The 63349-nt window shown below is 44.2% G+C and overlaps 6 protein-coding genes across 6 annotated transcripts; 2 read left to right on the top strand and 4 right to left on the bottom strand.

Annotated features, from left to right (window-relative positions):
- Nucleotides 1-596: 596 nt before the first annotated feature.
- Nucleotides 597-1481, bottom strand: LOC139301960 (gap junction Cx32.2 protein-like). Its single transcript, XM_070925489.1, has one exon. It carries the CDS (start codon nt 1479-1481, stop codon nt 597-599), a length of 885 nt encoding a protein of 294 aa, XP_070781590.1.
- A 4929-nt stretch (nt 1482-6410) lies between these two features.
- LOC139301955 (gap junction Cx32.2 protein-like) lies at nt 6411-7115 on the top strand. Its single transcript, XM_070925482.1, has one exon. It carries the CDS (start codon nt 6411-6413, stop codon nt 7113-7115), a length of 705 nt encoding a protein of 234 aa, XP_070781583.1.
- Nucleotides 7116-10500: 3385 nt separating this feature from the next.
- mcm9 (minichromosome maintenance 9 homologous recombination repair factor) lies at nt 10501-24395 on the bottom strand. Its single transcript, XM_070926339.1, has 14 exons — nt 24234-24395; nt 22304-22469; nt 21369-21475; nt 20492-20695; nt 20284-20365; nt 19906-20106; nt 19689-19814; nt 18779-18898; nt 18448-18622; nt 17133-17335; nt 15977-16180; nt 14254-14336; nt 12796-12941; nt 10501-12577 (listed from the first exon to the last, which is right to left on the bottom strand). The coding sequence occupies exons 1-14, from the start codon at nt 24393-24395 to the stop codon at nt 10645-10647; spliced, it is 3912 nt and encodes a 1303-aa protein (XP_070782440.1). The 3' UTR covers nt 10501-10644.
- A 2486-nt stretch (nt 24396-26881) lies between these two features.
- Nucleotides 26882-35729, top strand: cep85l (centrosomal protein 85, like). Its single transcript, XM_070926184.1, has 12 exons — nt 26882-26930; nt 28489-28653; nt 29193-30040; nt 30656-30741; nt 31832-31949; nt 32052-32219; nt 32326-32478; nt 33722-33876; nt 33989-34106; nt 34195-34245; nt 35127-35313; nt 35563-35729. The coding sequence occupies exons 1-12, from the start codon at nt 26882-26884 to the stop codon at nt 35727-35729; spliced, it is 2265 nt and encodes a 754-aa protein (XP_070782285.1).
- A 2406-nt stretch (nt 35730-38135) lies between these two features.
- On the bottom strand, nt 38136-45692 carry cfap206 (cilia and flagella associated protein 206). The gene is made up of 12 exons (XM_070926217.1): nt 45582-45692; nt 45125-45208; nt 44716-44806; nt 43610-43798; nt 42147-42305; nt 41017-41231; nt 40762-40881; nt 39532-39730; nt 39280-39420; nt 38879-39072; nt 38553-38696; nt 38136-38357 (listed from the first exon to the last, which is right to left on the bottom strand). The coding sequence occupies exons 1-12, from the start codon at nt 45690-45692 to the stop codon at nt 38136-38138; spliced, it is 1869 nt and encodes a 622-aa protein (XP_070782318.1).
- A 2736-nt stretch (nt 45693-48428) lies between these two features.
- Nucleotides 48429-52512, bottom strand: LOC139301971 (actin-1). The gene is made up of 8 exons (XM_070925507.1): nt 52436-52512; nt 51457-51579; nt 51209-51337; nt 50131-50323; nt 49745-49869; nt 49068-49258; nt 48847-48980; nt 48429-48661 (listed from the first exon to the last, which is right to left on the bottom strand). The coding sequence occupies exons 1-8, from the start codon at nt 52496-52498 to the stop codon at nt 48429-48431; spliced, it is 1191 nt and encodes a 396-aa protein (XP_070781608.1). The 5' UTR covers nt 52499-52512.
- Nucleotides 52513-63349: the final 10837 nt, after the last annotated feature.

The following is a 63349-nucleotide window of genomic DNA, read 5'->3' as shown; positions in this document are numbered from 1 at the left end:
ATATGAATAAGACAAGTTAAAAAATATGTACACAAAGAAAAAGAAAGAAAAAGAAAAAAGAGGGAGAAAAAACAGGCACAACACTAACAATAACAGTTACTAAAATAATCCCATTCACTGCCAGTGGCCCTACCACACCAAAAGACTTGAATACGTGAATAGTGTAAGCTGCAGATAAGCTGTACTTTATGACAGTAAATCATTTTACAGAGTCTGGAATGTATTTAAGAAAGGTCCCCAGGCTTCATGAAATTTCCTGCTTGAGTATTTAAGTGAATATCTGATTTTCTCAAGTTTTAAGCAGGACATTATATCTGTTAACCGCTGCATGTGAGTGGACGGGGCAGCGTCCCTCCACCTAAGCAAAATTGCTCGACGAGCCAGAAGGAAAGCAAAGGATAAGGATCGCTGCTTTTCCCGCTGTAAGATAGACTCTCTCGACTTTTACGCATATAAAAGTACGCATTGTAATGTATATACCTTTTTGAACGTCTTCATTTCGTTTTATAGCACAGACTGCCTCAATTACTCCAGTCCATCATTGGAACTGTACAGCCTCCACTTTTATTATCTTAAATTTATGTATACTTCGTGTATCAGGTGTCCTTTTCTTTACTGATGGAGTCGACGGCGTCATTGCAGAGGCCTGTCGGACCCTGAGCAGGCAGAGGCGACAGCGGGAAGCCTCCATACTGGCTGCTCACGGCCCCCCAAGCCGGATTGGAGGGGTGCCGCTGTGAACTGAGCACGTGCTGCTCTGTGAGCACGTGCTGCTCTGTGAGCAGCCGTTTCCTGGTGTCTCTGCTCTTGTTACAGAGCAGGTAGATCATCTCCGTGATGTTGAGGAGCACCGAAATGCCTGAAACTACGAGCATGAAGATGATGAAGATCGTCTTCTCGGTGGGACGAGAAATGTAACACTGGGCGCCGGTGAAACGGGCACAAGGCGGAGACATAGTACAGTGGAAGTAGAGGTCTATGAACACGGGGCCAAAGATGTAGAACTGGCCCACACTGAATCCCACCTCCAGGAGGATCTTGAAGACCAGCTGGGTCATGTAAGTGCCAAAGAGGACGCCTTTTATCTTCACCTTCCCTCTGTCATCTGTATACTTGGGCTTCTTCAGGGCAGTTCCATTTGTGCTGTTCCGCAGCTGCTCCATCATCCTCTTCTCTTTGTGGATGGTGTGGACAGCGTGGCCAAGGTACACCAGGGTGGGCGTTGACACAAAGGTGATCTGCAGGACCCAGTAATGAATGTAGGATATTGGGAACATCCAGTTGTAGCAGGCGTGTTCGCATCCTGGTTCCAGGGTGTCACAGTAGAACTCCGACACTTCGTCTCCCCAGACCTTGTCCGCGGCTGCGCCCAGGACAAAGATCCTGAACAGGAAGAGGACACTCATCCAGATCTTCCCCACTACGGTGGAGTGAGACTGGACCTTGTCTAGTAGAGTGGACAGGTAAGACCAGTCACCCATGGCTGGAAACTAAGGTCTAAGGTAGAGGAGAAACAAACGTAAGACTAGTACAAAGACAAAGCATCATTCTACCTTTATCAAAGTGGTCGCTATTCCTACAAAGACCTTATTAAAGCCAGAGAGAGCCACACAACTACCTAACTCTCTAAAGAGACGACTTCTCAATGAATAAAGTTCTGAGCTGAAAATGGAAGAACACATTTAGAGGATGGTGTCACCTGTCAGGGCTCAGTAGAGTTATGACACCCACTGCAGGATGGATCCATGAATTGCACATGTCACTGTGTGTAGGAAATACAGGAGTAAGCGGACAGACGAGCACATACACGTCTGCCATACTGTTCCATTCGAAAAGCCTTGCATCCTCTCAGTGAGATGCTAAAAAGGCAAGACAGTGGGGTTCCAACATCTTTAGAAAACAGCTGCATCTGTTCTAAATTACACATACTGTTTCAGAAAACATGCTGTTCATCATAACCAATGATACAGCCCCCCTGAGCTCTCTTAAACACAATAGCAAAGTCACATTTCAAGTACAAAATTGAGATGTTCTGTTTTCAAGATTGAGAGCAGGAGAGATAGTGGCGCATCATTGCAAGATTTCACTTTTAGACAGTTTGATAAATGCCGGGGCCCGGATGTCTCAAAAGCTGTGGCTCTATAAATACGTTATAATTCACAGACATGCCGCACGCTTTCCATAGAAGCGAGCTACTCATAGTTTGCAGCAACTAAAACACAGGGTGGCAAACACATGGAAACCTGCACGATAAGAACTTAACGAACAAGTGGTTCAAGGATGGCGAAACATAAAATGTACTTGCCTGTCAGGCGTCAGATATCAGATGCTCTTCGCCGCGAGGCCGCCATGGCAGAAGAGACCCGAGTGTGGGCAGTGGCCGGCGTGAGACTTAAATACGGTTGAGGCCTGTGGGCTTGGTCTGACTGCACACTCCAGCCCGCCCGCTCACAGCTTCTCCTTTCACTCGTTCGAACTCGTGATGATTTTGATGAGTCTGGTGAAATTGTTCCGTCACACTCGGTTCCTGTAAAGGAAGCCTCAGTGACCCCTTAACCCTGTAACGCCTAGTGTATCATATCATATGTGATACATGAGTTTTTGACCTCTACATCATCAGTGTGATATTTTTTTTTCCCTGAAAAACCTGATGTACACAATCAGACACATAAAGTGCACCAGAAGAAATTGAATCCCAGGCAGAAACCCATGCCCCCTGCGAAGGTTTCAAGCTGCTGTTGGCACAAGTGCAGGAAAGGGCAAAATCAAGTGTGGCAGACCACTATCCTCTCCAGAAGCAGGAGGAACACCCCCCCCCCTCCCGCAAAAGGCCAACCTGTGTGCCCCCTGATGTGAGAATGATGGCATTGAAACTCAAAAGTTTAATGGGTTAAAAATGTTGTGTTTTATATGTTTTTGTACCAAAATGATACAAATTAAAACTCATATATGCAAATTGATATTTAATTTTTTTTTTCTTTTTTGTCAGAAGGTTCAATAAACACTCCACTTTCAAAACATTTGAATTTTCTGGCAATTATTTCATGGTTCAGGGTTAACACGACCCTTTTCGGACAGGGAGCCTCGCTGCAAATCGTATTTCGTCTTGCCTCCCACTTTGACAAGACAGATATGTCGCACGCCTTACGCCCAGGCCGTGTTGTGTGTGTGCTCACTTCATACACACGCCCTGTTTACGTGAAATATTCATACATAGAAATGTGTATTAGTCTAAAAGGGAAGATATGAAATTGCAAAAAGACGTTCAAACACAGCTGCTGCATACACTCGCCTCAATTGCCAATAAGATGAACCAGATAAATGATAAATATAATGTAGGTAATTATTCACAACTGTGTCGTTATGAAAATGAATAGTGAAAAAAACAAACAAACAAAAAAAAAGCAGACGCTATTAATCCAACAAGTCACTGGTCAAAGCGGTGCCGTCTGCCTGAATGATGAAGTGTTTGGCCAGGGCAAAACAAACATTTAAATCCCATATATTATAATTAATATTATTATTATATTATCACTAGAATTACACTCCACAGACTTAACATAACTGGAACTTTTAAGAGGCTTTGGTTTCGATGTTGAAAGTGCCTGGACGTGGTTCCTAGAGTCTCCAAAAACAGAACAGGAGCCAGAGCCTTCAGCTGTCAAGCTCCTCTCCTGTGGAATCGGCTCCCAGTTTGGGTCCGGGAGGCAGACACACTCTCTACTTTTAAGAGTAGGCTTAAAACTTTGCTTTTTGATAACGCTTATAGTTAGGGGCTGGCTCAGGCCTGCCTGGACCAGCCCCCTAGTTATGCTGCTAAAGGCCTACACTGCTGAGGAGACTTCCCATGATGCACTGAGCTTTCCTCCTCTCCCTCTTCATCTTTGCACATTCATCACAGTCCAATCCATGTTACTAACTTTATTTCTTCCCCGGAGTTTCTTTGTGCTTTGTCGTCTCGCAGGTTGCTGTGGATCGTGGCCCTGGTACGCCTGGGTGCTGCTGCCATGGGCCTGCTTGACTCTCATCACTACAGTTATTATGTTTAGTCGTAGTTCTGTTACTATTAAAGCTGCTATTATTAATCTCAGCTAGTATTACAGCTGTAACTACTATTATCAGTCATATTTCCAGTATTATTATAACTATAGCTGCTATTTTTACTGCTAGTGCTGCCATACATCTCTGCCTGTCTGTCTGTCTATCTGTGTCTCTACGTCTATCTCTCTCTCTCTCTGTCTCTTTCTGTCTGTCTGTCTCTCCCCCCCCCCCCCCCCCTCTCTCTCTCTCACTCTCTCTCTCTCTCTCTCTCTCTCTCTCAAACCCAACCGGTCAAAGCAGATGACCGCCCACCTAGAGTCTGGTTCTGCTCGAGGTTTCTGCCTCTTAAAAGGAAGTTTTTCCTTGCCACTGTCGCCAAAGTGCTTGCTCATGGTGGGAACTGTTGGGTCTCTGTAATAACATCATAAAGAGTCGGTCTAGACCTGCTCTATTTTAGTAAGTGTCATGAGATGACTTTGTTGTGATTTGGCGCTAAATAAAGCTAAATAAAATTGAATTGAATTGAACTGAATTGAATTGGACCTTACGTTAGCATCGCCTCAAATGTTGTTGACTTGGAAGTCGTCCCCAGAGCGCGCGCGGGGGGGGGGGGGGGGGGGGGGGGGGGGGGGGCTTTAGTTGAGCATTAGTTTTAACTGTGTTCACCTCAAATAGAGGAAGCTTTCCCTTTGTGCTATTAATATTTAGCAGAGCAAGTGCAAACGCAAATAATCTAACACAATTCAGTAAACCGGGCCCCGACTTTCTTTGTGGTCATTTGATGAAATGATTAATTTAGTCTTGGACTAGCGCCTCAAGGCCAGGTAACAAAGCAGGACCCCCTTTAAGGCCCCTATAATGTCAGCTGGCATTGTGTTTTGACGGTACAATACATATGCCCAAACAAAACTTTCAATGAAATCAGCCCAGACCAAAAGTCTGGAGCTCTCAGGGCCCCTGGGTTTCGTTGCCCTTTTGCCCGACTGATGAATCCAGTCTTAAACTTCCCGGATACCTGAGCAGACATTTCTTTTTTTTTACAGGGGTGTGAGGGTTATTCATCCATATTGGAACAGCTGATCTGGTGTCAGCACCGGCCAACTAAGCTGTCCTTTCTCAACATCAGCCCATTTCAACACCGCCTAGTGACAGACAGTGGTGGTAAGACACGGGAGGATGATGATGATTCCGTAGCGTCAGCCCGAATTATAAGAGGGAAGTGAGAGAGCCCCAGCCACAGCGCAGAGACTGGCTGAGCGAGGCAGTGGTCGTTACTGAGGTAGGAACAGCTGTTACTGTGTGAAGAGTTCATGTCGTGCAAATGTAATATCTATTGTTAATCTACAGTCAAAATGTGAAAATTATGACGGAGAATTTAACTCAGATACTATCTGCAATCTGTCTAATTTATCTGGAGCAAAAATCTGGCAGCTACTATCCAGTAATATTGGCCTCGGTGTCAGCCAATCATTCAGAATTCTAAGTCCTTGTAGAATAAAAAAAAAAAGTATACAGCCTTATGCATTGTGGGAAAATACATTTGCACAAATGCACTTGATGAATCACATCCAAAGCAACACTTTTGTGTCTTTTGTAATTTGCTGTAACCTAATCTGACACGTTTCTATCGACCTAGGGTTCGGGAATAGGACTTTTGTTTGGGTTTTCTTTTGTCTCTCTTGAAGAGAACTGAGACGGAAGTCCTGCTGCTTTGATTCATAAGACAAAAAAAAAAGAGATGAATTAAGATTATATCGCTTCAATCTCAGCACTGGCTTCTAGTGTCCAGCATCACATCATGTTTCATAGTGGTTTCAATATGAACCGTTCGGACCCCTCAAGTCTGCAACTGTTCCGCAAATTCAAAACTGCAGCAATCTGTCGGTGATCAATCCTGTGAATTACAAATGTGTTTTGGTAAAAAAAAATGCACCACTAAACTACAGTGCATTTGTTTTTTTTTCATCTCGAATGCCAAAATGCACATTCCAAAAGCCTTACTTTAAAACTTCCCCTCAGCATGCATGGATTTCATGCCAATACATACCATATGAGCCTTGGTAAGCATTTGTCATAGCATTTTTTTTTATAGATATATTTTTTCTTCTTCAGTTTCTTCTCGTTATTGTTCGTGTATTTTGCATCCTCTTTAATGAGAAGGGACCCTTTTCTTTCCCGATCAAATAGCAACGTAATGCTGTAGCAATTAGGTTACACAAACCTACCTGTTCATAGGGGAGTCGGTAGATGTGGACTGGTCAATGTGTTGCTGGCGTATATCATTTTCTTGTAATTCTGCCATGTTTCATCTCAATCTGCGTATTCATTCGTCATTGCTTTCTTCGCCTCGTCTCTCGTAGGCTGTCGTCATGGGGGACTGGTCCTTTCTGTCGGACTTGTTGGACAAGGTGCAGTTGCACTCCACTGTGGTGGGGAAGGTCTGGATGAGTGTTCTTTTCCTCTTCAGGATCTTCATCCTGGCTGCCGGCGTGGATACAATATGGGGAGACGAACAACAAAACATGAACTGTAACACCAGAAGCCCTGGCTGCAGGAATGCCTGCTACGACCGATCCTTCCCCATTTCTCACTCGCGATTCTGGGTCCTCCAGATCCTCATCGTCTCCACGCCAACACTCCTCTACCTGGGCCACGTCCTGCTGGTGATTCGCAGAGAAAACAAGCTGAGGAGACGCCTCGAGCAGAAACTTGGTAAGAATGGGATGGTTAAAGCTCCAAAGTATTCAGATGAACGAGGCAAAGTGCAGCTCAAGGGCATCTTGCTGGTCAGCTACATGATGCAGCTGCTGCTCAAGATCCTGCTTGAAGTGGCATTCATCGTAGGCCAGTACTACCTCTATGGCTTCATACTAATGCCTAGTAAGATTTCCTTTCCCGACTACCCCTGTCCAGCACCAGTAGACTGCTTCATAAGTCGTCCCACAGAGAAAACCATCTTTATTGTCTTCATGCTGGCGATGGCCGCCCTCTCTGTGATCCTCAACATCGTGGAGATGTTCCACCTGATGATCTCAAAGATCAAGGAGAAGAAAAGGAGGAACAATTCCCCCTGAGTACTGTCACAACAAAGCAAGCCACAATTCAACTGAGAGAGTCACACTTTGTTGAAAGGCTGATCCTGTGTCTGTGGGGGCACCTTGCTTCTCACTATGCTCAAGGTTGTTGGACATAAATGTAAAATTGTCAAAGGACTACATGCATCTTGTGCACCAAACTGCGCGCAAGTGGTCGATGTAAACGGGACATTATCTGATCCAAGAACTCCTGAATGTGAAACTTAAAAAGACTTCTGAGTTCACAGTTTAAGAAAAATTGAATTACCAGTAAATAAAAATAATTGTGTTACGTATTTTGAATGTGAATTGGATCAATATCCATCTGGTGAGTCAAAGGCTCTCAACATCTCTACATATGTTTGGCTGAAGCTCTGGTTCAGGGTCACTCTGTCTTGGGTAATTTTAAAATTTTAAAAAGAAGAGGCTCGGCCTTATTAGGATGTTGCCGCTTTCTTATAAACTGGGTCAGTTTAATTTTGGGAGATCAAGGTGGCTCAGTTCAACGTGGCTGTGACCTTTTTCTTTAAAAGCAGTCAATTTCAGGTCTCAGAGAATAGAACCGGTTCCAGAACTGTCCGGCGACTAAGCCAGCGCACATCTGAGTGGGAGATTACCTGCCTGAATCCGAAAGGAAAGTACGAAAGTGATGGGATTGATAGTTTACACCACGGTACTCACCACGTCACCCAGCAGGCCGGCTCTGGCGCAGAGTACTTCCTGTGCCGGATATAGAATGAATGAGTCTTAAAACCTGGAAATGAGTTAGCATTTCTACACTTTCAGTTCCCTCGTCTCAAAGTCAATGTTTTTGTTAATGGGTTTTTGGTTAGATGCCTGAAATGAGGTGTGTGATTAACACAAGCTTAAGAATTTTGCACGTTTTGTTCTACAACATAAAATACGTCAGTAGATACCCCACTCGTGAATTTTGAAGCAGTCGCTAACGAGTGGCTAAATGAGACTACAGAGGTTGTCGGGGACATTAACGTCTTCACGCCAAACACGGAAAGTCATCTACTCACTAGTCCACCCTTTAAAGCCTTGTTGTGTTTATAGATATATCTATCCGTCTCAAAACGTGTAAGGCATCATAAAGTTTTGTTTGCGGTAGAACTCACTGGCTTTTTGTCGAGGGACCCCGGGGCGATGCTAACTTCAGGGTTTGCCTCCAAAAATACGTCACCCCTGCAACTCTATTCCCATATGATGACACTGATCCTAGTAGTAGACACCGTAGTTTGGACACCCCTATATACTAACCAATTATTAACATGTTTTCAGCAGTATGTTGTCAGTTAATTTCATTTGAAATCACCTAAATTAATAATGCTGTTGTTAGTCTTGGGCCAGTCAGAAGTGTTTATTCAACAGAAGTGTAATGCTGGATTTTATTTTCCTTTGTCAAATGACTTCGTTTTCATCACTCTGCTTTGTCATTTCATCGAGATGTTTTAGGTGCACAGACACAAATTTGTGACTAATGTGGTGTTGTGAAACGTAGTGAAATCATTAGGGCAAGTATCGTATCAGAGGAATGATATATTCCTTGCACGCAATGGCATGTCAGTATTCCCATGACACTGTGGGAACACTTGTCCAGGCAACCCATCCTGTTAGTGTGGGTTGCTCAAGAAAACATGCTGAACAGCATCTGCCTCAGACTTCCTGGCGCGCACACACCCATCATGTGAGCTTTAGTGCCTTTGTTAGTATGTACAGATAAACACTTTTATATACACAGTTATGCAGTAAAACACTTTTATATACAGTTTTAAAGATATCGATTACATTACTTGATCATGGAAGATCATTCTTGATCTTCGGGATCAAGATGTGTGACAATGTTATTGTTATCTCGACTCAAAGGTCCACTTACTAGCATTCGGAGCTTTTTTTTTTTTTTTCTTTTTCTCTCTGACCCCATCTCATGGTTTCCATCAGCAGAATGGAGCTGGCCATCATGTGACTTCAGTATACAACTTCAGTCATATTATCACAGGCAGTTGCACATAAGGGGAGATGGTCTCTGGCTATGGATATGAAGGTTTCTCCGGTCACCCACCGGACTCCTGGTTGATGACCCCCCCCCCCCCCCCCCCCAGTGGGATGCGAACATTCATTTAAAAAAAGAATGCAAAAATCCTGAAAATCCAATGTCGCAGAAGAGCGACATTGCTCATTGTGGACTAATACACCCAGCGATACAGTATTAAAAGATAAAGAGAGAAATTAATGCCACCTTTATCATGACGTATTTCCCATAAGAGACTAAAAACCAACAATAAATTGACCCTACGATTGTCTGTGTAGCCAAAGTAAAATTGATATCACTTATACCTTACGCCACAGAACATGGGCCTGCTTGAATCCCACCACTTTTTATCAGTCATATTTCTGTTATTATTAAAGTTGTTATTGTTATTACTGTTGTTGCTGTGCATATCTCTCTCTCTCTCTCTCTCTCATCAAGACAGATGGCCGCCCACCTAAACTCCATCTCTGTTCAAGGTTTCTGCCTCTTAAAAGGAAGTTTTTCCTCGCCGCTGTCGCCATAGTGCTTGCTCATGGTGGGAACTGTTGGGTCTCTGTAAATAATATTATAAAGAGTACGGTCTAGACCTGTAAAGTGTCATGACATGACTTTTGTTGTGATTTGGCGCCATATAAATAAAATTGAATTGAATTGAATTCTCTGAGTCGGTTTACTCGTTGTCAGTTTTCAAGATTCCATTTTACCCCAATATAATTCCCTTTCATTACGACTGTTTTGAGGCAGCGGCAGAATTTATCAAGAGAGGTTCTAAAGCCTCGGAAAATGACTACTGTTTTGAAGCCTCGGGTTTGGCATTTTGGCCATCACCGTCTGGACGAGAGGGTGGATACACATTGCTACGCCGTGGTAGCGAGTTGTCAATCACAAGGCAGCCACGCCCTAAAGAAGAAGACTTGAAACTAGCGATTGAGACCATAACCTCATTAGGAAAATGTTTGCTGAGGCAATAAATCAAGTGAAAAGTAGGGTAATTTTCTCATAAGACTTCTATACAATCTGCCTTCTTTTTGCCCCCTGCTGGCCATTAGAAAGAATGCAGGTTTAAGGCAGTTCGGTATTGGCTTCAATGGGTACTGACAAAATAAGAACAAATTGTGGATACGAACAAAAATAAGAGAAAATGTATTTGTATATTGCTTCCTGCACGAGGCCCAATGTGTAGTTAATAAGCTAAAGAATGTATGGACCCAGGAATTTTCTCTTTATGACAAAACATTGATACGTTTTTTTGGCCGAAATATAAAGTTGCTTGTCATGTTGCCACCGTTTCCCTAAGCTCCGGCTGCCTGTAGCTGAGGTCCACAGAAAAAAAAAAGCAATTCCAAGATGAACACTTGAACCTAACATTTATTTTAAAATCGCTATAGGTAACTAAATCATACATCAGGCCCCACAGAAACTTGTTAATGTGAAGTACCATTATTGTGCTACTCTTCTTTATCCACATACACATTGTGACAGTACCCTATGATTTCAGTTCTTGGCTTTCTTTGAAAACTCTTGGTCCCAGTCAGTGTCAAAAACATCATTACTTGAGTCAACCGAGCCAAACAGAGACAGTCCTGAGAACAGACCCTTGGAACCTCCAGCAATACTTGGTGGAGGGCCCAGCTCAAAACACTTTCTCTTCTTCAGATTGACAGCGCTTTGAAAGTCAACAGGACCTTCGCTCAACAGTTCTACACTGTTACTATGGTTCGCAGCATGAGCAGGCTCAGTCTGCTTTGCCTTGCACTTGGTCATCGTTTTAGTTGGTGACTCCGTCCCTTGTTCATGTTCCTGTCCTGGTGTGAGCTCTGAGGCTGGGGGGTGTAATATGTCCTTTACTTTGACCGTGGTGAATACAGTTTTGATCTTCTTTCCGGGGGCACTGTGTTCGGGGGAAATTATTGTGTCCTTGTCTTTAGAAATCGCTCTCGAGCTTTCAGCGCCGTCTCTTTTAGGTGGTCTTTTTTCCACTCCAGTAGGAGCATTTGTTTCCACTTTCGTTTGAGCTGCGGTCGACGGCTCCGTTGTGCGGGTGAATGAGAATCTTGTAAGTTTAGCTAGGGTTGAGGAGGCCACAGTGGACTTGTGTGTGGTGTGGTCCGATTTGGATAGCGCTGGATCATCGATGCAAGGGCTTGGTTTTAAAGATGGGGTACATGTAAAGCTATCTGTTTTAGTCTCTGTATCACCACTTCCCTTTATTCTATCTATGGTTTTTCCTTGTGCCAATTCGTCAAAGGAAAAAACATCCTTATCCAGTTCTTTAGATGTAAAACCGGCTTCAGACCTACTCTCAGTGACGCAGCTCACCCGATTTCTCCTGCCTCCACCTTCGGAAAGATGTTGGTACTGGTTCAGTCTTTTCTTTCCATTTTTCTTCTCTGTGTCTGTAAGTGGGTCTCCACTTGAGCCGTCATGACTAACTGGCTTCTGTTTGCTTATTCTGTTTTCTTTGTAGGGGTGGAGATCTCCACTGCCTGGGTTACGTTCCGCTTGGAATCCTGCGATGACATCTGAGCTGGCAGCGAGGACGGAAGGTCTCATCTTCCTTGGTTTGTGTATAAAGGCTGACAACCTTGCATGGATTTCTTTTTCTTTACTCATTTCGGTGTCAGCTGTCATCTTTTCCCTTAGCACAGCACTGATGCTCTTAGTCCCAGTCTGGTCCCTCTTGTCATCCTTCTCAAATCTACTTTCTGTACCAGAGGACAGGTTCTCCGGAACTAGGCGATTCGAGGGGCAATTCTTCCCTGATGACAGTGTACTGCTAGTGTGGCGTTCTGCAGTCCTATCTAAAACGTCAGACACATTCTTACTTGCGCCATCTCCAGACACCACCCTCTCTCCATGTCCTCCTCCTCCCTCTTTGTCACACTGCTGAGGATTCAGCTCCAACTCCCAGAGTCTTCTGTCTCTCAGATTCTTAGAGACTTTCTGAAACACATACCCTGGAGACTCTGGATGTTTCTTATCTTCCTGTCTCTCCTCTTGGGTTATAGAGCCATTTTCTGTCATGTTTACATTCGTCTTACTTTTTCTGTTTTCTTCTTCTGAAGCAGAGGTCAGTGTTCCATGGGGATTTGAAACCACATCATGGTTTACTGTTGAGCCACCGTTAGTAGGGATGTCCTTCTCGGTTTGACAGTTTGGCTGTTTGGTTCCTGTGGACATTTCTGAGCAGCTGGGTTTTCGATTTGGGTTTTGAGTTGATGCAAGTATGGGCGAGGTCATACTATCTACCAGTGATGGAGTGATGGAGTGGAACCAGTCCAAGCCACTCTCCGCCGTGACATCACCCTTGCAGTTACCGGTGATGTCATGGTGGTGTGTTTTGTTGGAGTTTGTGTCTCTGAGTTGATGCTGGTGATTATAAGTTGGTGGGTCAAATTGAGAGGCATCTGAGGCGTTGCTCTTTAGCCTAGTGAACAAAGAAAATGCAGATGAACCCGTTGGCGTGATGTTAAAAACTACAGCAACCCTGATCTACATACAATTCTGTGCCAAAGAACTCTGTGCTCACCCAAAAACAACTTAAAAACACATTTAACATTACAAAGCCCCTGTGCACGTACGGAAATGGTTTTCTCAGTTTGCTGTGGAAGTATTAAGTATAGAAAATACAGACTACACACTCACCTGTCCAGTCTGTCCACCTCCTTCTGAAGGAGCAGCGGCAGGTTCAGTCCTTCCAGCAGTATCCGACACTGAGTTCGATATTGCTGAGCAGGGTCAGCAGGGAATGAGGTAAGCAATGCATTCACATTTCCCAGCAGAGCACCACCCTAAAAGGAGGAGTGCACCGTATAGTTACAGACTGCCGCAGGACCACAGGCTACAGTGATATGGAGGAAAAACAGGGACATGGGCCAAGAGCAAGATGTATGAATATAAAGGGTCACTAGTGTGTAGATGTCAAAATGTATCACGATAATCAGCCGAACATAAATCAATTCAATACTTCTTGTTGTTGTCGCCAGTCGTTGGCAAGGCGAGCCAGATTATTAGACTGGGTAAAGGTTTTTGGTTTGGTTGCAGCTCCCCAGCAGGGTCGCCACAGCAAGCACGCAGTATCCTCCAACCATGCTCCAATCTCCAAATCCATGATGCACTGAACTTTCCTCCTCTCCCTCTCCATCTTTACACATTCATGTCGCTCCAATGCATGTTACTAACTTTATATCTTCCCCGGAGCTTCTTTGTGCTTTCTCGTCTCGCAGGTTCCTCTGGATTGTGGTCCTGGTACGCCTGGCTGCTGCTGCTGCCATGGGCCCGCTTGACTCTCATTGCTACACTTATTATTATTAGTCATAGTTCTGTTACTATTAAAAGTTGTTATTGCTGTTATTAATCATATCTCAGTTGTTATTACAGCTGTAACTACTATTATCAGTCATATTTCCATTATTATTATATGCTATATATCTCTGCCTGTCTGTGTCTCTACGTCTCTCTCTCTCTGTTCGTCTGTCCTCTCTCTCTTTCTCTCTTAAATAAATGTGAATATATTTTAAAAAGAACAGATGAAAATGATGAACAATAAGTCCTGCAATGTAAAACGTTCACAGCCATGAAAGCTAATATTGCATCTGCTATAATAAGATGTGGTGTTTCCCATATTTGTTTAAGTAGCCATTGCCATCTTGTTAACCTGTTCATGAACAACTGCTGCTGAAGGTTGTTGTGGATGTTGAGCTGTCACTTTCTGTGCCGACACACGGAAGGAAACCTCCTGGTCCCGTCTCAACCGATTTTTGACACCAAAACAATAGCACGTGGTGTGTTTCGCTATCTCAATCCACCCTTGCTGTGCGATTTTTTAGGAAAGTGGTCGTGTGACCGATTAGTTCCTATGATGCGACTGATACCAGTATATCAACGTTTATTTATTATACAGCATATATTGTTTCTATTGTCCAGCTACTTGTCATTGTCTAACAAAAACTGAAAATTGTTCCATAATGGACAAAATACATCACTGACATAGCAAAAGTCCAACAGTTCCAAATATTAAGAGACAAACAGTAAGGCAAGGGTGAACTCACATTAGTGATCATTATTCTTGAAGCAAAGTATGTAATCTTGCTTTCATCCTACCTGCATGGAGCACTCCATGACAGAGACAGCCATGACAGCATCCTCTATGGTCGCCATCTCTCTGTACATGAGCCTGGCATGGCCTGTAAGGTTAAAATAATTCAGTGAACGCTAAGAGGTCTGCTGTGGTTTCAGCTATTTATGCACATTCAAATGGATTTGCATTTTGTTTGCCATTACATTTAAAGTTCATCTGACAAGAAAACTGCCACTTGGGAGAAGATTATTTTTTCCAGTAAGACAATGAGCCTGAGCATAAAGTCAGCTACACAGGAAATGGCTTCAAAACCACAATGTTAAAGAGGACCTATTGTGCTTTTCCTTATTTTCTGTCATATATAATGTTACAATGTTGGATATTCATACTAGGCGTTGCCAAATAATGAGGTAAACGTATGTAAAAGTAATCCCTGTGAGCCAACAGCTCAGGCTTCAGACTGCTCTGAACGCTCCGTTTCAGTTTTTTCAACCGCCGTGTCTATCTGATGTCAGACAGGCACGGATGTCCTTATATGGTATCTCTGCTCCAGGCACAGACCAGATGTTTATGTTTATGTCAACGTTGCTCAGTAATGTTAGGTTTACAGTTTGCCTTTGGAAATTCTTCCAAAGACTTCTGGAACTTGGCCAGCCAATCACAAGAAAGTGGGCTTTTAGGGAGGGGGGGGGGCCTTAAAGAGACAGGAGCTCAAACGAATTGTTTCAGAGGATGAACTTATGAAGGGCCAGTAGAAGATAAATCAGGACTTTTTTTTTGAACTGTGAATCATGCAAAGCTACTCTAGTGGAATCACAAAATGAAAATATAGAAGTATGAGTAGTACTATTATGAGTATAATAGGTCCTGGAGTGGTCCAGATCTCAATCCAACTCACAAATATGTGGTTGGACTTGGAAAAAAAAAGGCTGTTCACTCACCACCCAGTGCAGCCTGACAGAGCTTGAGTAGCTCTGTGAAGTATTTAGTGTTTTATGTGTGTAATTCATTTAGTCACTTGCAGAGATGAATATTAAATAATATTAAGCATAACAGAGAGAAATGTTGCGGATCACAAGTTTCTTTCAAAGAAAAAAAAAGCATTGTGTGTGTGTGTGTGTGTGAGGAAGATAAATGATGAAGTTATAGGAAATAGCTATTTACAAGAGTTTCAGTGCAATTTCTTGTTTTGTCTGGTGGTTTTTTAATTGTAACTCTTAGGAGCTACACATGCCACATATCTGGTATCAAATTAAAGAGGAAGTTGTGGTTTTTTCTTTTGATAAATGAAAACAACTTGTGATTGTCAATTTCTTAATGTTTTTGAGATAAAGCTAGTTTGTTAAGTTGGATTAAGTAGGAAAATGCCCATTTAAGTGAGGGTTCTCAGCGAACTGCAGCAGCATTTTAGAATTCTACTGGGGTCTAGAGGGACTCATTTCCTTCCCCTTTTCCTCTCCACTGTGGTTTGGCAACAGAAACATATATCTGGACTGCTGAGTGAAAACCCAAAGAGAGCCAGAATAAGTTGAACTTTGCTTTGACATACAGGGTCCAGGTCAGGGACTTGACACCAGATGTCAACATGCATGAACAGATGCTTGGGTCGAGGCCAAAACTGTTAGTGGTGTAAGTCTTCTTATAAACTTTAGACAAAAAAAAACGTCAAATCATTTCCAACCATTTTAGTTTGAGGAAGATTTTGTAGTTAAATTAAGTGTCAAAGAGTCAAAATTCCTCCCTCACCTTCAGCCAGCCTGCTCAGACTCTCCAGCATGCGAATGGTGGTGCGGGCGGCGTTGCGGCCGCCGCTCTGCCTCTGCAGCTGGTAGTAACGTGTCAAGATGCTGTCGGCCTCTGCGGACACCTGCGGCTGCAGGCGCCTAATCGCGCTGAAGTAAGCCTTCATTTTCTCCATGGACCACAGGCTGGAAGACTCAGCGGGCAGTCCTGAGAGCAGAGCAAGAGGAGTGATGGGACAAAATGGAGACTGCCATGATTATCACAGCGGTAGCATCATTACTGGTGCTACCATATTAAGTATTTACCTTCACCAAAACAATATTGATCATGAGTCCTTATTGGTGGTGTAGTGGTGCCTGGAGAGGTGGGTATAGGTCTAGCAAATGATAAGCGGCCCATGTGTACATGCATGTAAAACTGCTCCTGCATATCTAGTTTACCCAAGAAGGGGCCAGCAAATCTCTCCTTGCAAGTAGTCTACGGGGCAGTGGTTTCTTTTGTAAACGGCCTCTTGGAACAGCTGCTTTGCAACAGATAGTGTAGGCCACCATTATAAAATGAACATTTTTGCCAAGGGGCAGTTATGCAAATATTACTGGTCCTATACAGGCCGAATGCATGAATTTAAGCAATGTCAAAGCAGGAAATAACACATTGGACGATGGCACTGTGCATCTACAGGTCTAATATTTAGCTTGTTAACATCTACCATTTGAATCACAGATATCAAATACATCACGTATCTTATGAGCACCATTTGCAAGGTCCTGTTATTAAACAGTGCTCGCCGTCTTCATTCCGAAAGAGAGCTTTATTTTATTGCATTATTGAGGTAAACCAACAGGGCAGGTAGGCTGCAGGTGATATTTTTTTTTTCCCCCGGGTATACGCAATGCTGACTGAAAAAAAAGGTAGGTATACGCCGAATACATGCAATACACCCTGCACTAAACTGATCCTTATCCTTCAGTTTCTTGCAATTTTCAACACATCCATGTTCATAGGTATGTAGAAATATTATTTATTCACTGATATACTAATAGTTACAAATATTCTGATTTCTACCCGGAATGAAGTTGTATAAAATCTTCACTATGCAACTGACATACATCATTCATTTTAGCTTTTCATTTTCCAAATTCAAACGCACATCCTGTACCTCTGTCCTCCAGAATAAAAGAGGAGATGACGCGGTCCCACTCTGCGTTTCTGGTGTCCAGCAGAACCAGAACCAGGTCGAAACGGCTCAGCAGAGGGCTGGCCAGGGCCACGTTCACGGACAGCGGCTCGCTGGGATCGTACTGGCCTTTGGGGTTGGTGGCTGCCAAGATGGTGGTTCGAGTGTTCAGCTTACACACCATACTGCAGGGAGGAGAGAGAGAGAGAGAGAGAGAGAGAACGTAGGGGAGTGTCCATTTGAACCTCACTAGCACCCTGGAGTTAGCATTTAGCTCAAAAGCGATGCCGTGGCTCACAGAGATGCTAGCTTGGCTGTAGACTCTCCACTACAAGTGTGCCACAAACAGAGGACGACAATCCGCTCAAAGACGTGCACCCAAATGGCAAAAGGCACTCTTGCACAGTTGCATGTCACCAGTGAGGGAAACATCTTTACTGTTCCTTTGCTCACAAAGCAGCATATACATTGCTATTCACTAATCAAAGAAAGGTCCACCAGGCACGACACATACGATTAGTTATCAAGGAATACATTATTCATCCCTCCCATTAAGTAATTCACGTAAGAAGATACTCGCAAGGGACTCCAGGCCTCAGCGACCTATGGCGTTTTTTTGGCAACCCATCAACCTCCTTGTTGCGTACAATTTTTCATGCAAAATGCACAGCGACCTGAAGTCCAAGAAGCAACCTCCACCAGCATAGCGAATGTTCCACATGCAGTGGAGCTGGTTATCTGCATGAGTACGGGTTTTTGCATTTAAGATAGACTTTATTAATCCCACAGCGGGGAAATTTACAAGTCACAGCAGCAAAGACAGAAAGGTGCAGAAACACACAGCAGACAAGCACTGTGTCAATAATAATTAGAAGTATTTTTAAAAAAAGAAAAAACAATAAAAAACACACTTAAGAGACTAAAAACAGATCGAAACTTACGGAGCTGCTGTAACAGGCTGCCACCAGCGCGGCTGCTTCTCTCTGACATTCTTCACTGCAAATCTTACACAGGCCTTCCACGAATTTAGCTAATTCTCCCTTGGCCCGTCGGTACAAACGCAAAATGCAGCAGTTGCATTCCTTTTGGGTGACCACCCTGTTAGCGCTCACCATGTGATGCCATATTTTTGCCCTCTCTAATCTGGTGAGGGGCAGTAAGCACCACTACTATTTTCAAAGACCTTTGTATGCCTTATTACGGCCAAACCCCATTAAAAACTAGACGCGTAGCGGCGTTCTTTGGCCTAGACCAGATTCCTTTGAGCGCGTGGACGTGCGTGCGTGGCATGCCCTACCCAGCTTTGGCCACACTAATGGACTGTTGCTCCATCGCTTCATGGATGCTGATGCGGTCGTGTTCCTTGATGCTGTTGAATTCGTCGATGCAGCACAAACCGCCATCTGACAGGACCAGGGCTCCGGCCTCCAGATGCCAGTCGCCTCCATCTTTCACCGCCGCGACTGTCAGCCCTTCAACAAATGACGTCACGTGTCGATGAATTCAGTTACTTTCCAGTAATACACAAAACTGATTGGATGTGTTTATATGTGACATGTATAATAGCTCTTAAAAGACATATAAATGGCTGATGTGAGGCACTGAAAACACACTCCTTTGGGCTCTACCTGCACTTGTCGATCCAATTCCAGCCGTAAGTACGGAGCGAGGCATGATCTTAGCGGCATACTTCAGGAACTGGGACTTTCCCGTGCCAGGGTCACCGACCAGCAACATATGACACTCACCTAGAGAGGACAACATTAGCTCCACAGTGAGAAGACCAGTTGGTTAAGTGACAATTTGCCGATTTACAACGAGACCAACGTGAAAACTGCCGATACTCCCACATTCCAGGACGTGGGCAGATGCAGACTCAGTTCATCAAGAACTCATACACCAAAGAAACTAACTTTGTAATGCAAAAATCTAATTGATATGTGATGCTTAATTTCTCCTTCATGAAGAATGTTAATTTGTCTTTCGTGGTATTCATGATTTTAATTATTAATTGTTCATCACCGTACTCTTGGTATTGATTCATGGTTGCATTTATTCATTTATTTGTATGTATAAGTAGTTGCAGTTGTGTATTTATAAAAGAACCTGATCGTGCGGTTTGTGTGTATGAGGTATTACGGCCACTGTACACGAGTCAAGAACTCCGTAGCAACCTTTTAGACTGAGACTGAATTAATACATTTGCTATCATTTTCCCTTTTTAGGGTGGCGCCACGTATTCAAATATAAATATTGATTATTATTACAAAGTTGAGGGTCATCCCTCCACTTCATATTGGACTAATTTGTGTTTAGGCCATGACTTTTAGTGTTGCCTTAAATATGAAACCTAATATTCCTCCATCCTCCAGGACTGCCGGTACTGGGACAATATATTGCATAATAAAGTTGTAAACCCTAAGAAGTGTGCTGAGATGTATTTAAAAAAAAGTAAAAGTTCTTTTTAATTATTACAAAGTGGCAAAAAAAAAAAAATACACTGAGATTGAAACACATAAAAAAAACCAAAAGAGATACCCCTGATCTTGGTCCCAGAAGAGTCTATTCTCTGCACTCCGCCAGCCAATACCATGGCCACCGCCAGTTTAATCACATACATGCCAAATACCTGTGGGCACAGGCTCAACAAGATCTGGTTCCTACCTACAGAGAGAGAGAGGGGGGGGGGGGATAACATTAAAAAAAAAAAAAAACAACAACAACAAACATAATTATGAGACTAATTCTTTTATACCAGCTATGGGATCATGTTTGTAGCTGTTCCAGAAGTCTTCGAACTCCCTCTGAACATCCTTCATGAGCAGAGCGGCGGCAGCCTGCTGGTTGTTCACTTCTATGTTGTTGGCTTTGAGGACCAGCTCCACATCACAGCGAGTGCCGTCATAAAAGGGCCTCCAGCGTTGGCGCATCACCCCATAGACGGTCACGTCATCTCCTAGGAGCCCCCCCAACCGCCCACACACACACAGTCCAACATTACTGAGAGCTACAGCAAGTACACATTGTATACCGCCACCGTCAGGGGAAAATGAATGCTGTGGTTTCTCATTTCAGCTGGCAGCATGCGTTGACAAGCAAGTGTTGTCTTGTCAAATCTATTTACGGTTCTTACCAGATTTACAACTGTCAACCAGGTCATCCTCCAGAACCACCACCATAGAACGAGGAATACTGCCCACTGACAGTCTCTGCACCTGTGGTTGGGGGTGGGGGGGCAAAAGTACAGTCTATATTTTAGACACTCTGCAAATCAACTTTTTTTTTTTTTTATCTGAAGAAAGCATGGCACAGTTTATCACGCGCCATAACAATTGCCCTACTTGTTCCTGTATCTTGAGCTCCTGGTAGTCCCTGCAGGCAGCCAGCTCAGATCCAGACAGGCAGCTGAATTTGTATGAGTTACATCCGTCGGGGTTAGGACAGGCCTCCGGTTGGGCAAAGGCATAGAACTGGTCAAAATCAGCCCGCACCGTGAAGACGTGCCGACACTTTGCGCACATATAATCCCGCTCGTATTCCAGAACCTGCCACGGGAGGCGGGGAAGGCGCCGGTTGTGATTACAACTCAAAACAAAAAAAAATGAAGACATGGTAACACTAACATGTAACCACACATTTGGAGTTGAGGGTACAGCCCTCCTCCGAAGCCCAAAAAGTTGAGCTTGAGCTGTTCATTCTTTTCCTTAGCACCCTGTTAACTACTAGTGCTTTATTGAGGATGAGCTCTTAACAAGAAATTGATAGCGATTCTCCAGTGAAAAAGCTCAAAAAGTACAGTACAGACAGTATTGTATACCTTTTACCTTTTCATCATTTCTAATTCCCCCATGGGTGTAACTGCAAATTAACTGCGTCAATTCCAGTCATCACAACCTAACTAACCCCACTGAATGTACCTTACTCCCTTCACATTCACTGTCTTTCTATCCAAGCGTTGATCAGGTTGCTGCTGCCAGTCCTGTCTTTCTACATAGAGTTTGCCCTAACAGAATAGTTTCATTTCATTATAATTATAATTATAATTCCTATTTAGTTTAGACAAAAAAAGGTTAAGAGGTGTGTGCTCAATTGTAAGCGTGTTAAAAAAATGTTTTATGTCTGTGACATATTCTAAAGATACGGACATTGAAACTGTAAAAGGTGTACATGTTTGTGTGTTACATGTTACTGAAAACTGAACATTTGCCACGCCGCTACCTTGGTAACACTGGTGCGTATGACAGTACCGGTGACAGACAAAAAGTGCCCTACATCTCTGGACCTGGGAATGGTGTCTCTGGTCAGCTCTGGACACACTGGCAGACCTAGGCACACATATGAGAGTCAATACACAACAAAAGAATGAAGGACTGATCCATTCAACAGGCAAATCAGCAGTAAAAACATTAACGTGCATCCAAACGGGGGCAATATTTACAATGTCACTCAAAACAAGACGACCAGCTATGTGCTGGAAGCCCGCCAGGGTGCGTAGCCTAGTGGTTAAGATGCCTAAGCCCATAAACGCTGCTTCAGTGTGACAAAGACAATAGCCATGGTTTAAAACACTGCTGCCAAATAGCAATTTAGCCCTTTTGTGTTGTGCTCTGGCCTGCAAACGCAAGACTTTTCCGGTCCACTTCCTGCCCTTCAGACCCAGAAAAAAAGGTCCCTTCACAGCAAACATCTGCAGCAGATGCAGCCCACCCTGCGTAGACATCTACATCATTCCCAGGGTTTGATTTCTTAACAATATCCACGTTCTCATTTAAAAATTAGCATTTTTTTTTCCAATGCAGGGATGAGTTTATGTTTAGTGAACCTTGGAATGTCTTGATCCAACTTGTTGCGAATAACCTGTACCTTTTCAGGCTTAAAAGGGCATTTCTTTCTGGGATACTGTCACAACTTGCCTTACACAATCCTGCACAGATTTAATAAAAAATAAAAAAAACACTCCCTGTTTTAATAGACCCTAACCCTAAATCCAGTAAAACCAACAGCTAAACCAGCACATCATTTCGTTTAGCAGGCAAACAAAATATACTACTGATATTTAAGGGCAGAAGAGAGGAAGAAAGTTCATGTGAGTGAGTAGTACCAAATCCTCCCAATGCAAGCTCTAAGCAAACATTCCCAGTTGGAGGTCTAACCAGTAATGCGGGCATGAAGAATGTGTCTCATTCTCTGCTCTTTTGTTCTTTGCCCCCCAAAGTGCTTGGGAGACGGATCCTCGGACAACTCCATGGCTGTTCGGCGCAACACTTCGTCAAAGATAGCGAGGACTTCATTGGGATAGGCGTTGAAATAGTCCCCAACCTGTGGACACAGATAGCAGCGATGCCATGTAATCACTAAAAAAAATGACATTATCGGTAAAGGAAAAATATTCTTACTTCTGTTTATTCTGAATACAGTGCATCCGGAAAGTATTCACGGCGCTTCACTTTTTCCACATTTTGTTATGTTACACCCTTATTCCAAAATGGATTAAATTAATTTTTTTCCTCAAAATTCTACACACAACACCCCATAATGACAATGTGAAAAAAGTTTTTTTGAAATTTTTGCAAATTTATTAAAAATAAAAAACTAAGAAATCACATGTACACAAGTATTCACAGCCTTTGCCATGAAGCTCAAAATTGAGCTCAGGTGCATCCTGTTTCCACTGATCATCCTTGAGATGTTTCTGCAGCTTAATTGGAGTCCACCTGTGGTAAATTCAGTTGATTGGACATGATTTGGAAAGGCACACACCTGTCTATATAAGGTCCCACAGTTGACAGTGCATGTCAGAGCACAAACCAAGCATGAAGTCAAAGGAATTGTCTGTAGACCTCCGAGACAGGATTGTCTCGAGGCACAAATCTGGGGAAGGTTACAGAAAAATTTCTGCTGCTTTGAAGGTTCCAATGAGCACAGTGGCCTCCATCATCCGTAAGTGGAAGAAGTTCGGAACCACCAGGACTCTTCCTAGAGCTGGCCGGCCATCTAAACTGAGTAATCGGGTGAGAAGGGCCTTAGTCAGGCAGGTGACCAAGAACCCGATGGTCACTCTGTCAGAGCTCCAGAGTTCCTCTGTGGAGAGAGGAGAACCTTCCAGAAGGACAACCATCTCTGCAGCAATCCACCAATCAGGCCTGTATGGTAGAGTGGCCAGACGGAAGCCACTCCTTAGTAAAAGGCACATAGCAGCCCGCCTGGAGTTTGCCAAAAGGCACCTGAAGGACTCTCAGACCATGAGAAACAAAATTCTCTGGTCTGATGAGACAAAGATTGAACTCTTTGGTGTGAATGCCAGGCGTCACGTTTGGAGGAAACCAGGCACCGCTCATCACCAGGCCAATACCATCCCTACAGTGAAGCATGGTGGTGGCAGCATCATGCTGTGGGGATGTTTTTCAGCGGCAGGAACTGGGAGACTAGTCAGGATAGAGGGAAAGATGAATGCAGCAAAGTACAGAGACATCCTGGATGAAAACCTGCTCCAGAGCGCTCTTGACCTCAGACTGGGGCGACGGTTTATCTTTCAGCAGGACAACGACCCTAAGCACACAGCCAAGATATCAAAGGAGTGGCTTCAGGACAACTCTGTGAATGTCCTTGAGTGGCCCAGCCAGAGCCCAGACTTGAATCCGATTGAACATCTCTGGAGAGATCTGAAAATGGCTGTGCACCGACGCTTCCCATCCAACCTGATGGAGCTTGAGAGGTGCTGCAAAGAGGAATGGGTGAAACTGCCCAAAGATAGGTGTGCCAAGCTTGTGGCATCATATTCAAAAAGACTTGAGGCTGTAATTGCTGCCAAAGGTGCATCAACAAAGTATTGAGCAAAGGCTGTGAATACTTATGTACATGTGATTTCTCAGGTTTTTTATTTTTAATAAATTTGCAAAAATCTCAAACTTTTTTCACGTTGTCATTATGGGGTGTTGTGTGTAGAATTCTGAGGAAAAAAATTAATTTAATCCATTTTGGTATAAGGCTGCAACATAACAAAATGTGGAAAAAGTGAAGCGCTGTCAATACTTTCCGGATGCAATGTACAGTAGATTGTGTTTTGTATTGTGTTGACTTTACCTCCATATTGGCCTCAAACAATGTCATGGCATTGACAACAACGGGGTGATGGGTCTCTTCATTGGTATCCGAGATAAGCTGGAGAATGTCCCCATGATGTTCTGTCAGGTAAACTTCAAACACCCGGCCAATCAGGGCCTCCTGTTCTGGGCTTATCAACATAGTGAGGTGAGGTGATGGGATCTGAACCCCTAGAAGACATCAAATCAAATTTGAGGTGATAAGAAATAATAAATAATAAAAAGGCAAGTGATGTAGCCATGTTAATCTGTACTATAAATTACTGTAGTTGTTGCCTCATTATCTGGTAATGGTATGATATCTGTGTTTCAATAGAGCCGCTGTTACGGTTTAACTGGCGACTCTCAGCCGAACGCGTCTGTTGTTGTCGCAGTTACGACAGCTGCTGAAAGCAACTTGCGTAAATTCCGTAACAACAAGCAACGTTCAAAATGCAACCGAGTGACACGTTTCCTCAAACAAGTCTAGGTGTGTTTTGATGGAAAAACTAAACAAAAGGGGCATTTACGAGGACAGCGAACGTTACGTTGCTCTCTTGCTGTTTTCAACAGCCGTCATAAGTACGACAACGACTGACGCGTTCGGCTGAAAGTCGCCACTTAACATGGTCACTCGTTAAACCGTAACACCCGCCTCTGTTTCTCTGACTTGCGCACGTTCACTTTGAGCCGCACTGCATACTGTTAACTCTCAGCTACTTTCAGCAGCATTGTAAGTATCACCGCCATTGCATATAACTGCAACCATTGTTGTAATGCACACAGAAGGGTTGACATACCGTGTAGCAGCGGCTGTTACATACAGACAGAAACCTGCTTCTCCGATGTAAACAAGCGACTTGTGTTGCGCGGGCTTCGTTTGTGGGTGGGGCTTCCCCCAAACACTTCCTCCTAAACTGTGCAGTTTTTTCTTTCCCAAAAACTTTATTGAAAGATTATACATCAAGTTTAAACATGTTGAATAAACGTCCTGTAAAGCTTTTTTTTTGTTTGTACATTCAGATATAGAAGAAATGTACTGTTTGAGATGGGCAGTCAGTTCTGAAAAGTTTAGCCTTTCGCTTAAAAAATTGGATTTGTGAATATACAATTTGGTCGAAATGATGAGCAAATCTGTGCACTAGAGTATCTTTGGTAGTAACATCGATTTTTTTTCATATGGAAGGTCTGGTTCTTTATTTATCATAGAACCAGAAGTGGGCGGAACCATTTTGTTGACGTCAAAATGACTTGTTTTGGCCGTCGTCGTCTTATTTTTTTTATCTTTTATTTTATTTTTTTGGAACCAGAATTGACCATATTTGGACGAAGGGGTGGAGCCCGGAGCGCCACGTGATAACAAGATCTCTCACGCTAAAACAGCCGAGATACAACATGTTAGTTGGTGATGGAAGCTCAGAGAGCAGTGATGGAAGCGTGGCCTTACTTTTGCCATCTGACTCTTCAGCAGCAGAATCTGAATTTGCCCGCGTGGAAAAGTTACAACCTTCAATTTCTTTTTGGGGGTAAAGTTTACATACCTCTAACCCCGAATGGTGACACCTCTCTGGCTGCTTGAGAGACTCACGAGTTTACTAATCAGCTGAACAAAACCGCGGCTGACAGGCGCACTGATGGAGTCAAAACATGCAGGAGTTGTCTTTGTCATTAATTATTTCCATGCCATCTGTGAACTATTAAAGAAGACTCGTCCTCTTCACCACCGCCATCCCTGTCGCCGTCGTCGTCGTCATCATTATCTTCTTCCTCAGATGACACTGTGCCATACCCAGAATGAGGTCGCAGTTAGTGGCTGTGGTGTATGTTGGAATGTATTGAGAAACCCCTCCTAATATAATGAAGTCCAGTTCAACACACCACTGCAAACTACAGCCTCAGTAATAATCAGAATCAGAAATACTTTATTGATCCCCCGGGAGGGAGGTTACACAAGTTACAGGTGCTCCCATTCAAGAGCTTCAAGAGCAGAAAAGCAGCATACATTTAGAAATGAGAAGTATGCGTTAAGATAAAGGAATAAAGGAGAAAAGTAAGAAAAGAATAAGAAAACAAACAGGAGCGACTGGAACGGGCTGCATGCACGGTCGGCGCATGCGCACACATTTGTGTAATAAATTTATAGTTGAACTAATAAGTCTGATAGTGTCAATCAAAACTTTGTCTTTGTAAAGGTAGAATTTGTGGCAGAGCTGAGTGTATGACGGTGTGTTTCGTGCAGTTGGCCGCGTGGGGGCGTCCTCCTGCAGATACTTCCTTCGCAGGAGCCCGTACCGTAATTGCGCGAATAGACTCCTCCTGCTCCAACGAGACCCCCGATCCGCCTGCCAGGCTCTCATGCGTTGTGCGCGTGTGCGTGCGTGCTGCCGTGTCGTGCTGGCAGTCCTGCTGCGGGCGGATATCGCCTCCACTCGCGGGAGGACGTCCGGCTCGGCACGGAGGCTACGGGCTTAACTTTAAAAAAAAAAAAAAAAAAGGGAAGGAGTTTGGACCACAACGCCATGCGTGATACAGCCCCCGTGTTTTTCAGACTCTGGCCTTGTTCTTTTTCTTTCGTCCTCTGATCGCCCCCCCCCCCCCCCCCCCTCTCTCTTTCTCTGCTGCTGCTACATAAAGCCACGATCACACAGAATGTGGTACAGAAGTGATTTGGAAGATGGCTACGAATCCACTAAAACAGGTGAGACGCCCTTAAGATAACGGTCTGGGGTGGTGATGATGGTGGCGATGATGATGATGATGATGGTGGTGAGCTGGCTCGCACAAGCCCTTGTGTTTTCGGAGGCCCAAGAGCAGCTGTGGCACAGACAGACAGACAGACAGACAGGAGAGGAGAGCCTCCGACACTGTGGCTAAAACGCCACTGTCAAACAAATGCAGCTCGCGACGGGGAAGAAGTGGGTCCTTTGGGTTATTACGGCGCTGCCTTCCGTGTCGCGAGCAGAGTGGACGGGAAAGCCACCAGCGACTGAGATTACCGAAGGTTGGGCGCCAGGCTGAAGTCAATACAAATCTCTGTATGACACAATCATTGTTATATCACTACATAGTGTTCGTAGTTATTTGAACGAGCGAGCTTGACACACGGGCCCCCCACGGTGCATCAACATCTGATTGATGCATAATGTAAATAGCTGCAGTACACTGGTAGTCACTGCTTGCTTCGGAGCATTCAGGTGGAGAACGGGATTCTGCTGCGATGGCATGGATCACATTAATCAGTAATGCAGTCCATGATCAGCCCAGGGATGTGGCTGAAACCAATGTGAAAGGAGAAAATCCAATTGCTATACAATGCAAATGGCTGTGTTACACTGTCACACTGTTTTGGTTTTGAAGTTACTACTTCCTTGAATCATTCGTTTGTAGAAATGATCAGCGGTGGCAATGTAATGGATTACAGTAATCACATTACTTTCCCTAGTGACCAGAAGTGTAACGCGTCACCGTTTGATTTTCCAGGTGTACGCCAGCTGTAACTGTCCTGCTGAAATACTACAGTCACTGCATCATCCCAAAGAGCAACGCAGTTCGTGCTGGGATGCACTGAAGGAGTCGTTCAGAAGGACACCCATAGTCCATTTCTTGTTATAGGTTATTGCGGGATGGCCACGTGTGGTGATCAAAGTGCACAGAAAATAACTTTTTCTCGGTCAGGTCAGCTTGCGTTTCGACTTCGAGACTGGTCACGCTTAGTTTGTGCCTTGGTCACAAATCTTCAACAAAAAAAGAAGTGTTTTAAGTATTAAAAATCCAGTGCCATGCTGTCAAGGATCAAATCAGGCTCTCGTAGGGGGTTTTAATGTGAGAAAATGAATTATTAAAGGTCTAAAGGTCAAAACCAGAGATAGGCAAATGAAAAAATTCGACAAGGAGCAGGCAAGAATCAAAGTCCAATAACCAGGCAAAATCCAAACGCAGGCAGGGAACAGGTCTCGGGAAAAGAGATGGCTTTCCTAGACATGGGGACTCGATCATGGGTGACATTTGCGGTGTCAACACCTCGTTACCAGTCGGCCGACCGATGACTGTTGACACATCCAGATCAGACCCATCAGCACAGGTTTGACCCTTCACTGGGTCAGCCTAAATGTGGTATTAGTGATAATTCGATTTATGCCATCGAACTTGTCTTTGTCCTTCCACATGCATGAGTCTGGTAAGATCTCAAACACTGGTGAGCGGCCCACTTTTTGCGACTGAATAACTTGTGTGACCTTCTAAAATTGTTGTTTCAGGCTCCAGTGGCGGTGGCTCTCCAGGATGGGTCCCTGGCCATGAATCCGCCTGGCACAGCAACCCCCCTGGCCCCGGGAGCAGTTTCTGCGGCGGGCGCCGACACAGCGCAGTGTCGGACAGTGGTGACACCGGAATCGGCACTTACTGCTCTGACAGCGTGGAAGGTAGGACGTCCTGCTCTAACCGCCTAAATCATAGGTGAGAGTGTGGCGGCGGAATCGGGCGGTCAATCGGTGGCACAGTGGAAGATGTTTTATGTGGACAGACAAGACTACAGCACGGCTTGATAGAAAGAGGGATGTGTTCAAGTTAAAGGACCCATGTCATACTCATTTCCAGCTCTATATTTTTATTCTGGGGCTCTACTACAGTAGCTTTGCACGATTCACAGTTCAAAAAAAGTCCTTATTTATCTTCTCCTGGCCCTTTATGCAGCCCCCCAGTCGGAAACAAGCCGTTTTAAACAAACTGAACAACCTCCAAACATTTGGGGGTAATTAAACTGATGACTGTTAATCACATATAAAGGTAGTTTTAGGTTAGGTAGGTAGTTTTAACCCTAACCCACTAATTAAAGCATTCAATATGATGTTGCTAAACACAGTAATGATTACTACTATGCTTATGTCGATGACGTCTGACACGATTCTTGAGAAGTCACATTCTTCTAATGGTCTCTTTGGCCTGTCTGTCTTCCCTGCAGACGACTCCAGTTCCAGTACCACGCCCCTGTCTTTCCAGCCGCTGCCCCAGCAGCACTCGGGCCAGGATTACGATGGCATCCCCGTCGTCCACGTCATGCCGTCCCCGTCCTCCTCGCTCTACGCCGGCTTTAGAATGCCGGCCTCACCCGGCAGCACGGGTCGCTGGAGCCGGTCCTGCCAGCTGCTGGCGCCAGCCGCATCTCCCCAGGGCGCATCAAGCTGCCTGGACATGAAGGACCATCAGCCCATCCGGAGGTGGTCCTCCCTCACCAAGTTGTCATCTGGGGCTGAGAAGAGCTCCATTAGGACATCAGATTCACAGGGCTCCCTGGACAGAGGTCTGCTGTATGGTTACAGAAAGGAACCCCTTGTTTCAAACGTGGACCTTTACCTTCCTTTATCTTCCTCCTTGCTCTGCCATAGCTTGCTGCAGCGCTCACCAGGTGCTGGCCCCTGCTACCGGTACAACCACAGCAGTAGATCCACTGGCTTGGAAACGGGCCTGTCCCTCTCCTCGGCTCTGTCCTCACCGGTAAAACACAACAGTTTGGACATGAACTATAGCGCCTTACCAGAAGCTAAGCTGTCTCGGGGGGGTGGACAGGTTTATGGCCTCAGCTTACCTAAACAAGCGGACTCGCCAGTGGCTCACCAGACTGACAGGGGGTCCCCGATTCAGCCGGCGGTCCGCACCCAGATGTGGCTGACTGAGCAGATGGAATACAAGCCCAAAGTAGAGCGCGGGGGCAAACTCGGTCAAATTGGCGGCGCTGGAACAGAGGGCTGTGGTGGAGATGGGCCGTCGCCGTGGCAACAGGGGCATCAGCAGGAACCGGGGCTTAACCAGGTGAGAAATGTATGATAATGACGAGGAAAGAAAAGAAACAAGTATGAAGTAAGGACGGTCGGACAGGAAGAAGGAGGTAGAGGACCAGTTTTTGGATTTCATAACGTTATAATTCGCTTTGAGATGAAGATGAGGTATTTATGTGAATACTCCTGTGAACTCCACTAGCTGGACCGGCGGACCAACTCGCACTACAAAACTTCAACCAGCTCAGGCTGGTTTTCAAGCAGTTGTGGGCGACAATGGCGCGCAGTGAACCGGAATAAGAGCCTGAAAACTAGCACCCCCTTTTCTGTTTGTTGGATCAGGAATGGGTTATGAATCGGTTATGAATTGAATCGTGACATTCCCAAAGACTCTCACCCCTTGTTTTTGTTTTTTTTATGTATTTGGGTTGTGATATGAAAATAATAATAATGTAATGTTTAATTGAGCAAAAACAAAAAAAAAGATTGCATTTCATACTAATAATAATGATTAAGCAGTCCAGATGTCGACAGGATTTAAGATTGCTGATGTCATTACATTATGTCATTATGTGCTTGTGTATGTGTTTAATTGCTGTGTGTGTGTGTGTGTGTGTGTGTGTGTGTGTGTGCGCGTGTGTGTTTCCAGATGCTGATGGGGACCTCCCTGCCTGTCAATACTCTGGTGAAGGTTGAAGAGGGGCTACTGAGACAGAGAGAACTGGAGATAGATAGGTACTAATGTCCTGTCCTCATTTTAAATGTGCCCCCCCTCCATGCAATGACAAATTAGGTATGTAAAAACAGGCCGAAATGGAGTATTTTCTGGGGTAATATTTGGTATTAGAAACAGCAATAGGCCTAATAAAAAATCTTTCTGCCTGTCTCCCTCCCTCCCCCTGAAGCTGTCCATGGTTCTGACAGGTTCTTACGAAGAATGTATTGCCTACAGAGTGTTGCGGGGGGGGGGGGGGGGGGGGGGGGCAAAACCCAGGTAGGCAAACCCAGGTAGTTAGCATCGCCGTGGTTCCCTCGACAAAAAGCCAATGGGGTTTTTCCACAGGATTTTGGATAATCTTCACAAATGAACACCACTTTTGTTTTCTTCTGTAGCCTCATTTAGCCGCTTGTTAGACGAGGGAACCGGAAGTCTAAAAAGGTTAAACTTATATCCTACCTACCTTCTTTTATATGTACTCTAGGCTATGCTTTCATACCTCAAGGTTCAATCCTGGGCACGATTTTACTTACTTCCTACGCTTGCTTCCCTCCTGGTGATTTTATTTGCTGCCGTGGCATTTCTTTTCATTTAAAATGCTGACATACCGCTTTGTAGTCTTGAGTTCAGCTAAAGCCCTTCTGACCGTAGTATGCTGCAGTCATTACAGGAATATCTAGTTGACATCAAAAAGTGAATGGCAACCAAATTACGTTCAGATAAGACAGACATTTTTATCATGCAACATTGAACCCACAGCTTAAAATCTTGCTTTAACGTTTGATCCCAGTTTTAAGCTTGCCCCCTCAGTGGAGGACAGTGGCTGTAGTCAGCTTCATTTCACAGCAGTTGCTCTGGATTGCAACAGTGACCCAGATTCACAGAGAATGTCCCTAGAAACTCTCCTCCCCTTTACCTCACCTGTTTGGTATCTTTGGCAGGCCCTCATGTTTGTCCTGCCTGCTCTGGCTCACTCATCCCGTCTCCATGTAGAGCTGTATTATAATGCTCTCAAAAGGCCCCGGGGGAGGGGGAGCATTTTGCATTTGGACTGTATTTACAGATGACAATGTTTTGTAAGCAGGAAGGGATCCTCCTGTGTTTCAGACAAAAGCAGCAGATCTTGCAGCTGCACGCCAGGATCAGAGAGAACGAGCTCAGAGCACAGCAGGTCCTGCAGAACCAGAGAGGGTGGTTTGACGACGCCCACATTCTAAATGCCAAGGTAGCGCTTGAACGAATGAGCACCTAAAATTCACAATGTGATGACCGCGTCAAATATTTTCACCGTTAAAAGTCACAAGCTCACGCTCTGGCTGCCCGGTAGGAATCAGCGACGCGAGCGCCGTGCAAGCAGCCATCTGAACAGCTGTGCTGTGATGAAGACCTCGGTGGGAAGCTAGCAGTGGCTGAGCTGGAAGTGCTCCACTTGAACGAGTTCTTCAAGCAAGTCACGCAAAAATACGCGGAGGACGTCCGGAAACTGGAGGACAAGGTAGAGCAGATGGCCGAGACAGAAGTACATGAGCGTGGACACAAAGACCTCCAAATGACACAAATAACGTTATAATACAAAGAATTCTGTTGCCTCTTGTCCACAGATAAAGACGAGGGACCGCTACATCAGCAGTCTGAAAAAGAAGTGTCAGAGAGAGAGCGAGCAGAACCGTGAAAAGCAGCAGCGCATAGAGACGCTGGAGAAATACCTGTCCGACCTGCCAACGCTGGACGAGGTGCAGGCACAGGCCCAGCAGGTACACACACACACACACACAGGTTGTGGCTACTACGTGTCGGCCAATGGAGCCCGAGGGGGGTGGAGGGACAAGATCAAAGCTATAAGCTACAAAAGTACTGAGAGGTGAACACAAAGAGACTTTTCAACATTTCGTCATTAGTTCGGAGCAATTTGCGGAAGCTTCGCAAAGGTATATTCAGTTTCCTGGTTTTCATATTGGCAGTTCCTGACACCTGAATTCTCCCTGTTCCTTGTCAGCCCTGTCACTCTTTGTCGCACTTAGGAAGGACTCAACACAGCAGGCTTTCAAATGTTAAAGTGAAGTCGCGAGGCCTCCGCACCGAGTCTCAGCTCAGCTTTCGGTCCGCCGACCCGGTTCTAGTTTTTGTTTAAGTTTCACCGGCAAAGGCCGCGCCAACACAGATGTGGATTTGGGGTAGGGCGCACGTTATGGATGGAGGAGAGCCGAGACGGCGTGGGAGAAAGGGATTAAAGGGTCCGGAGGGAGGGATAAAGGGACGGAGGGATGAGGGGATGAAGGGTGAGGGATGAGGGGAGAAATCACGGGGGTGTGAAAGTCAAGAAGAAGGGAACGGGTGAGGTGTGCTTCAATACTTACTGTGCGGAAATGGGATGCGCTCGAGGCGTGGCCTTTGCTCCCGAACCTAGTTATGAATACTTAACTAGTAACAGTGAGTATTATAAGCAGGATGTACTTCAAAGCATCAAGAGTGAAAGTACTCAATGCAGAAAAAAACGTCTCCTGTGAGTGTCATACCATATGTTATTATAATAAATGACAATAAATTTGATTATTGTGTGTGCTGCTGGGGTTATTTGATTTATGACCATGCGTCATATTTGTTGAATGTGTAAGATCACGTATGTGATGTAAATATTTCATTTGTAAAGCGAGTGAAGCCGTCTAATAAATGTAGTGGGGTAAAAAAAAAAAAAAAAGTACCATATTTTCCAGTGAAAATATAAGTTTGGCACTGGAAAACAAAGCAGGGGCATTAAAACAAAGTCCAGCTTACACTGTGACACACTTATTATCTTATTTTATTTTGGTGTATTTTGCATTCCGATGTGTTTTTCAATGACAACCTTCTGACTTTTTCTTCGTGACAGTTTTCTGTTGGTTCACGAATATAGACATCAATGACGTCCGTCACACATTGTCGGTCGATAACTTGAATTCAACTCACATTGTGTTCGACTGTGTGTGTGTGTGTGTGTGTGTGTGTGTGTGTGCTCAGCAGGAGGAGGTCCGGCAGAAAGCCAAGGATCTGGAGAAGACAATGTCCCGGTTGCAGAGGAGCCTCGAGGAAGGGTGCGCTCTGATGAAGGAGAAGAACGTCAAGATTGCGATGCAGGCCAAGAGAGAGAAGGAGTTGATTGCGTCTGTGCACAGGTAGAGAATCAGCTGATACAAGTTCCTTTGCATGCAGTCCCTCTTGCTCTGTGTAAGCACATGTCTGTCTGCCTGTCTGTCTCTCTCCACGTGTCTTACTTTTTGGCAAAAGCCTGCAGAAGAAGGTGCAGCAGTGTTTGGACGACGGGGTGAGGTTACCAATGCAGGACCTGAAGCGGCTCGAGGTGGAAAACACTCAACTTTTGGAGCAGCAGGACCACAGCAGCAGGGTAGCATCCTCAACACGCACACGGCGCATGCATACATCCACAGACAAAGTGTTAACTAACCAATGTCATCCCTCTGCTCCCCCACCAGCTGATCGAGCGTCAGAAAGAGCAGATCGAGAGGCTGACCTCGCGACTGACGGTATGAGAATAAACAAATCCGCACACTCAAAAGTGCATTCCCAACCTTTACCGTCGCGTTCTTGAAAACAGAATTGAATTTTTTTTTTTTTAAAAAGGTGCCTCATTCAAATTTACCTATCCTGACCACATGTGATTCAACAGCACCACGGTCAACCGGTGCATAGTGCCACCAGACGTGGGCATAGTAGCCAAAAACTGCACTGCAAGTAAAAGGACTTCTACTTCGTAATGACAAGTACTCAAGTAAAGCAACTGCCGCGGGTGATTAAAACTGAGCATCAGTGATATTGGTGAGGTGTCTGCCCCCCAATCCGGCGAGCCATACAGAAGTACCTGGTGTCTTACCACCAGACGGCAGAGCTGCTTCTTTCCTCAGGCAATTTTGTATATTTGTATATATGTTCTCTTTGTGTAGAGAGTCTACTTAAAAAAAAACCCAACTACAATTGCAATGGGATTCAGTGGGAAGTTTGACCATTGACAAAAGAGGCCTCTGGTCTGGATTTAAGATGCATTTCCCTTTACAACAATCAGCATTTGGGGAGGACCCATCATGCTCTTCAGTTTATATTGCACTGGAAAAGTAGAAGCTAGTTAGCCTAGCTTACTAGCATTAGCAGTGATTCCCACTAGACTTTTTTTTTTTTTTTTACGACTTCAACCAATTTCAATGACATTTTGACCATGGACAAAAGAGGAGCTGGTCAGTGTTTTTTTTTTTTTGTTTGTTTGCATGGCACCACCATAGGACCATTTATAAAGCATGTTCACATTGTACTTTTTAAAGCTGGACTGGTTGTGTCCCTGAGGTTCTGTGTCGAGAGCAAAGTTACCGGAAACTAAACTAACGTGTGCCCTTTGTTTCCCCCGGCCGAGAAGCAGCGGCAGGCGGACGACGGGCCGGGCGGGCTGGCGCGTCCCCTGTCCCGCGCGGAGATGCCAGAAGTGGGCCGGCTGCTGAAAGAAATGTCCCTGTGTCTGCTGGACCTCCAGGCCCTCTGCAGCATCCTGGCTCAGAGGGCGCAGGGGAAAGAGCCCAACCTGTCTCTGCTTCTGGGCATGAAATGTATGCGGACAAAACACACGCACACACACACACACACACACACACACACACGCATACAGTCTTTATGGAAGGCCTTGAACATAGGTATAGGTATTGTTTTAGTTACATCTTAACAGCACAAACAGTGAGGTATTTATCTATGGTTGGTCAAATGACTAGTGCCGGTACAAAGATACAGTATTTTGAGTGTTGTTACTTTACCTTCTTCACGGAAGGGGCTTGATTCATTTGCTGAATTTCCCCACGCAGCGCTGAGTGTCTCGGCGGAGGAGAGCGACTGCAGGGTGGCGGCGGAGGAGGAACTGAGGTTCAAGCTGCTGGAGGTTGGCCAGCTGAGGAGGGACATCGACGAGCTGAGGAGAAGCATCTCAGACCGCTATGCGCAGTACATGGGTGACAGCTGCGTCTCCCAGTGACGCCCCCAGCACCCGCTTCCTGCTCGGATGGCACTGCTCTGACCCAGCGGTGTGTGTTCCAACAGTTTTTTTTTAACTTCTCAATACTTAGACAAACCACATAAAAGAATCATACCATAACAAGAATTGTTAGCATTCATAACAATGCGAGGCTTTCCCCAGTGTGTAAAGAAGCAACAGCTAACACGTCGCCATAACAACTTCATAAGGTGATATCAATATTTATATATTTAAATCGATATTTTATTTACAGCCTGCTGCGCTGCCCCCCCCACGTGGACCAGACTATCTGCTCATTGAATAGTTTAAATAAGCACTACAGACTTGCACCCTTTGGAAAAGAGCACATTCAGGCATGTTCAGCAAGAGAGAGAGAGAGTGACTAATACAACAAATATGAAGAAGTATAATGCAAACTACTATATGGGCACATTTCAGATTGGGATATTCCACATTCACCTTCAAAAGATCCAACCTCAGCTCTGCGGATCTCATATGCACTTCCTTCCTCACGTAATTCCAGGCTGAACACTGCAGTGCAGATCAGACTTGACGTTAGATAAGCGAAACTCTTATCTCTGATAAGCAATATCAACTGTGCAGTTGTGGTGTTAAAGGGGACCTATTATGCTCATTCCAGCTCTATGTTTTTATTCTGGGATTCCACTAGAGTAGCTTTGCATGATTCACAGTTCAAAAAACTGTGATTCACCCCCCCCAAAGCCCACTTTCTTCTGATTGGCCGGCCAAGTTCCGGAAGTCTTTGGAAGATTTCCCAAAAGGCAAACTGTAAACCTAACGTTACCCAGCAACATTGACATCAACGTCTGGTCTGTGCCTGGAGCAGAGATACCATATAAGGGCATCCGTGCCTGTCTGACATCAGATAGACATGGCGGTTGAAAAAACTGAAACGGAGCGTTCAGAGCAGTCTTGAAGCCTGAGCTTTTGGCTCACAGGGATCACATTTACATACGTTTACCTCAGTATTTGGCAACTTTGGCAGCGTTTACTATGAATATCCGACATTGTAACATTATATATATGACTGAAAATAAGGAAAAGCACAATAGGTCCTCTTTAACCACCTGTTTAAATTCAACCATAGGACTCTAGTAATTAAAGGGCAGATTTATCCAATAACGACTCATCAGGTGATAGTCAGCCGTTTGTCACTGCAAAAGAAGAAAAAAAAAGGGACAATTCAGTCCACAGCCAGCACATCTATTTGGCATCGTGTTATGTGTTGTTTGTCATTTGTCACTTTTTAAATGACCTTTTGGGTACAGTGAATATCGCAGCCAAAGAAGCTGAAGGAGCAAACTGAAACAGCATACGCACTTTTCTGGTAGACTTCTGTGCAAGCAGGCAGGTCAGAGAATAAAAGGAATTCCACTGCCATGCTTGATCTATCAAACAAACTATCAAACCGTTTCGGGTTTTTATGTTGTTGTTTTTCTGCATGATTTAACAGGTTTGTAACATTCAAGTGTTCTAACCAACCATGACGACCAGTCTGTTTTGGTGTGTGGATGATCTTATAAGCCACTGGATGGCTTGTTCCTGTATAAGAAATGAATTCTTAGTTTGATATTCTTTTAATTTTACTGTCAGAATCTGTGAATGCCAAAGGTATGTTTGTGTACAATGTGTTTTGCAATATGGAGGTTTGATCTTATTTGTTCAGATGGCAAATAAAATTATTTTTCCAAAGAGTGTGTATGGTTTCTTACAAACTGGTGTCAGAACACTTGCAGCATTTTGTGGCACGATAAGAAGGCATGTCAGTCAACAACAAAGAGGTGGCTCCAGTTAACTACAGTGGCATTGCATGCAGTGTACCAGCACACAACAGGCAACGCTTGACACTGAGGACAATGAAAACATAGTGAGAAGTTATTCAAATGAATTGGACAAACAGAGCCACCAACACCAGTGAATCGAAACCGCTTTCAGACACCGAAAAGAAAAAAATGGGGGTTTTTTTACCCGGAAACAAGGAAACGACAGCAGCCTGCATGGTAGAAAAGAAAAAAAAAAGGTGAGGAAGATTCAAAGCAAAGGAGGGGAGATGGAAGTTGAACCAGGTGACGGTGTACCCCAGCTGGATTAAAACATGCAGCAAAACTAAGTGAATTGGAAGAAATTGCTTATTGATATTAACATCATAGTAGATTTTTGTGCTCAACTCCCCACTCTGCTGTTGTAGGTGCACTTTGTTAGCAGTGCTACAGTTCAATAAAGCTTCAAGATACACAACAAGATATGGACATATTCAGCACCCACACTGTCTGTCCTACAGAAAACCATCAAGTAATACAAGAGCAAAATGAATGAAAACAATAACTTTTATTTTACTCAACAACAAATGATTTTTTTTTTTTTTTTTTTGTCTGGACACCGTGATTATTCATCCACAGATCTAGTCAGGTTTATTTTGACCACGCATCCATCCCTCCGCCCTCTCAGACCTGCCAGGTAAATCTGAGGTTTGGGCACGTTGCTCTCACCGTCCCTCTTGCTTTGGCAGGCAGCGTTCTTCGGCGGCCAGGTCTGAGTGACGTTTTCCCGCCTCATGTGGCTCAGATCGGTCTGCGCCGAGTGCGTCACTTTGGTCCGGAGATCAGCCTAGAATTACGAAACACAAAAGAAATGTGTGTCGGTATTAAATAAGCATGCCAATTCGCATCGTTGCGTTGCTTTTACACTTAATATAGTGTCAATAAATGCAATTCCTGGTATGTTGTTTTGCTAGATAAGTTGAAAATGGATTTTTCTTCTCAAAACTACACAGTGAAATCCAGCTAGCAAATTCTGGCTCACCAGTTTGACAGCTCTTCTTCGCAGCTCCCACTCATTCCACTCATATGACTTGACGATGTTTGATTCCACTGGGTGGATGTCAGTCTGTGTGCCGCTCTCATGCTTAGTGATGGGCTTCACCAGTAAACCCTCTCCTGGCTGCATCTGCAGTGTGGAAAAAGTGGAGTTTCAAGTATATTGTGTGTGTGTGTGTGTGTGTGCGTGTGTGTGTGCGTGTGTGTGTGTGTGTGTGTGTGTATAGCATATGGAACTTGTGTGGCAAGGCTGTGGCTCTACAACTGAGGCACGTGCTTTTGACAATGCTCGACGTGGAAGAGGCTGCTGACCTCAGAGTAAGGACTGACGAAGGAAAACTGTTGGTGGAGGTTGAGGAGCTGGAGGAGTTCCGGGGAGTGCTTGGCTTTCTCCGCCACCTCCGCAATGACGTCCTCTGGACTGGTGGCAAATTTCAAGGCAGCTTCTTTGGAGCTAAAGACATAGAGCTTCTCCTTGTGTTTAAGGACTCCGATGTGTGAATTGCCTGCAAATGAAGTGTCAAATATTGACTTGAATTGACTTGGATGGACTTCAGGTACAACAGGCTAGATCAAGGTTGCTCATCAAATGTGTCCCATACACAATTGTCAATACTTAAGGCCTCAGTGTGCTTCACATGAAGCCACGTTTGAAAGACGGAACGTCCAAATACCTTGCCTGATATCACATTGGTGCATCATGAGGAAAGTACCTGGAAGAAGAAGCCCATCTCTGTTCACAAGCGTGTAGCCACAGACTCCATTATACTGTAGTGGCAGCTCATTAAAGCTGGCCGTTGTTTCAGGCAAGAGCCATTCCTGTTCCTTCATCTCAGCTGGAACAATACGCTCACCTGAAAGTCAGAATGAAGAAATTTGTCTTTTTGGTGTCCAGTTTTGTAAGAACATGGAACACATCACTTTAGAGGCTGGCGTACGGTATCTGCGGGTGATGTCAGCCATACCTGAGGACTCAGCCATTCTCTGTTTGTCCGTCTTCACCTCGGTCGCCTCCAGCAGGCCGTCCAAATAAGCCTCAGAAAAGATCTTGGCCTGGGAGGCAACAAAGGGCTGCAAATTGAGCATGATGCCATTGAGGATGGTCAGCAGCTCGGCCTCATCCTGAAGTCCAGACCACAGCTTTGACAGGGTCTTGAACAGTGGCTGAAAGACAATATGAGGAAGACAAAAAAATGAGGCTGTTGCAAATAGGCGCTTTACAATTGATGAAAAATACACAAAGAAAAAGACATACGCAAAAGCGGAAACACATTTTTGAATTTCCTTTGGTGGAAGCACAAATCTGAAGACATTTTCAAAATCAGTCAAACCGTTTGGCTGAAAAGTGAGTTTTTCTATATTTAGTCTTTGGGCACATGGGACTACTGTTTCTCCTAAAATGGAAAATGTCCTAAAATAACCAATAAAAATGTAGGGATTTTTATTATTTTCAGTACACACGTGAGGGACTCCTATCTATATATTCCAAATTTAAAAAAAGTTACACAGAATTATTATTAGTCATACAGCAGGTGAAAACATTTCATGACTTCAGACCAATCAGAACAAATGTGGCATTTTTCCTTATCCTACTAAATAGTAATATAGTAAGTATTTCTGATTCTGATTCTGATATAGTCTTTGGGTGCAAATGGGTAAACTTGAACATAGGCAGTCAAAGTCCTGGTCTCTGCAAGGGTGGGTGGGTGGAGACTGCAGCCTGCACCTATTTTCTGCTTTACATTCTGAGCAGTTTATGCACTTACAGGAACCTTTTCAAAAAAATACACTAATTTGCTTTCTCTCTGAGAGCGAGGCGATTGATATCAGTCTCATTGAACGACTGTTGCCATGCGCTGCCCTCCCCCCTCCAGGGCAACTTTTCCCCCTGGCCATTTAACCCTCTCCTGTGACTGGGGGGGGGGGGGGGTGATGCTACAGACTAATAAGAGTGATTAAGAAGCACAGCTGTTTCCCCCTGCTTCCAGTCTTTGTGCTAAGCTATACTAACCGCATACTCACTCAAGCTCTGTCCTTAACACACAGACATGAGATTCATAGCCATCATCATCATCTCACTCTCAGAAAGAAAGCCAATATGTGCATTTCCCAATATGGTGAACTATTCCTTTACTATATTACATCGTCAGACATGACAACAGTAGCGACATAATAGCAGTGACCAAGACACTTACAAAAACCTTTGCAGTGGGCACAGCTGTCTTTGACTTCACAGTGTCTTTCAGTAGCTTTATGTGTGATGAGAGCTCGGACTGCAGGACTTCAATGTGCTTGGCACATAAACATGCATCAGCCTGGTGGCAAAGGGGAAACACGTTTATATTTTACTAAACTCAGGACACAGAATTCACCTGCCAAGCTCCAAAAAATGGATGTTCATTATATAAAGCCACATTACAGCAGTAATGTGGATTTATATATTACCTCACCAGTAACATTTTGAGGAAAACTTCATGCTGCCTGACGTTGTAGAGAGCCTGTTTGAGCAGGACGGTGGGCACGTCGCCTTCTCCGGGCTGACCGTCGGGGGCAGCTAGCTTCTCCAGCACGGCCGTGTATTTCCACGCCAAACTCTGTGACACGCTCAGCTCGTTTTCTACGCTTTTACTGGTGACTGGAAGAGCTTCGTTAAGCGTTGTGGGCACTGGCAGAGAGAACGTGAAAGGAAATGCAGAATTGACCATTAGAGAAGAAGGTAAACATACCACTTTTATGGACTGGATTCTAATATTATAGACATAATAAATGAGGAGGTCTATTCTCTTGTTTTTTGACATATGTAATATACATTATATAATAATGTATATACAATCATGTAAAACTTCCTAAATTCTGTTTGATAAATATATATTTTTTGATAATTCTTCCCAACATCACAGGGATTTGTACAAAAATAAAATAGAAGTAACAAAAAGTACAACTTAAGGTATAAAAATGTTGTGCAAAATGATAATTAAATAAATGGATTAAAAAAAAAAAAAAAGAAGAAATCAAAATTAAAGAACAAGATTACTAACCCCCCAGGAGCCATTCAATATGTTATGGTAGGTGAACAACCACAGCATGATCTGCTGGCCACTGGAGCAGCTGAGGTCCGGGGGATTGAACGGACAACCTTCACGGTCACAAGCTTGCTTCTCTAACCTTCTCTAAGGCCAGCACTGCCTAAAGGTTAGAGAAGTGATCCAAGCAGAGAGGCAACTGTTTGAACCCCAACTCGCAGTAACGGTCTAATGACTGTCAGTAAATGCGGCCAACCTGGTTGCTGCGAGATGACTTTGTACCTGCTCAGTTAGCAGGAGTAAGACATTCTTCCCTGAACTAGCCAGCCCCGCTTGGTGATCTACTCAGAATGTGGCATTTGTACATAAAAACTTGTTGTAGCTTTAATGAGAATATTCTGCTGAGCACCTTATCTCACAAATCTGCTAACGTGCCTGATCATTTAAAAAAAAAAAGTCTCATTGTCTGACCACATGCAATAGTAATGCCAATAAGCATATAGCACAACAAACAACATGCGTTGCAGTAGTAGGCTGGTGTGCTGTACTTAGTTCACGGAGGTCAGTCTCCTCTTCCCCCTTCTTGTCGGCGCTGTTGAAGAGTCGGATCCCTGTGACAATCATGGTGAGCTCCTTGAGCTGCAGCTCCTTGTCCCTCTTTAAGAGCACCATAAAGGATCCCACTTCAGTCTGAGGGAAAACGCTCTGCAGGGCAGCTGGGACAAAATCAAGAGTCAGGATACACATATCCACTCATAATCATTATCATCTTCATCGAAACAATGTACACTGCATGGCCAAAAGCATGTGCAAGCCTTGAGAGCATTAGTGAAGTCCAGCACTCGCAGTCTCGCCATTCCAGTTCATCCCAAAGGTGTTGGAATGGGGTCAGGGTCTCTGTGCAAGTTCTTCTACACCAAACTATTGACATGAACAAAAGTATGTGGACCGGTGCGTCCACAGTATGTACCTTGTACATGTTTATGGCCCCAGACAGTTCAATCAATCCATTTAAACATACATCGCAAAATGTTTGCGTATGTTGCTGCATCCAAATAAGTCTGTTGTGTATACCTGTAAGTAAACTTGAGAGCAAATATTTGACATTTTATATTTAAACATTGGCACTCTGCCTATTTATTGTCTACAAAGCAATGTATGATTTCAAAACCAAAACTCAGTCATTTGTGAGTTGTTCAGATGGGTGGCATTGCCCTTTACCCTGCATTCCTGCGAGTGCAACGCTGTCACTGTAGTTTTACTGACTATAGTTCCCCAGAGCCCAACAGAGGATGTACTTCCTGAGGCAGCTGAGGAAGTTTAACCTGCCACAAACAATGCTGGTTCACTTCTACACCGCCATCATTGAGTCCATCCTCACCTCCTCCATCACCGTCTGGTACGCTGCTGCCTCCACCAAGGACAGACGCAGACTGCAGCGTATCATCCGCTCTGCAGAGAGGGTGATCGGCTGCAACCTCCCATCTCTTCAGGACCTGTACTCCTCCAGGACCCTGAGGAGAGCAGGGAAGATCGCTGCCGACCCCTCCCACCCCGGACACCATCTGTTCGACCCCCTCCCCTCTGGCAGGAGGCTGCGGTCCATCAGGACCAAAACCTCCCGCCACAAAAACAGTTTCTTCCCCTCTGCAGTCAACCTGACAAACTCTCACTGACACCCCCCCGAACACTACCGCAAGCTATACGTTATATTAACGTACATCACCCCTGTCCCCACTGCGTTACATTAACGCACTCACCCCCTACTGGACACTTTATCTGGACACTTTACTTTACTTTATTCTGGTCACTGCACTGTTTGTTATTTATCTTATCTTATTTTTATTTTTATTCTTATTGTTATTTTAGCTTTTATATTCTACTTATTTGTTATCAAAACAATAGCACCTTCAGACCACAGCAAATTCCTTGTAATGTATGTTACTTGGCAATAAACAGTTTCTGATTCTGATTCTGATTCTGAGAACTGAAGAAAAAAAAAACAAGTTAGCGCGAAAACCTGTAGCCTCTTGCAGAGTGGCGCCATCTGTAGGTGAGCCCATGCCAGAGCGCAGCAGGATATAGGCGACGATCTTGCGGTACAAAGCATCTAATTCCTCCCGTGTTGTCACCCTGCTGTCTGTGATCTCTCTGCTCACTGGGCTCAGCCTGGACTCCACCACCCGGTGGATTTCCTCAAGAAACTCGCCTGCACAAACGCACAAAGAACATTTTCTTTGGTGTATATGTGCAGTGCTTTAAAAGTTTAATTAAAAAAACAATTCTACTTAATTCAGTCAGAGTAAAAAGGCTAAAACGTGTGTAATATGCTCCCATTTGTTAGATCTCTTTTTTAAGCTTTCTACAGTCTGAAGTCTGTCAATGGCTTATTGATTGAGGCAGGTAAAAAAAGAGCATTGCAATAATCCAAGCATGACCAAATGAAGGAAAGTATGACAGGTCCAGAGTCTGACAGCATGTGTTAAATCTTTGCAGTCTTCCTACACTGATGAAAACAAGACTGAACACGCTTAGTGACTTGATCGATTAAGCTAGAATCAGAATTTTAGCTACGGGTTTAATGTCGCAGGATAAAGAAAAATTCAAATTTGTTAGTACTTGTTTAATACTAAAAATATCTGTCTGATCAGAGTTTAATGAAGCGCAGAAAATGAATCAACAAGAATTTTGATAGTCAATGAATTGTTTCAAACATTTATGCTCTGGTTTTAGTTTCTCCAATGTGAAGATTTGCTGTTTTCTCTGTTTTCTATCTACTGAAACTGAATTTTGGAACGTTGGTTGGACAAAACAAGGAGTTTAAAAGATGTCTCCGGGTATTTATGTTGGCCATCTCTCTGTTCCGACATCTTATAGAATAAACATTCCACTAATAGAACAATTAGCTGACAGATTAATGATCATTTATAATGAAAATAATGGTTACTTGCAGCACTTAGACACAAGGCAGGCCCCTCGGAGTGGCCAACCCATGCACCAGAAACTACATTCATGCTGAGAATACAATGAATCAGTTTGGATTCCATGCTAAAGAGAAGAGATGTGTATATTCCTCATTTTAGATAAACAGAGGCCATCAGTGTGTCGTTTCATAGTCACACTTACGGCGGGAGGTGTAGTTCGTATCAAAATACACTTGCATTTTGATGGTGTCAAGGGACGGGCTGCACTTCTCCATGAGTTTATCCAGACACAGCTGTAAGACATGTTGCAGAGGGAGGTCAGACACAGGGGTCAGCAGGTGCAGCTACCACTGCCGATCCCCTGGCTCTGAGGAAACAACCTATTTGGGTTAACATCCAAAAATACTACTGTGTAACTGAGTACAAAATAAATGCACAAATAATCATATTAGTGATTTATTTAGTGACTTATTCATAGTATGCTAGCTCAGTTCAACACATTTATGAACATGAAAGGCATGGGTTAATTATTCAATTTGATGAACTGCAGGAAGAGCTAAACTGAGAGGGGATACACGGGGTTCATCACAGTAACAGCTTGGTTCACTCACCTCTTCAAGTTTCTGGACGTCTTGTTTGGTCAGCGTCCGATCGACATTAAAGCCGTTTCTTGGGTCCAGAACAACAGCTTTCACCTGAGTTAACGTTTAAAAGAACAGAAATACATAACCTAGTTATAAAACGCTAACTACAGTAGTAGCTAACTACAGACAGACTACAAAAAGTTTAGAGTCATCCCTGAATACTTCACAGAAGTCCCAAAAATTACTCCTGACTGTCAGTTTTGTATTATATAAGTTAGTTATATTAAACACACGGCTGAAATGTTATTCTCATTCAAATGTTATGAAACAGTTTAAGCCTTACAGCGCGTGTAGCTAGCTAACGCTACGAACTGGACTGAACTATGACGCGTCAACATCCAAGCCAAGTTAGTTGACTAGCGTTACCGGTAACTAGCTAGCTAATTAGCTAGCCTGACAGGCACGTAACGTTAACGTTACCGACCATGTAAGCCGCCAAAGCGTCCGACACCGCATGTCCTCTCACCGCACACTCCTGCACTATTTCACGAATAATGTTTTCAATCACGCTCTCTGCTGCGTGAGCTCTAGACATTTTTACCGACAGAAAGTAAGCAAAGTTAGCCAGTTGTTACTGATACAGCCTGTTGATAACTGGTTGCCGTAGTAACACTCGGAACCACGGACGTATTACGTGACAGTGTCCGCTAGAGTGTGCTACAAGTTAAGCAATGCGTTTCTGTCGTAATGACTACTGCTACAATAATATCCGCTAAACTGTGCTGTGAATGTTTTATCACTCCTTTTAAAAAAAAAAAAAAAAACCCTGCAAGAGTCCATCTTGTCAAAACATTTCACTGCGGCACTGTTAGTACAGACACTAAAACTGTAAACCTAACATAACTATCTTTAAAGCCCAACATTCTGACTTAATTGCAGCTCTCCACATATAATGCAATGCACACACTGACGTGCAATAGTTGACAGGACTAGTAGAAATTCAATTCTAACTGGAGCATTTCCTCATTTATTTCCTGGCAGCAGTTGGGGGGAAAAAAAACAAAAAACAAGAAATGTCTGTATTAACCCCACCAACAAGGTCTGTGACTATTAAACAAGAAAGGACAACAAAAAGAATGATGATTAAAATATTTATTATAAAAAACAAAAAAACATGACATAAATAGCATGGTTTGGGTGAAACATTGCTAGACTCAGTCCAGACTGTTACAGTGCATTTAAGGGAGGAGGCGGCGGAGAAGGAGGCCCAGACAACAGTAGCCTGCGGCCAGTAAACAAGGCAGACTGAGCCTCATGTAAAAAAGGGCAGAAATGAACTGCTCAGACATCACATTTCATGGTGATTTCCACTTTAAAGTCACATGACAGACCCCACACCTTTAGAGAGGCAAATACAAAAGAAAAACATGCAGACATGGGAGCACATGCAACAACAACAAAAAATTGCAAATACATGCAACAAAAGAATTTCATGCAAACAAGATAACAACCAAAACAGTGGACTGAGTAGAAATATATAGGGTTGACAAAGGTTTTTCTTTTTTTCCTTTTATCTTTTTTAGAATTCATGATAATAAAGGTAAATGCAGCAGTTTTGGCACCATGGGAACACCTTTCACAAGAATCAACACTACTGTGCAAGTGTGTGCAAAAAAATCCACACAACCACTGTTTTCAGATCAGAAGAAAAAAAACAAAGAAAATTAGTGGCAAAACACTGCACTCAAATAGAAAATATTAAAGAGGATTTCAGCCTTAGACAATAGACAAAAACACTGTACCTGCAGCAGTAGCACTGAACACTGTCTGCTTATTCAACAGACTGAAATAAAGTGATAGGCATTACCACATCTTTCGCCACAGACTGAGACTAACCTTCACTAACACAAAAGCCAAAAATCAGGTGGAGAGTCGCCATACGGGAAAATGACCAATCGTGAGACATGACTCAGCTAACTGGTTTACTAGAACACAAACTTCATTTTCCCCGCAAATCCACGCTTCTCTCACTCTCCAGTTCACATTAGAGCAGCAAATCTTTTGCTTGCAATCTTTTAGTTTTGATTTGGGAGTCTCGATATTTGAGGAGCGTCAGGGCCACTGCTCGGAAAAAGAAAGAAAAATTACACACCTGTATATATAAGAATTTAAATTGATTTTTTTTTGCGAAAAAAAAGAAATGAAAACAGTAATAGTAACTAATGTTACGAGAATGTCATGGGAAAAAAAAGTTTTAATTTTTTTGTTGTGATGTTACCACCAAAAAAAAAAAAAAAAAGGGAAAACATTTAAAAAAAAGTTTAAAATGTTTTGACGAAAAAAAAAAAAAAAAAGTTGTGATGTTATGACAAAAGTAAAATTAACCATGGAGGAAAAATGTGTTGACAAAAAAAATATATATATATATATTTTTACAAAAAAAGTTTTAATGTTATGACAAAAAAAAAGTTCTATGGAGGGAAAAAAAAAACTATTTTGAAAAAAGTTATATTACAACAATTCAAAATATTGGAGGAAAAAAAGTTGTAATGTTATGACAAAAACGGACTTGAGGAAAAAGTAGGAATTTTATCTGAAAAAAAAAAAATTCAGAATTAAGTCATAATATTATAAGAATTCTCTTTTTCCTAACAGTAGCCCTAATGAGCCATCATAAAAGATCATTTAATGCTATTATAATAATAGTTGTGAACGCTGCACAGATCCAAACTGTCACCATGTCTAACACAGAGATAATTTGTTATACCAAATTTAACTTTAAAAATTAGCGGTATATATACATACACAATTTGATATTAGATTAATATATATTTAGAGTCAGCACACTGAGTTTTCTTCATGTCCCTCAACCGCTCATTCCGGAAACAAAAGCTGGCAGACGTCGATTAAAGGCCAGCTTTAATTCTTGTCCCTTAACCACAAACATTAATATACTTAAATACTCGGGACACGGAAATACACTCCCCAAAAACGGGAAACTTAAGACACTATTAAAAAAGGTTCTTGAGGGACAATAACATCGACAGACGGGACACTTGATGACATTTCATCCTTGCCATGTTGGCGGATCTATTGCGGATAGATGAGGCATAAAGCTTGATATAAAAAAGTTGTCAAGAGCGAGCTCACAAGTCAGGATCCAAACTGATGACCAGGATCAAACTGACTCCACAGAAAAAGTCCTCAATACATACAAAAGAAGACAGACAAATATTTAAACAAAGGGGGAGGGCAATCCATGGCACTGTATTAGAGCTGTATGTATATTGCACTTGGTGAAGTAAAATGGACTGGTGGACCTTAGTCCGCCTCAGAAGCACTTCCTGAAGACGATCTGTGGTCCGTGCTCCTCGTATTCTTCCTGACTGATCCACGCGGAGCCAAAGGCAGGTAGGTTGGCCAGCACCGCTCCTCCGCTCCACACCGAGAAGTCCCTGTCCCTGGGGCTGGTGACTCGAACGCTCGCCGCCGCGTCGGTGGGAACCAGCCCTCTGATTTCGGTCTGGAGTCGCTCAGGCAGGCCAGGCAGCAGGGTGTTCCCGCCTTTAACCAAGAGATTAAAACAAAAAAAATAGCAAACTCATTTGGTAAAGATCAAATGAACTGGAACTAGATCAAAGTCAAGGTATAAAGCATGGCCAGCTTTTTGCTTTTACTGGCAGAGGTGGAGTGCATCTTTGAGTCCTCAGATTGTTGTGTAACACCTTAACAAAAAACACAACTGTTACCTGACAGCACTATGTTCCCCAGGAAGCAGCGCCGCAGGTCAATGTCTGAGCTGAGGATTGACTTGAAGACGCTCTCGTGCATCCCGTAATGGTCCCGTCCAATCAGTTCAGGTTTGAAGAGGATCTCAGGGGCCCTGGATGAACGGGGACAGATTACAACTCCATACTTGGTGACTGGATTATTTACTAATTTGGGGGCATGGTGTGGGGCAGACAGTTACCTGAACCTCTCCGTTCCCAGAGTGACCACCTGTCCGTCAGGCATGGTGTAATGCATCTCTCTGCAGGAGCCCCCCCCCCGGTTCAGCTCGGCCTCATAGTCGAGAGCCACGCAGCAGCACTTCTCCTTCATCTCCCTCACGATCTCCATCTCTGCTGTGGTGCGCATGCACACCCCTTGTTCCTGCAGGAGCTTTAAGCGCAGACACAGAACATTAAGCTGCAGGCGATCTCGGCACCGGTCCGCAAAAGGGAGCGGCGGTACTGCTGGAGAATGGCGGTGAGTTTGGAAAGTAAGAAGAGTATATCCATTTGATTCTGATGGCTTTTATTCTGTGCCAAAACCATGTATCGCTGCAAGAGAGTTCCCAAAACAAACTGAATACTTAAGATCCTGATGTACAATTCCAATTTGTGAAACAGGGCTGGGCTTACGAGGCCCAAAATCTTTTCAGCAAGACCCTGAACCTTGTGGGAGGTCTCAGTGGCCAACATTTTTGCCGCGAAAATGAAGCAAATAAGTCAACACGACATGGAAACAAATTTACTCAGCCACTGAATTAGTTCTACAGCTTAATTCTTAGAGGTTACCGCAAATGCCACGTAACTGCGGCGACGAGTCCAGTTCGATTCTGGCTGGTGAAAAGAATAAAAAAAAAAACTTTAACTTAGTGAATACCTTTTTAAGATGCATTGTAACATCTATGCCAGCCAGAGTGAAGCGCTGCACTGCATGAGGAAGACAGTATCCCTCAAACACAGGGACACTGTGGCTCACTCCGTCTCCAGAGTCAAACACCACACCTACGAGGAAAAAAAAACCCAAAAAACATAAAAAGCAAATCAACACATTTTATTTTTGTTCCAGGAAGAAAAATATGGCTTTAATACAGCTGCTTAAAACATGCCACGATGAGACAGATGGAAATCCAAGACATCAGAAAGTGCTTTTAAGTCCTTAAAATGAAACAACAATTCAAAGTTTATGACTGAAGTATTTCTCTATAGCACAATGCATAAGTAAAAATGAATTTTAAAAAAAAAAGACACAATTGACCAAATTACCAGTGGATCTCCCTGACGCGTAAAGTGCCAGCACTGCCTGCATGGCCACGTAGGTGAAGGGGACATTGAAACACTCAAACATGATCTCCACCATGCGCTGGCGGTTCTCCAAGGGGCTCATGGCTGCCTCGGTCAGCAGGACAGGGTGATCCTCCGGATCCACGCGCAGCTGCTGGAATGTGTGATGCCAAATCTAAAACCCAAAGTTAAGTTGAGGGTCAAGGTAACGGGAACAAATTACAGTTACTGACCTATTTACTGGTCCCAACACATAAATCACCAGTACACGGCATGAAAGTTACCGGGATAACTTTGCGGGGTACAACAATTTCCAAACACATGGCTGCATGGGGTACGACTGCAGACACCAGCCAGGGGAAGCTCTCCTGTCCATGGTAGTCCACCTGCTGAGAATTGTCAGCACTGGACGAATGGTGACCCGTCACACCAGCATGACAGTGTCAGACGGACCAATCATCACCAACCCAACCGGTCAAAGCAGATGACCGCCCACCTAGAGTCTGGTTCTGCTCGAGGTTTCTGCCTCTAAAAAGGATGTTTTTTTTCCTTGCCGCTGTCGCCAAAGTGCTTGCTCATGGTGGGAACTGTTGGGTCTCTGTAACAATATTACAAAGAGTACGGTCTAGACCTGCTCTGTATGTAAAAGTGTCATGAGATGACTTTTGTTGTGATTTGGCGCCATGTAGATCAAATTAAATTGAAAAATTGAAATCATGCAACAGCACAGGCCTGTGGGTGGGGGGGGCTTTAACGGTTTGGTGGCAATCGGTTGGCTTCCACTTGGTCCAATAATACCTGTAGATCCGATGCCTTGATGCAAGAGTACATTGTATAATCATCTTGTAATGTAGCGTAAACTAATCGCCATATTATGCCGTTTTTGCAGTTCGTACAAAGGGTTAGATCCATTGACACTACTAGCAGGAAATGATACTGTACATCCACTGAGGAATGTCAAACTGCAACTTTGGAATGGCAAATCCATGCATCCTTTATCACAGACACACTCAGTAGTTCTACGTCACACCTCATATCAGGCATGGGCATTCTTACTTACCTTTTCCATTTCATCCCAGTTACAAATGATCCCGTTCTTTATGGGACGCCTCAGAGCCAGGACCCCTCTCATGTGTTGAGCCTCATGTCCGATGTAGGTCTCCCTTTCAAGGTTACCGTTCATTATTTCCTGACAAAAAGACAAACTTCTAAATCAGGGGCGAAAGGCTGGCTAGAAGCAAGATTACCATCATGATGCATTTTCTTGTAGAGAACAGGAGAAGTAATACATCAAGTAACTGCCCTTACCTCGTATTTTGGCATTCCAATAATTGTTGGGAATATAATGTTCGGGAGTTCTTGATCTGCAAATCCTGCTTTCATCAAACCAGACCCTGTATCCAGTACTATGGGGGTCTTGAAGTCTGTCATCTGCAATCGCATCAAGAAAGATATCTCCTTTTAAAAATCAAACAAACAACAATGCTGTGGATGCTCACCAGTGTAACCTCCTTTTAGGCACAGCCGGGTTCAGCGAACCACAGCCGGGTTGCTTTGCGAGTCAGGACTTCGTTAGCCTAGCTTAGCTGAGACTGGCGTCAGGGGTGAAAACAGCTTGCCTGGCTCTGTCGGTTAATATGCATCTCATTTGTTTAACCCTTAGATAAAAAACAGAAATGAAACCGCTAACAATTTGTGGTTTAGAGGGAGTTGTGCACTGGAACCACTTCAGTCAGTGACTGTGCACAGTGTCTAAAAGTTTTGCCCTCACAGCAAGGATTGCCAGGTTTGGTACCACTATGTCTGTACAGAGACCAAGACCAAAACCTGTGCTCAGTGACTATCTGGCAACCTGCGCTGTAGCGAGGGCGCTGCACACGTGGGCCGAGCGGATGGATGTTGCTCGTCAAGAAACGGGTCCAGCAAGCAACTCACCCCTAAAACTACAAAACAGCCTTATTTACATTTCTGTTTGTGTATGGGTTAAACAAATGACATAAAAACATGCTAATCAGTGAGCTTTAGGTGAGGTGTTGGTAGCCAGGCTAGCCATTTCCCCATGGTTCCAGTCTTTATCCTAAGCTAAGCTAACCACATCCTGACTGAGCTCTGTACTGAACAAACAGACAGATATTATTGTTCTCATCAGACTCTCAGCAAGAAGGTGAATAGGTGCCATCTTATGTGAGATACATTGAAAGATCTATACGAAGGCTCTCAATTTAGGAACTTATACAGAACTACTTAAAAAAAGTGGCCACTCCACACATTACAGCATATAGCGTACCTCTCTCATGGTAATGTTAAGCTGGGCCTGAATCCCACGTGTCCCAGAGTCAGATATCCTCATGGTCTCAGAGCGCTGAAAACCATCGGGCAAGTCTTCATTCTGCTCGTCTGTTCCACTGGGGTCAAACTCCAGAGGCTGGTCAGGAGGCAGCTGGGATGCCGACAGTTGATCTGAAGTCTGGATGTCCTCTACTGGGTGTAAGTCTGTCTGTAGCAAACATGCAGGTACCACTGACGCTTCCTCCTCATCTGTAGTGGTCATTTCAGACAAGTGGTCCAATGACTCCTTGCATTTCTCTGGGAGCGCAGGGTTGTTGTTGTTGTTGTTGCTGTGCTCATTCATATTTGGATTGAGAACAAAGTTGTGACTGATGACTGGCGTCACATTCTCTGGCAGTGCATCAAGTGGTTTATCTAGATCAAGTTTCACAAAACCAGGATCTTGAGCAACTAAGGACAGATCTGGATTCTGCAGCTCTGTGGAATGAGGAGTTTCGTGTTCTGCGAGGTTGATGTTCACAGGAAGATAAGCCTTTCTTGGTTTAGGCACAGGAGGAGCGTGCGATTTTCCACCTGGGTCAAACGCTCCATCATCTGGCCTCATTTCAGGGGTTAAAGAAGCTTCTGGTTTGCATATGGTAGCGTTTTCACCAGATGCGTCTAATTCTTTCCCATAGATACACTCCTGAGGCTGGATTCCCTTCTCTTCGGGAGGCTCTTTCAAATCAGAGGTGCTATTTAAGGTATTAAATAGTGATGGCTCAGCTTCAGAGAAATGATCTTGACTTTGGGAATCTGGAAGTTGAACCAAGTCTTGTGGTGTAGCATCTTGGGCACCATCAGGACCCAACACTGCTTGAATATTTTCGGTTTTACAAGTATCCTGAGCCTGAGAATCATTCTGGACCAAAGATGTCGAATGTGTTCTCCGTGTTCTGTTACAACTACCTGATAAAAGCTCCTCACAGAGTGCTCGGTCCTCCTTATTCTCAGTTCTAGCCTTCTCCATTATAGAACACTTTACAACCTTTCTAGGTCTAGCCTGGTGCTTCTTCACTTTAAGCTCTTTGTCCAAAGTCTTCTCAAGCTTCTCCACCTCTCTTTTCTCCTGTTCCAGTTGTAACCGAAAAGCCTCCCTCTCTTTGCTCATACTTGACAGCCCGTTTATATCCGAAGGTTTGCTCCCAGAGAGATCCTCGTTGGGGTTTTCTTTGCAGCGTCGAAGCTCATGGATCTTCATGTTCTCCTCCATGATCAGCTCATCCAGGACGTGGACTTCCCGTAGCTCCGTCAGCAGACCCAGCCTGCTGCGAAATGCTATTGCATCTGCCCCCGTGGCAGCTTCAGTGCAATGCCAGGCATCTTCGGAAGCCTTAGTTTCACTTGCAGATCCAGTTGATCTGGGTTCACCAAGGTCATCAGATTCTGTAGGGACCAGGTAATCCTCAAGGCCAAGAACCCCGGCTTCAGCCAGCTCACTAGATGACATCTTTAAAAAAAGAGCATAAGCAGAAACACTGTTTGTCAGACACTGACTAGAGAACAAATGCCTACCTTCACTGATCTACAGTTTATACACAAAGCACAAGTGAAACTGATTTTTACAATGAGACTCCTGTTGGTTTCTATCCCGAGTATCTGGTAGAGCAGACTGCCCTACTGTCAACTTAATGACCAATATATCACAAGTCTTAAACAAAGTCCTCAAACAAAGTAGCTATAAACGCCCAGTGTTTAAAACAGGTATGTTCAGCTATTGCACATGAAAAAACAGCATCTTGTGTGAAATGCAAACAGCAGTCTGTAACTCTTTAAAAAGGGGACCTATTATGCTCATTTCCAGCTCTACATTTTCATTTTGTGATTCCACTAGAACTATTCACAGTTCATTATCTTCTACTGGCCCTTCATGCAGCTCCTCAGTTCACCCTCCGTCTGAAACAAGACGCTTGAGTTCCGTTCCCTTTAAGGCCCCCCTCCCTAAAGCCCACTTTCTTGTGATTAGCCGGCAAAGTTCCAGAAGTCTTTGGAAGAATTTCCAAAGGAAAATGCAGAACCACTTCTGATAAAAATCCATTTGCAACATGTCACCTCATGTTCCCTGATGAATGGCCTTCCATCGTCATAGTTTACATCCTTCATTTGATCTACAGTATGTTCAACGTACCACACCGAGCTGGTCCTCACAGTTCCACGGTGGCCACGGGTTCTGCCCGTCCTCGGATCTCAGCAAGGCATCCAGCACGGCCTCCTGAGCCAAAACATCTTCTTCCTTCTGTAGAACAAGGGAGGTTTATTTGACTGCTGGTCAGATCACGTACGAAATAAAAGACACGTCATTGGGCAATCTTGTAACTTGTGATATACTGGCTGCAATCATCAACCCCTTTACCTCCAGTATTTCATCAGCCCTGTCCAGGATCTTCTCCACCTCCCTCAAACCCTCCTGCTCCTTCACGTCCCAGTCCTTTAGGGAGATATCAATCGAGCTGAGAAAAAGAAACAAAGCAGCAAGAAAAGCACTATTCAATTGTAGTCAGCCAAACCAATCTTACAGTACATAGATTAGCAGATTTCTACAAATCAATAACTGACATTACAGGGAGTCATTTGTGGACTGGATATTAAACCGCTGCTACCTACAGTCAGTTCTAGTCTGCAACTTTTAGATGCTTTCAACTCTATTTTTCCATAGTAGTAGTTCCTGTAATGATTGGTGCCTTACAGTAACACCTGCAGAGTTTTGGTGCATTTACACAGCGCTTTTAAACTTTGCAACACCATCGTTGGCGGGTAACCAAAGGGCATTTTAGAAAAATGGAGCACAAAAAAAAAAACAATGTCGGTTTTGAGCTCATAAGCAATACACCAGCCTCTTGCTTAATTCAATACACTTGTGTTCTGGTATGAACGTTCGGTTATGGTGGCTAATGTTAGTAATCCGTTCGCTGAAGTTACGACTCTTCTCTGTTTTTGTTACTGTTAAAAAAAAAAAGGTACGCTTTAGCATTTACCACCAACTTGTATTGGTTAGCTAAACTCCTCCCCTGAACAGCTAATTGTCCAATAACAGCTTAGGAACTGTAACAGATCTCTTCACAGCAGACATTTTGACTTGTCGCAGCAGGAAAAGCACAGGTGAAATACATTTCATTAGCAATGGCTGTATTCAAAACCACCTACTACATACTGACAAATGCAATATGCAGTGCATACGGCTGTTCATAGGATTATGCTGTCAAATCGATTTATTTTGCAGTTTATTTAGCTGGAAGCGGAAGTAATAATCATGCAGATATTATGCCCCCCCGCCTTATGAAAGTCGGAACAAACTTTTAAATGAGGCCTTGGAGATCTAATGTGAGTGAAGCTTCAGGAACTATTTCTTGCCTCAAATTTCTTCAGAAACACATTTTGGTGGACCGCTGAGGTGAAATAAGTGAAAGTTTACGCAACGTTAATGGCAATCCACCGCCAGCGCTTTGCATTGTGGGACACAGTATGCGAGGTAGACTGGTCCAATGCGTACTGGAGATTTTTTTACGAATCAGTACGACATCAGGGGGGTTTTGGCATAGTGCATGCTACATGCTACATTTTGGCCAAATTAGTACATACTGCTAGTATAGTAGGTGGTTTCGAACACAGCCAATGGCTCAGTTCCCATCAAGTGTCCCAGTAAGCCATAACAGTGAGTCAGCATGCATAATCGCGCATAGTGCAGGGTCAGTTATCTCTTGTGGTCACAGTTCAGCAGGGGTTATTTTGCTTAGATTTGACCTATCTGCGCGTTACTGTTTTCAAAGCCCCCGTCTCTACGTGAAACAACATGAACAACTTCCGAGTGCTTTGACAGAGATTTGGATTGTCGGTGGGTTTAACGGGTCCAGTGAGTGAGCTCCTCCAGAGCTGAAGTATGGGTTGACTTCACCTCTAGGACACCGACGATCAAGCTATGTTTGTCTTTTGTAACAGTAAAAGTTGTCTCACGTAGTCTACATTCATTGTTTACCATTTTATGTGGTGGTATTTGGGGGTTTAATGCCAGGGCTCGCCTCCCTACATGCAAAAATTACCCTCCCGACACTATTTTGCAAGGGTACCATCGCTGCATCCTGGGCTCAGCACCACCCAAGACGATTGTGACTGGTTTACAGAAAAACAAAAACAGGCCAGAGCATGCCCCCGGAACGACGATGGGTTGACCCAGACCTTTCTCCAAAGTGTGGAAACAGGTCTGGCTGTACCTCAGCAGTAATGGTTAGCTTGTTGTGGAGGCACCCTGAACAGATGAACCCTAAACCTTCTACAACGTGGGATTAAAAAAAAACAAAACAGATGCATTACCCATCAACGTCATCCTGATTCTGGTCATGGAGGTCATAAGAATCCCATAGAAGAGTGGGGATCCCCTCTGTGGTGCAGACGGACTTGTCTCTCCCATCTGTAATAGTGCTGGAGAGGATGTTGCAAATGGGACTCAGTTCAGAATCCTCCAGACTGCTCTGTGAATGTAGTATCCAGTCCCCGTTTTGTGGCCCTGTTGGCTGAGTGCTGCTCAACACCTCCATCTGCGTGGGCTGATCTCGAGACCCGTTGGACTGCTGGGCATTAGCACAGAGGTCGGAGGGATCATGGAATTGCAAGTCTCTCTCTTGCGGTGTTGGGTTCTGTGTAATGGTAACTGTGTATGAGTTCTCAAGATTGTCTACCGGCAAGCTAAGCCAAGGATTAGTGGGCAGCGCGGCGGAGCGCTTCACTTTGATCTCAAAGTTGAGTGACTCCACGGTTGCTTTAGGGATGATCTGGATGCTAGCCCTGGAGGAGTTTCCCACAGAGCCAAAGTCAAACTCCTCTCTGTGATCTTCAGAATCTGAAACACTGGAGATATTCTCTTTGTGGATTTGAGGTTGGCCCAAGGCAGGTCTCACAGAATCCCTGGTCCCAGCTAATCTAGACGGACCTTCCGCTGCTTCCCTCCCTACCCAGGCCTCCAGCTGGCTGCTCCCGGCTCCGTCGAAGCCCGAGTCGAAAGAGCTGAGGGAGGGGGGTTTGCCCTCAGCTGACACCGTCCCAGAGACTGCAGTCGAGGTAGGCGTTCCGAGGAGGTGGGCCGCTTCCTTACCACTTTCACTTGGAGCGGTCTTAGCGGTCTTAGCTGGTCCGTTTGCAGCACCGTCAGCAGAGTAATGATTTACATGGCCGCTCCGCAACAACTCATACTGCCACTGTAAGGCCAGCTGGAGGTGACCGACAGCCACGGGTCCCGAAGAAATGAGGAGTTTCCTCAGGGTCATGCACCTGAAGAATAAAAGAGATTACTGTAAAAATTGGCTGTGTAAAACAGTCCCAGACAAACACATCTGTGGTGTGGATAGGAATGCGCCCATTAGGTCATAGAGCGTCTCACATATATAAAAACTTGCAGTTTCCAGAGCTTTCAACCATTTTATTATTTAGATAGCTAACATGGACGACTTGTACAAGTGCTCTGGACGAGAGCATAACAGCGATGGATGCAGATCCATCTCCATGACAACAGAGCAGACGCCACATGCTAATGAACTAAATAAACAGTTTATGGATAAAATAACCAGACTGGAATGACTTTTTGAAGACATTAAGTTATTTCACCAAGTACTTGGAGGACTACACGTCTTGAAATGATGTGGCCTTCAAATGTACCAATATTTCATATATCTGGAAGAAGACTAAAACAAAAGGCAGCCATGGATTTCCTTTTATAACCTCTGTGATATGAAACTCGACGCAACTCTCACCGCTGAGACATCCGCTTGCCCGCCTGCTGGGCCTCGTCGTCTGGGACGACCTTGGACAGGTGAGCCAGGTGAACCAGCTCCTCCATATCTGGAGGGGGGTTCTTCTTCAGGAAAGCGGACATTTTGTACCTCCATGCAGGGATCGTCCCCCAGTTCCTCCGCGGCCTCTGCGCGCAAACGCCATCTCCATTGAGACCCGAGAGCAGCTCCTGGAGGAAGTTCTCACAGAGGACCAGACTGTACCAGGTGTTGGCCTGGAAGAGGGACAGACAGATTCAGGATACAGTAGCTTATTGGGGGTCACACATTCACACTCACAATAGTAATATTATTGTATAACTATTCTTGAAAAGAAATGGTTTACAGTTGTTTATTTTAACTCTGTATTATCCTTTATTCCATCATCACTTCATCTCTTACACTTCAACTGACAAGTGCTGCTGTTGGTTGAAAATTGCATTGTGAACTAGATTTTGCTCAAGCTGGAAAGCTGAATGAATTTAGTCTAAAAGCCTCCTGCCACAACAGATCAATAGGCCCACAAGCCAATTATTATGGGAAAGCATCAGGTCTGATAAGTCACTCATTTTCTGTCAGTTGAAGGATAAGAGATGAGCGCAGTTGCAATGCCAGATCAACTGACAGTTCGATTGTTTTCATGGATTAGTCCGCTGACTGTTCAATTGCCTAATTTTCAAAATGCTTTCACTCCCAACAGGACACCTCAACTCTTTTCGGTGCTTACACTTCCAACTGCTAGAAGTGCTGCATCTCACAAGCAAACAAGCTATGAATAAATAATGTAACTGAATGTCTTTTGGACAAAAACACTTTATGTGTAGAGGGATAAGGAGACTGTAACCTTCCTCAAACTAATGCATGAAGCAAACATCGTTTTTCACCAGTTCTGACTGGTGCTCATTTCATTACGTCATCTTGTCGCGCCTTCTTCTTCTGCAATGGTTTAACGGCACCCCAACTTAGTGCCACTGGCAGTTTCTCAACAAACCAAACTCCTAACACTTGCACAACAGTAGTGGATGGAAACGCGCAGAGAAAACTGTACTGTCATCTTTAAAAAAAAAGGAATTTCTCAAATAAAAATTCTATTAATGAAATGACACCGCAGCTGATGGGGTCTCTGACCACCACAAAGTTTCCTCGAATGCCGAAAACTTGCCTTGTTGTAGTAATGACAGTAGCTGGAAACGGCTCTGAGGGTTTGGACGATCAAGTGCACAGCGGAGTGGAGTCTCTCCTTCAGCCGCTCCAGATTCAGAACCCAGCGCTCCCTGGTCTGACCGTCCAACGGCAGGATCTCCGCGAACGAGTGGATCACATCTTCAGCACAGCGGACGAGTGCCTGGCACGTGAGCGGTGCGGAAAATAGGGAAAATAACAGCAGCAATCATATCACATCACACTGATAGGAAACAAGTATGGATGAGAGTGCATATGTGAATCTCATCAGGAAAGACACTTCCAGGACTCTTAATATGAAATCGGGAAAAACAGAACAAACTAAAAGAGATCCGTCAGTAAAAGTACCATAGCAGGAGTGTGAATGGACGCCTCAAATTCAGACACCAACGCCGCTGCTTTCTCTGCATCCTTGGCAATCTCAATTTTGTAAGGGTCGAGTTTGTCCTCCAGAAGCGTTTTGATCTGCTCTGTGATCTGAAAGCCGAAGTAAAAAACACACATGCAGTTCATAGATTTTAAAAAAGGTTTCAAACGAGCATACTGGTAAGGTCGCCACCATGCTTTTTTAAAAAAAAGGGGAAGGACTGTAGGGATAAAATCCTTGAATATCCAATGAGAAGTCACAGCAACATTATAAAGATTATCTTCCATTAAAAACCAAACACTGATGGAGTTAAAGATGAAAACAGAGCGATTCTGCAATGAACTGTAGTCCGGGTCATTTGGTCTAGAATATATACACTGTCGCTTTTTAATTCACACAAAAAACGCATCATAAATACACTAACATAAACCGCACCAGAGTCCGCTTGGGACCAGGCCGTGACCCTGCTTTTCAGGTGGTCTCAGCACTGTTGTTTTAGTCCGCACCAGAGTTTGATTAACGGCTGTCAGGTTAGATGCAAAAGCGCCCTCAGACCCACCTGCAGTGCGTCCTCTCTCAGCTGGAACACCTGCAGCTGGAGACGGGCCTTAGAAAAGGCCTGCTGCCACAGAAGATCCACTTTCTCCACGGCTGCAGTTATCCTGTCAAATAAGGGGGGGACCTTTAACTAATAGCTGGTGTCATCGATTCATATTTACAACAGACTTTCGACCAATAATATGACAACCACCCATCAATCAATCTTCAACTATTTGCGGCACAGAACATTCACTAGCTAGCTAGTAAAGGTCTGGCTCAGCCCATTGTCATTCTGGGATAGGGAAAAAAAAAAAAAAAACGCCACACAAAACAGTAAAACACGTATGTAGACGATGTGATTTTACAACTTTTACTGTTAAAAAAAGGACAAACAACTTGATTGTCGGTGTCCTAGAGGTGAAGCAGACCTCTACTTAAGCTCTGGAGGAGCTCACTGGACCCGTCGAAACCACCGACGATCCAAATCTTTGTCAAAACTTGCCATTTTCAGCGTGTAGGCCGCTAGCATCGGAGGTTGTTGATGTTGTTGTTTCAAGTAGCGACGGGGGACTTTGAAAACAGTAACACAACGTTAGCGGAAGGGGACCACGGTACGTTGGTTATGACACGCCTACTTTAATGTTCAAATCAAAATTCCTCCCAACGTTATGTCCCGCCTGCCTATCCTGTTTTACTTGGGATGACGTATTTTTGTAGGCCAACGCCTAAGTCAGCATCGCGCTGGTTCCCTCGACAAAAAGCCATTGGGATTTTGGATTATTGTAGAAAATAAGCTTGAAGTTTATGATACGTTTTGTTCTGCAAGATAATCTTCACTAATGAACACCACTTTTGTGATTTTTGAAGCGTAAATGGAATCACCAGAAGTAAAAAGCTAACGTTGGGCTATAAAAAGGAACTACACCACGGTCGCATTACTTCAACGTCACCACCACTGAGCTTCACTTTTAAGAGAATATAGATAAATAGATATATAGACAGATAGATATAGAGTATAAACACAACGAGTGTTCGACATGAAGATGTTTAATGTTCGCGACAACCTCTGTAGTCTCAAAATTCACAAGTGGGGGTATCTACGGACATATTTTATTATATCGTAGAACAAAACGTTGAGCTTAAGCTTGTGTTAACCGCAGACCTTATTTCAGGCACCTAACCATTCAATAAAACCATCGACTTCCAGACAAGGGAATCGGAAGTATAAAAATGCAAACTAATTCCCGGGTTTTAGTTTGACTCATTCCTGCAGCACTCTTTACGCCACGATGCGGACGTCAGACTCTCAAAATGCCGTTTCATCTCGACTTTAAAATACCAAAATGAATGGATGCATGATGATGAATGTATCCTCGAGTTTCCTTGTTAAATAGAAGGTATGCGACTCTTCGCACACAGATGGCTCAAGTGCAAATCGTTGTGATTTTGGGCCATAAAGAGAGTCAAATTTGATGAGTTTAGCTACTCTAAAATGTCATGATTGTGTAGAACAACAAAACACATTTTCTCAACCTTGAAAAACCTTACTAGTCAAACTCACGTTGCCACTGTGCTTTAGCCGTTGTGCAACACGGCACCATTGCAACACTATTGTATGGTATGCATGGGAGGTGTTATTACAGGGGATTAAGATAAGGAGGGCAGCACTCTTTCTGTGACCGAGCCCCCTCTGGGAGCTAGCCGCCTGCAGTACCTGCTGTGGTTCTGGAGCATGTCGAAGGCGGTGTGGGTGAAGAGGGCGGTGCCAGCCATCGCCTGGTAGCACGGCTCCGTCTCTGGGTAACGCAGCTTCTCCAGCACGCTCTCGCAGTGCCTCAGCAGCTCATCCAGCCCCAGCTCCCTGCACACCAACATGCATACAAATAATATTAAATTGATTAGAAATACAGTCTAGACATTGCCATGTGGCAAATTGTTGGAAAAGATGGTTTTCACGCTTGCGTTCCAATGGCACATCCTGTTAGATGATCCCAAATGATCTCTTTAAAAGACTAATTCATCATTAGAAAACCCTTGTGCAGGCATGTCAGCACAGCTGAGAACCTTTTTGCTGTTTAAAAAAAAAAAACAACGAAACTGGCCATCTTTGGGTTACTTGAGTATCTGAAGCAACAGCAGGTTCATTTACGGTCTCAAAATGACCAGAGACAAGGAGCTTTTTTTAGAAACTGGACAATCAATTGTTGTTTTGAGAAAGGGAGGCTATTCCATGAGAGAAATTGCCAAGAAACTAAAAGATATGAATAAGGAAAATGAAATGGCACAGAGGATGACTAGCAAAAAGTGTCATAGACCGATGATTCCAAATCTGGGGAGGTGTTTCGAGTCACACAGAGCAACTTTTGTGAGGTGCGGAACCCATGAAAAAGATGCCGGAGGAGATCTTGGTGCCATCTGTCAAGCATGGTGGAGGTCAATGTGATGGTCTGGGGGTGCTTTGGTGCTGCACAAAGTAAAAAAAAGCATATTGAACACTCTCAGATCTCAACCCTACGTGCGGTTGACCATATGGTTCGAATCAAAGTGGCCATCAAAGACGATCCATCTTAAAAAAAGGGAGGCACTTCAGAAAGCTTAGGCTGTAACTGCTGCAAATGTAGGATTCTTCGATGAAAGCTTAAAGTTTAACGCTCGAGAGAATCATTTCCTTGCAGATGGGACTCCATAATACTAAAGCCTTGTTTACACTCGCGTGAGCTTTGAGATTGCATGGAGGCGTTCATGCTTTACGGGGTGATACGTTGCAGTATTCTCCCAAACGCCAGTGGAAGATCGTCATAAAGCAACATGGCTGCACCTTGCACTAGAGCTCGTTGTGGCTGAGGAAGAACGTATCCGTTTTTATCTATTAAATGAGTTTGAGTGGTCGTAGAGGCGCTTGAAATGGACGTACCGACTCGGCCAGTCTAGTTTCACAGGCGTCCATGTTGAAATGTCGCGTCGCCTAGTTACAAAAATTTAGAGGCGCGCGACAGCTTGCGGAGCCTTTGGCGTGGCACAATGG

This window comes from Enoplosus armatus, chromosome 19, assembly GCF_043641665.1.
Source record: "Enoplosus armatus isolate fEnoArm2 chromosome 19, fEnoArm2.hap1, whole genome shotgun sequence".
NCBI classification, from domain to species: domain Eukaryota; kingdom Metazoa; phylum Chordata; class Actinopteri; order Centrarchiformes; family Enoplosidae; genus Enoplosus; species Enoplosus armatus.
This window is presented reverse-complemented; position numbering and strand designations above follow the sequence as displayed.

Coding starts and splice junctions, on each gene's coding strand:
- LOC139301960 (XM_070925489.1), bottom strand. CDS start 1,481: ATGGGTGACTGGTCTTACCTGTCCACTCTACTAGACAAGGTCCAGTCT.
- LOC139301955 (XM_070925482.1), top strand. CDS start 6,411: ATGGGGGACTGGTCCTTTCTGTCGGACTTGTTGGACAAGGTGCAGTTG.
- mcm9 (XM_070926339.1), bottom strand. CDS start 24,395: ATGTTGATAAGCCCAGAACAGGAGGCCCTGATTGGCCGGGTGTTTGAA. Junction 21,476..22,303: donor TCTTCATGCCCGCATTACTG/GTTAGACCTCCA, acceptor ATGTGTGCCTAG/GTCTGCCAGTGTGTCCAGAG. Junction 19,815..19,905: donor CAAACATGATCCCATAGCTG/GTATAAAAGAAT, acceptor CTCTCTCTGTAG/GTAGGAACCAGATCTTGTTG.
- cep85l (XM_070926184.1), top strand. CDS start 26,882: ATGTGGTACAGAAGTGATTTGGAAGATGGCTACGAATCCACTAAAACA. Junction 30,041..30,655: donor AGGAACCGGGGCTTAACCAG/GTGAGAAATGTA, acceptor GTGTGTTTCCAG/ATGCTGATGGGGACCTCCCT. Junction 31,950..32,051: donor CCCACATTCTAAATGCCAAG/GTAGCGCTTGAA, acceptor GCTGCCCGGTAG/GAATCAGCGACGCGAGCGCC.
- cfap206 (XM_070926217.1), bottom strand. CDS start 45,692: ATGTCTAGAGCTCACGCAGCAGAGAGCGTGATTGAAAACATTATTCGT. Junction 43,799..44,715: donor TACGAACTACACCTCCCGCC/GTAAGTGTGACT, acceptor GCGTTTGTGCAG/GCGAGTTTCTTGAGGAAATC. Junction 38,697..38,878: donor TCGTCAGTCCTTACTCTGAG/GTCAGCAGCCTC, acceptor TCCACACTGCAG/ATGCAGCCAGGAGAGGGTTT.
- LOC139301971 (XM_070925507.1), bottom strand. CDS start 52,498: ATGAGGATATCTGACTCTGGGACACGTGGGATTCAGGCCCAGCTTAAC. Junction 50,324..51,208: donor ACTGGGATGAAATGGAAAAG/GTAAGTAAGAAT, acceptor TTTGGGTTTTAG/ATTTGGCATCACACATTCCA. Junction 48,981..49,067: donor CTGGGAACGGAGAGGTTCAG/GTAACTGTCTGC, acceptor CCGTTCATCCAG/GGCCCCTGAGATCCTCTTCA.